Here is a 72,089-nt window from a genome sequence, read left to right on the forward strand (position 1 = left end):
TCTGAATATTATCAGTAAAATAAGTTCTACAGGAATATATGTCACTAGAAAAAATGTCTTTGGCCAAAAAAAAATTTAAAAAAAACGTTGACGAAGGTTGATGGATTCCTCCTATAGTTCATTTGCCTGCTTGTAAGAGACAACAAACACACAAGTACTTTTGTTCGTAAGAGCACAAATAACCTTGGCAAACTTTGGAATCTCTTTATTAAAAATGTCTCCAAAGAGGCTAACTGCAATAAAGTTTCTTGTAAAATCTCTTTGGACGGACTATAGTGACTCGTCTCTCTTTACGCCTGGGTGAGAATGACCGCTCAAAGAGCGAGGAGGGGGGGGGTTGCCACCATAACCACACTATTCCACTGTAGGCCGGAGTAGGAAAAAAACACCAACCACATCACCTGGGTTAGGATTCGAGAGACAAAAGATGGCTTGGTTTACATGCTGAAAAGGAACGAAGCAAAAGTCTGCTTGCAAGTGACATCAGCGCCACCTGCCGTGGAATTATTGACTGTGTGATCACATAAGTACTGCTATGGGCCACTCCCTCGACTTATGGTTGATATACATGTAGGTAGATGGGTTGCAGAGAAGGGCGATACTGCATAGGGTGCTCTCATGCTATGCCCCACTTCTGGATCCTGAAATAAAAGATATTACAGTTAGAAATCAATGAATATATCTGTTGTTTAAGTATTAATACTGTCTTATTAATAACTGTTATCTGAAACATTTATCTGAAGCAAGTGATGCAACAATAAGGTGACATTGTTCCTGGACTAATGCCAGATATAAATAGCCTGGCACCTTGACGCACATATTTTTAGACCCTAAGTAAGATCGCGGGAACTCAGTCTGAGGGCTCGCGACCTTATGGACTTAGCAGATATTGCGCACTGCAACCTGATCTGGCCTTGCTACCCACAAGGACCTGCGTCCCTCGTCGGGAAGGAGCCTGTTATTGAAATTTTGTATTCATCAGGAGAGTGCTCATCGGTGAAATTTTGCTACCATCTACCCCTATCCACCACTGATTATTAATATGGTAACGATGCAAGCAGATCATTCTGTTCAAATAACCTTCGTAGATCAAAAATGAAGGTGTTTGCAGAATTAAGTACGCCAGGCATGTTTGGCAGACAAACTAATGCAAACTCGGCTGCAAGACTTAAAAGCGTGTTTAGAGTTGTTTCAAAAAATACTGGATTTTCTGTGATTTATTACCTGCTGAAACGCGAGTTCAGCATTTTGATCCAGTGTTCGAAATCGTGAGACTCATACAATAATGCTTACAGAAGAAAGTAATTTCATTAATTGATTAATGAAAGGCACTAAACTTATTTTGAGTTTATCCTAACGGAAATCCTATATAAGATATTTCAAAAACGTTTAACTAACAACTATTAAAATTGATATTTAATTAAAATTATTTCAATTATTAAATTGTTCTTTAAAAGTTTTTAGTTCACTGATAATTTAAATATTAAAATTAAGAACCTAATAAATAATAATTAAATTATTTAAATAATACTATAGTAATCTATTTCACTATTTAAAGATTTTAAAAATTGTTTATTATTAGAAGTAACATTTTTTTTTCAAATATAATCTTTAACTTATATAAAGTTTATTCAAATTATTTAAAAAGCAGTAAGAAAATATAAAGTAAAAAAAAAAAAAAAACACATTCATTACATATAAATGTTATATCGAAAAATTGCCAGAAATATGGGTCAAGTATCTGATTTTTTACTTACCAAGGTAGCTATAAATTGGTTGCACTCAGCAGAAAACTCTACCCGCTTCCTTTCCAGGATTTCTGGGTACTCTTTCATCATCCTGACTTTCTTCCACCTTCGTCTAAAAATAACAATATATGTAGCTTGATCACTAAATACCAATTCATTTTAAAAAGATTACGATATATACTACTTAGATACATAACCTATTACTTAATACACGTCTTGGGTGGGGGAAATGATTACACAAGAAAGTGTCCATTTGACAATAGACACTTAGAATATGCAGAAATCCGAGCTGCATTTTTCTTATCAAGTTAAAAAAATAACAATTTAATCAATACATTAATAAATCGAGAAGAAAAACGTCAAGGAAGAATCTTCTGACAGTGGGGAAACTATCCTAGAAAGTTGGCTTCTTTTTTAAAACAGACGCTATCGTAACAGAGTGGTTAATCCAGGTACACACACCGCGTGTTCGAATCCCCGTGATGCCACAAAATACAGTACTGTACACGTACTGTTCTTGTAAACTATTCTGACACTACGTGGCCGTCCGGGAATATAAATGCAATAGAAAATCTATTTATTTATTCACACCACCCCATGATTTCATCGCCCCCACGCCTTACCATCTTCGCCTCTGTTATTGCACGTTGTGAAGTTTGGCGTTGTGATGTGTCTTTTGCTGTAACCATAGCAACACCTCTGTACTAGGCTAGACCAACAGTTTTTGTGCGCAAGTGGGAGGGCATGAAATTGCAAAGGTGGACAACGCCTCTACCGGTAGCATTAGTCTGAAGTCACGTTAACACATAGGTCTGCTTGCCTATCCCATTCATCACCTCTCTCTGGTAAAAATACAAGGAAAGGGAGAACAGATTAGTATCTGTGATGACCTCATCCTTTTTGAACGTTTTTTTTTTTTTTTTTTTCAACAATAACAAAAAATAGAAGGAACAAAGCACGTGGATTTTACCTGCGAATGAATCTCACAATCAAAGGCCTTTAAATGATAGAAAATTAATAAAAAAAAAAAGATGCCTCCATTGACATAGAACTGATAATGTGGTATTAACAATAACAAAATGGAAGGATATGAGACTCTCTGCAGACCTTTTCTATAGATGTTAATGGACCAAACAAAAAAGGTGACTGCAATCTTAGCACCGCCTTTTTCCTCATAGAAATAAGTAACTGTGCAAGAGGCCTCCATAATAAATCTGTTAATAATAATAATAATAAGTATTATTATAATAATAACAATAATAAAAAATAACTGTCTAATGAATTTTTAAAAGTCAAGACATTTTCTAGCTATCGGGATTAAATAAATATAATGTCATAGTATATGATGGACATAGCCTCTTCCTGTGCATAGCTTTGAAGTAGCAAACTGGATTTGCTACTTCGATCTCATATTGTGAAGGCATTTCGCTTCAAGTTTCATTGGTTTGCACAACTCTGAATGGTAAACACTTCTTCAATGGAGAAGTAACTGCTATTTATTTAAAGTTTGTTTGTTTGTTGTTGTTTAGGAGCATTAGCAACTAAGGCCATATTGCTCCGGGATATTCGGTGGTCATTCCCTGACCTTTCCGCATTTTCCGTATTTGGTGGTGACGGGCTCGAACCCCGGTCTAATCAAGAACAGAATGCTACGCACTACTGCTCCTTCCCACCTGGCTACGGAGGCGCCTATTATTTAAAGTACATGCGACTACCCAGGGTTGTCGTTGTTAAGTCAAGGGGAAAAGCCTCAAGACATGACAGATATAAAAAAAAAAAAAAAAACGGCATATACATATCGGGCATAGCCTCTTTCGGCACATAGCCTTGAGCAAACAAGATTTGCTACGTGTTTTTTTTTTTTTTTTTTTTTTCGGGGTGGGGGGGGAGTTCGCGTGCTGTTTTATTTCAGTTTCATTTTCTTTATCATTTCATCAATTTTATTTCAATCTCTGAGAATAAATGCATTGAAGTATATATAAAATTTAGAGGTTCCCTAACTTTCTTGATTCACTGCGCCCTTAGTGTCTCAGTAATTTTTCAAGGCGCCCCTAGGTCAAACGAAATACCTAACAGTTCCGTTTATTATGTAGTGAGGTCCAAACAACTTAATAAGTGATGTTTAAATTGTGAACTACCTCGAGCTAGTAGTTCGCGCGGTGTCCGACAGATGTCGAGTATCGTTGTGTTTCCCTCGAAAATTTTAAATATCCCGCGGCGCACAGTTTGGGAACTGCTGTATTAATTTATAAAAGTATGTATACTTTTACCTATAAATTTATGTCAAATATGGTTATTTTGGAATGGGGTGTAAAATTTTTATGAAATATTTTCAGGAGGCGCAAGGTATAAAAGTTTGGGAACAGCTGCTCTACACTTAATCATGTCTACTTCATGCACTTTACCATCTCAAATCTCACATATTGTAGATATATGTCGTTACTGGGTTGTTCATCCTGACTGGAGTCTTTTCATTGGGTAGGTACCTACCCAACGAAGAGACTCTAGTCAGGGTCGAGACCATAATCTGGGCAGTGGCATACATTATTTTTTATGCTTCTATTTAGCGTGGTGTAATACTAAGGAAACTCGTTGCGAAGTGCCAATATGAAATCGATGCAATTAAGTAGCAAACAGTTTTCTCAGAGCTATGTACAGAAAGAGGCTATGTCCGACATGTACTGTGACTTTTTATAGCTTTCATAGCTTCTGGCTTTAACCATGTCTACTTAATCATATACTTCATGTGTACTATAAATGTCATTTATACTCTGGGACGACCATACAGAAAAAAGGAATTTATGAGTACAGCAATTAATTGTTAAATATGTAATCCGTACTTATTATCCTCGTGCAGAATCGGAAAAACAATATGCGGATCTCTCTCTCTCTCTCTCTGCACACTGACTTCCAAATTCGACTTGTTGTCGTCTTTTGTCAGTCGCTTATTTTTTCGATAGAGCCAGCTGTTGATCACGAGCATTTTCATAGCTATCATAAGGTCATAAGTTAAAAAAATAAATAAATTTTCTGTTAATAACAATGGAAGAATCCTATTATTCAGCTTTTTTCAATGAAAACGTTTGACCACATATCGCTTTTACACTGAAAAGCCTTTCTTGCAAACCGACCCCCCACAAGAAACTATAGTTCATCTTTTTTCCATCAAGACGGCACTAAGGCTGCAGAAAATCAGAGCCAGGATGCAGTATTTCTGCCTCCGAGGCAACCACTTGGAAATGTGTCCCCATTCCTCGCCAGATATATTATATAGACTTATACCCAGAGGCGAAATTATCGATTCCCCTTCGCCAGATTGCTCAACGTCCCCTATGTGATCTTTAACAACCATACCAAACCAGCCGTATGGTTCACCTGACACCTCTAACTCGGCAGACCTGGCGAAATGGTAGTTTCGCCACTTCTTACACCATTTAATTCTTTAACTCGTGTGTCCCTTCCAGCTTGTGCCTCGGTCGTCACACTCCTCTCAGTTCAGTAATGAATACTTCCTTGACATTTGCGTAATTATTGATTTGCAAAAGTCAGATAAAATTTCGAAAACAGTTATCAGTCTAAAAAACTAAAGGTCAGAACGTTGATATTATGGAAATAAACAGATAATAATAATAATAATAATATGCAGAGTAGTGGCTAAAAAATTGCAACATATAAAAAAAAAAAATTTCGGGAATGTAAATATAAATCGCAGAAAAACATTTGTCAGAAAGAAATTTTTACACAGTATTATCCAAAATATATTCTTTGTAAGATTAAATGATGATGTAACAGGCTTTTGTTAAAAAAAAAAAAAAAAAAAAAACAAGACGTCCTTATCCCATCCGAAGACTCCAGCACTCAGAACCTTTGAGAATTCCCTCATTTTCCTAATTAATATTTGTAAATTCGTATTTCTTTTCTTCAAAATAAAGTTTATTTTTCCAATAAAGTATTATTACTATTATTTCTAATAATAATAGATATCAAAACTTATGTGAATATGCAGGCTGTCCATAAAAGATCTGAACGATTTCATTGAAGGGAGCACCCGAAGGGGGAGTCAGAACGGGCATGGTTTTTTATAAACATAATTTCTTATTATGGTCTTTGAAAACATTAAAATGAAATGCATATTTTTCAGCTGTGGCCCCTCAAAATTTCACCTTTGGATGATCACTAGATCCACCTAGCCCGCTTAACTCTCAACTAAAATGCTGAATCTACTTTTGGGACCCCCCATACAATCTGGGCTCCAAAACTAGATAGTGTAGTTGACATTTATACTGACTAACTAGGCTAGTGCAGTTACGGGACGGTTAGGTTTATGCAGAAAGGCCGCTCTGACTGTAGACGTTTAAATGACTTTAAATTGCTTTTAAATAAAAAAAATTTAATTTATAAATTCGAAACTACATTGCAATTTTTTGTCAGCTGTTCTTGTCGTCTTATACGACAGTGCTCTAAAATATTAATAAACAGTTGTTAAAGAATAAAATTCTTACCTGACATGCATGTAAAAGGTTAACGATACAAAAACTACAAGCAGAACAGCTATGGTCACGCCTCCTGCTATGCTTGCTGTCTCTATCATGACCCGTTCACGGGATGCTGTAATAAGAAGAGAATTCCACTTTAGATAATTGATAGATAGAATAGGGTTGATGGTATTGCATTAGTGGTACTTCAATGACAATACAGACTGAGAATTGCGACAGAATACTTACGAAGATAAGATCCATCCAAGTCTTTAAACTCACACCTCTGTCCCATGTACCCATCTGCACATCTAGAAAAAAAAGAAGCAAATAAATCTATAAGAAAAACGGCATCAAATCAATTTTTAATAATTTAGTTTTTACATTCATTTTTAAAATGCGATAAAAATATTTCAGATCAATTTCAAATGTTTAATATTGTACTCGTTACACAGCTCTCTAAGATTGTGCGTACTTTTAGAATGATTACCACGATAACCAAATACGATATTCATTTCAGGTTGTTTAAGTTATAGAAATTAGCAAACTTTTAAATCAGTTGCCATAACAACCAAATGTTAAGTTCATGTTGTTTAGTGTATAGGAACTTGACTTGGCGCATCATAACCATAGTTGCTCATGTGTCATAAAAACTAAAATCGCTCCTCACTTTGTTGGAATACATTGTTAACTGAACGCTAAGTATTCTTTGGGTTCTAGCAGACGACCAGGCGCGTCTTCTGCTATATTTTGCAGAGTCAAAATGGTAAACACTTCCCAGTTAAATAATAACACAAACACATAGATGAACAATTAAAAAAAAAGGGAAAAAAATTAAATGAAATACTTACTCGCAATTGTAAAGTATGGAGTCCCTGATTTTGACGGCAAAGCAGGTAGCGCCGTTCAGACAGTACCATTTGGCGTAGGCCTCCGGGCAAGCGTACGTCTGGAAGGTGATGTTAGGCCGCATAGTGGGCGAAGGTGGGCGAGGCTTGGGTGTGGAACGCGACGAGCATGCCTCTGAAAGAAAAATGCGCTTGTTAACTGTATGATCGTTTCAGAGATTCACTTGCTGTAACCTCCCCTTCATTCTTTGGCCCCTTAACCCCTCCTCTTTCACTCCATGAGGTCCAGAATATGGCAAACCGTAGCCGATTGGAAATAAGCTGGTGGGAGAAGATAAACGGCAAATGTGGTCTTCATTCGGCGGTGTCTTCGGAGGTCAGTGGGAAGCAGAGCAAGCGAAAAAGGGGTTAAAGGACCAGAACCAACATATATTTTTTTTATAAGAACGCTGAAAATTATGCAAAATTTATCAATAACATATAATTTACATAAGCAAACAATGTATTATTAAATATGAGACTAAAAGAAGCTTATCAGTCCGTCGCACTGCATGATGGGATTAATTTTGCCCAATGGACGACACAGATTTGTATAGTTATAGTACAATAGTACAATGCAATGCTTTCGGCATTAACATTTCTAAACGTGCACAACATAAGCATACAGTCGATTTTATAAATCGTTCATTTCCCATTCTCAGTCCCTCCTCCAAGCAACCATTTTTATGTTTTCACACCTCCTACAAACTCCTAACAGAAGAATTACAAGAATCCATCCTCAACTCATCACCTCTTTATAGCTCAGGGCAAATTATTCCGACCGCAAATTGCAGGTCTCTTTGCTGGCTTATAAATATTAAACGTATTTCGTCATGGCTTCGCTCGCTTTATTGCGTATGTGGGTTGTAGGTGGGGGTTTTCGAGTTTCGGTGTTTGACTGTTGCCTGTTAGTACTTACTACAACCATGCCGATTACCGTAGTAACGTGAGAACTGGTCAAAGTGAACACGGAGAGCCTCAGGGTGTGGCTCTTAAACAGCAGGGGACCCCGCTGGCTTTCTCTGTGTTGTAAAACCGCGGGAAATCTGCGATTTAATTGGTCACAGAACTGGCTACAAAGAGGCTTGGTGAGTTAAAATTCTTTCATTAATACCCCGATGAACTTATTGTTAATCAGAGTGATTTAACAAGTGCAGTGGTGAAACTATAAACTTTACCCCCCATTTCCCGAGAATTCCGAGCGACTCCACGGCTGATTTAAAACAGCCATACCTTATTAACTGTCGACTCAATCTAACCCCCTCCAGGTGGCGGTATGGTAGTTTCGCCACTGAACAAGGGCAACTTAGGCTAATAAAACTATATCTATTGGCGTCCGTTGGTCAGTAACACAGAAGTAATTATTCATGAACGTTTCATGACTCTCCGATCATTAGAACGCCATATAGCATAAATAAATGATACTTATGTTTTACGCAAGTTTTCATGGCAACCAATTTTCATCCATTCCGATGAAGATTTGCATCTTAAAAAATTAATTTCGTCAATATTGCGCATACTACAGCTTAGTTTCCATGGTAACCACTTGTCATTCAGTCCTTTTCACTATTTTAGAAGTTCGTTTTCTTTTGTGATTATTGATGTTTATTTCATTATTGTTCTCCGTTTTCTGTTGCAATTATTAATGGAAACAGGAATGTGCCACTCCTTTTTTTTTCGCTTGTTTCCTCCCCATTCTCCGGAATTTTATCCATAGTTCTCCAATTCGATAATAAATATTAAATTAATTATTTAATCAATTCTGAAAGCTTTGCTTCTGATTATCTGAAAAAACATGTCACGTGAAATTTAGGGTTAATTTCAGTTCGTGGTATTTTCATAAAGGAAATTCATTCATTTCTGATAGAATTCACTCCGGAACTACGGAGGGGTTTTTTCTTTTTTTTTTTTTTATCAAAGGAATTTATTTATTTATTATTATTTTTTTTTTAATTCCGAAATTTACGATGTCCACCTGTAGGTGTCGCTTTCTTAGAATCTTTTCAACGCAGGAATATTAGGATCTGACAAGTCATTATCATCTAGCTGAGAGGTCGTCAAGAACGGAATTAAGAAGTCTTCCCATCTTCGCGGATAAAGAATAAAGATTAGCTTAAGCAGAAAGGTAGTGTGAAAAGCCGACAAAGATAAAGGCGGAACTAGACCATTAGAGACGCACAAATTTAGACACACACAGTTTACTCCCACCTTCTTGAGATGGCTTAGGGGTCTCATTCTATCTTTTTACCCCTGATAACTCAATAACATCGTGTGGGGTCTACAAAGGGGGGTAATTTCGGACTACCACCGTAGTTTCCAGCCTTCCCGACAAAGGACACAGCAATCACCGAGATCTCCCTAGCAAGGTGGAAGAAATAATCCCCCCCCCCTTAACCTCTCACTACCACCTCCACCGCCAACCACCACCTCGGAGTCGTAATCGCACTTCACTAGCACTGGCTTAAGAGATATTCCCGACAAGACACACCTCTGCCATTATCCCGAGGATATGAGGGCCCCGTAGCGTTTAGACACACAGCGAAGTCTTGATTCAGGGATGTTCTAGAGACAGTAAAGGGCCTTCAGTGCTCTTCACGAACAGTTCATTCAAAAGGATTTAAAATATAACTTCATGCTAACCTACCAATGTATTTAATGCAGTCTTGCAACAATAGATGGCGCTACTAGTCAACGAAAGAAAGGTGATGGAGTTCTATGTTGGAATTAATGAGTATTTACAATCTCAATTATCACAATTATTATAGTCTATGCAAGGAATTTCCGCTTATGTAGAGCATCGATGAACCTCCTACTTCCGAATGTTAAAATGTCACTTTTTTCTTCCTTTGATTTTGCCACTGCGACTCACGCTGTCGGCATTCACGGGCGTTTCTTGAAAACCTCAATAGAGTTCTTTCCGGTACGACACATGGCCTCTCTTTTTGCCCTACTTTGGTAGCTTTACTCTAGCACAGCATCAACTGCTGCCTAAGCTTGTATTAGCACGGCAACTGCTACTAAATAAATGAAAGCTTTGAAGAGTTGAAATAAAAATGATCGTTTTTAATTGATATTTAATATATGTTAAAATTCTATAATATAAAAAAAAAGTTTGACGGTTTACGAATACAATTTGATAGAAACATTATATAAAGCTAGATAATATTTTTATCGACATGTCCAAGGGGTTCTGTTCACTGCGTGCGACTCGCTTTAACTTATTCAAAAATATTTATAGTGATCAGAAGTTATCCGTGCAGTGCACTGTAAATGAGTAGCCAGTGCGAATGGATGGTAAATATATTATCATTCAATAAATTTTGTAATTTTTTTTCCCGATCAGTTTGTTTCCTTTTGAGCTATTGAAGTCTCACAAGGCTCTTCGCTTGGACCTTTTTGCATTATATAATATATAAAAATAATATCATAATCGATGGAAGTGCTTTAATCCAGTGTTCTAACGTAGCCAAGTGGTCAGGGGTGGGAGTGCAGTAGCTCACGCTCTTTGAGTTAGACCGGGGTTCAAGCCCCTGACTGCTAAATACGGTCGATCTACCAACCCGCACTGGACCAGCGTGGTAGATTATGGTCCATTTCCCTCAGCGTGAATTGTTGAGAAGGCTTCCATCCTGCAGTGGGTTGATAATGGCTGTAGTTTACCTTTTTTTTTTTTTTTTTTAACATGCTGGACTGAGCCTTAAAAAAAATCTATTAACATGTAATTCGTCCTGCCACAGTGAATTTGATATGCTTTTATATTTGTTTATATGCTTTATATATTGCTTTAAATTTTTTGCCAGTAGTTAAATATATGTATGTTTGTTTATTTTTGTCTTTTCGGATTAATCTACAAGTTCTGGAAAAACAAAAATTAAAATAAATAATTTATTGTAGAAAACGCGAAATATGTTCCTGAAACTGACCAATAAAATGCGGAAAATATTTATTTATTTATATATACACGTTTCTCACACACAGAGCACACAGACCCTAAATAAAGGTGAGAACGCTAGGAGCTACAGAAAATACAAAACAGTAATAATCAATATAAAACTAGAAAAAATATATAAAAAATTTACAACATTAAGAAAACAGAGTAAGGAGCAAATTCTTATAGATAGATGGATTAAGAGTAAAATCAATATTGTAATTATTCAATAACTGAATAAAACGAAACAGATGACAACCAAGTAAATGACGAGTACGAGGAACGGGCAGTGAGAAATTAATTTTATAACGAGAATTCAAAGGGGGTATAGCGAAAGGTATTTGTTCAATAAGAGATGGAGAATCGATAACAGAATTTATGATATTGTAGACAAAGAGACCCGTGGAGTTGTCTAGAGTGAAGAGGAATGATTCTGAAGCGACCACAAAGAACTACATAATTTGGTGCATGCTTCATGAATTGTGCATATTCTAGTCTAAAACTGCTAAACTCTCATTCATTCGTAGAGGGGGGGGACGAGAACTGCATTTAAAAGAACCCAATAGCGTCGTGTTTACGATCTACCCATAGCCCACTTGTCACAAAAGCCCAACTTGAGAAAAGGAGAAGAGAGAGTCAGTGGGCAACACACAATTCACTGGCTCTTTGTCATTCCTGAGTAACTTGGACATTTTCGGGAAGACGATACATCACGGTAACGAGCTTACATTTAGACAAATGACCCTTGTTGACGTTCACCTTCTCCCCGCTCCTTTCTAAACCAGAAGACTTTATGACCTTGCCGGTGCGCTCTGCTTGGGAGACGCTGCATTTGTCGACTTGTGTGTCCTTCCGAAGCTTTTTCCAAATGACCGTCCATTTGCCGAAAGCTCGGATCACAGATACCGCTTCTCACCTGGCTAGCGACCTCGGCTCTTTCTCTCCCCTCTATGAACTACAGGGGTTTAGCGTGATCTCCTTCTGCCGTATGGTCATTACAGCGTGTTGGTTAGCCCCCTAGGAGGTCCTATCCTTTTGTTGATGGACGATACTTCATTAGAACTGTCTTGGTCGGACATACGACTCTATCAGTTGACAGCGATTGAAGGAGGAGGTAATTTTGTGGACGTCAGGGAACTGCTCTAAAGTTAATTAGACTCAAGTTCAGTGGAGAATATATAAAGTACGCCAAGCAGCCAGAGAGTAAATTTGAATTGTGTTGTGTGTAAATATATTTGAACTTGATGCATTACTTAAAGCTAGTTAACAAAGTTTACCAGACGTAAAATATATTGTTTGGTCAAATTATATAGTTTTATATAGATTTAAGATTTAGACATTCTGTGTAAGTCTATATACGTTGAGCTGATATATAAAATAAAAATTGCATGTCACGAAGTGGAATTCGCACAACGCGTGAAGTAGAAGTTATATAACAAGACAAATTTTTGTCTCAAGCTGATTTTTTTTAATTTTACAGATTTTGCTAGTTTTATTTTAAATACATTTTAATAATTAAAGGCTAAATAAATAAAGAGGATTCCAAATTTTAAAAAAAACCCTCAGGTTTTAAATTAGATTTTTTTTATTTCCGTTGAAAAGTTTTTATTTTATAAAGTTTGGACGTTCTGTTATTGTTTTTATTTGATATATAGATTAATTTAGTTATTAAAAGTAAGTGGTATATTTATTACTTGCCAAACTCTAACCCAAATGAAATCTTTAGTTTTATCCATGGGAGGAGTCGCACATAGTTCATTTATCATTTTATGGGTTCTTGCTATTTCAAAGTTTGAGAACCCCTAGAGTATAGAAAAGACAATGACGGTTAATGTTTAATAGAAAAGGTTATGTCAGTGTGCTTATATAGTTATATTTTAACAATAAAAACTTTATTTTGTTATCTCAAGGGATTTCTAAGAAACACTAACTCCCTTTATGCATTATTTGCTCACTGAACCACGTTAATCGATAATGTGCAAATATTACATCCAGAGACTCGCTGCTCCCTCTGTTTCCCCACCGGGCCACTACACGCACACACACTAGATCAGCTCCATCTAGCGGAGAGAGTAGCATTTCTGGAACATGTGGCTGCTAGGACAATGGATAGTTGTTTTGGTGAAGCTGCCAAGCATTGCATATTTGCTCGAGATTCGGGAAGGATGGGGAGTAGAACCAATACTGTATAGGGAGAGGGGGGGATACAAGGAGGGAGAGTGATCTTGCTACAAGAAAAAGTTACGCTCCCCATTCCACCCCCGTCCGGTTTGATGCATCAATTCACTCTCCTGCTCCACCAGGTGAAATGTGGCTTCTTGTAGGGGGCATGACCGTCTGTCGCGTGTTCTTGACACGTGCCCGCGCCGGCGGTGACCATTTAGTGGCCTTCCTGAGGCAGCTGGCCGGCGTTCCGGGGGTTTGACCACGACAAACAATCCCCACCCCTCTTTTCCTATTCCATAAGATGGAGGGGCTTTCGCTGCCGATTGGTCTCTACCATTCCCGGCGGAGACAGGTGAGGTACCGTTAGGGATTGCTATCCCCCATCTCCATCCCTCCCTTTCCTCTCCTCATTCCCCTCACCAACTTCCCCTTTCCTTTCCTGCTTACAACCTGCCGCAAGTTCCTACTGAACTCCGCGTAGAGGTAGCGGGTGGCTTCTACCCTCATGCCAGCTGGGAGGGATGTCTAGACTACTGATTCACTAGCATTCTCTGCCGCAGCCAGGTGGTGTCTCCCTTTCAGCTTACGAGCATTTGGTCACGATTTAATACGGGACGGTCGCGGATCGGAGAGGTTTAAGGAGTTTGCGCAAATTTTCCACTTTTTATAAAATTGCGCCGTTTTAGTGGGTCGTAACTGGTTCGATGAAGTCTATAGGGCAATGAAATTCCTCCTCCCTCCCGCCATTTAGGCGGACCAACGGGGTTCCCACTTACAAAAGAGAAATGAGCAAAGGCATTTAATACTTAACTATAACGTAATGGTGAAACTGCAAATGCAAAAATTCAGCGTTAAAATTATTTGTAAAAAAGTGAAAATCGACAAGTTTTGATTTATGATACCCTTTCTTTCCTTTTTTTTTTTTTTTTTTTTTTTGAGTTGCAAAACAATTCTCGATGTTTCTGCGTGTCCCAACAGTGAAAGTGTCAATTCATTCGCACGTCATTTCAGTTTTCAATTTTATTTTATAGGGATTTGCTTGTGGTTTTTTTTTTTTTTTTTTTTTTTGATGATTTCTCCTGTTTCTCCAGTTGCCAAATATGCCGCATTTTACAGTAGTTGGCTCAAAATTCGAAACCAATACCGCATTAACTGTCTATTCTAATTCAAATAACAAAAATAACTAGTGCGTGACTAATTACACAGATGCTCGGTAAGTTTAGTGAGTGAACTCAGGTAAACATCTCCAAACAGTCCTTAGAGAACAGTGAAGGGGAGGGATGAAGCGGGGATGCAGTTCTCCATCTGGCATCGCCCCTTGCCCACCTGATGGCTGGCTCCAGTTTCCCGGCTGCGTCACTAGTATCGTGTCACAGCGACCATGGTAATCTTCCCCCTCCTTCCCTGGTAACTTTAGTACCACAGCTGGGTTAGCGGCTTCTTTGACACACACCTCTGCGAAACAATGCATGTCCCAAGCTGTAGCACGCGCGGGGGACCCACCCACGCCCTCCACGTTCTGTCCTTTCTGGAAAACCTGCTCGTTATTGGTGTACGGTTATTTCCGAACATGCTGCCTCGACTGTTGCGCTGCCCAATAATAGATCGAGGGGTTCGCCGAGGTCACAAGGGCATGCCAGTAGCTTGCCGACCGAAGTACACCAACAACCGTGTCGGTTGGTGGGGGAGGAGAGGGCAGGAGAGAGAGAATCAAGGAAAACCAAATCATTTCCCTTTCAAGTCGGACACAGAAGCGCCGTGGACACACGTTTCTTTGAGCGTTCGCCTCGCGAACTTCGTCTGCGACAATAACAACAGGGAACGCAAAATCTCTTTGTGAGACGCGCTTGCTACACTGGAAAGATCGCGATTCGGGACCTTGCAATTGTTTGTTGAGTCGCACTTCTGTCGCTGACCTTCCCCTCCATTTCTCATTCCCTATCTGTCTGTCTGTATTGTTGTATACCTTTTGCCCATTTATACTGTGCTTATTTTATCTGTCTATTTCCTCTGCTACCTCTCGGAATTCCGACGTCTTCAACAAGGTCAGATAACCACATCTCTCAAACAGACAGATCTGCCTTAGAACACACGTAATTTACAGACCCCCCTCCTCCATTCCAAAACACACGTAGTATATTATTATTATTTCTCCTAGGAGACACCAGCTCTACTGGCCAGGGGGTGAAAATACATATTCTATTATGCTACAAAATATAAGACTATATACAAATTTAAAATACATGTAATAATTATCTGATTTATGCAATATTTGTGAAACTTATCTGGATTACACAATGCTGGAAATACTGTTATCTGCTTAAGGCTTACCGCTTAATTAATATAAACGGGTAAAACTTTATAAAAAAATAAAATAAATTTTCTGTTTATACTCCGGGACGACCAAACGGTCAGAGGAGTTCACAAGATAGACAGAATACAAGAAACAGCACCGTATTCAGTAGTCACGGGCTTGAACCCCGGTCACTCAAGGCACGTGTACTTATGCACCCGCGCGCCTGACCACTAGGCTACGGCGGCCTACAGTACATTTAAAGCATATCTTCTGAATTGATCAATGTAGGCAGATTCGCCATATTTCACCATAAGCGCAAATATTTACAGCTGAATAGCGTACATGTAGCATGAAACAACGTAACTTCAGATAAGACAGTGATACAACATAATACAATTTAATACAAAATAAAAACTTGAAAGTTCATTTTACTGTTTCCAGCAGCCGGTTTCTTCTGTGAGAGTAGAGTGCGATAGGTTGGACATATCTTGCAATATATTTCATGATGAGGTTGGGATTCCTAAAGCCCGCCCGCTCATGCCGGGAAGACGAGGGCGCTGTATCTGCAGGTAGGAGTTTTCAAGCACTTCTTTTCTATATGATTTGCTTGTGCTAAGTTTTTCAGCGTTGGTATTTAGGATATTGAACAGCTTTAGAGTGTTTGCTGGAAAGAATCTTCTTAAACTATTCAACTGTGTAAATAAATAAAAATGGGGTCCTGAGTTGCATTTCCTTGTCTGGAACTCGTCTTTGTTTTTCGCCGGGTGTTATTATCCACTCTCGGGCTTTCGGTGAATCCAGCAGTCTCTTTAAGAGCTGAGCAAGCGTCATTATATTTCTTGTGGCAATTATCTCCAGGGTGTGACATCTAGATTGGAGTATAATATAGCTCTTGAGATGGTAAAAGACTTAGCTGAAATTCTGTTTAGCCACCTCAAGAGCCAGTATTCAAGCCTGAGGAAAGCTTTGCTACTGCTTTCAACAGCTGAAGACTAGATATGCGACGCGTGTAGGGAAATTGGAATAACACATCCGTTGATATATTGCTTCATCAAACTGGGGTCTCTAATGCCGATGAGCTCCTGCCTGGTCATCCAGAGTGCCGCATTCGTTTTCTTACGAAATGCATGCGAAGTGCGGAAAGATTCAGCCCTTCGTCCCATTTGAGTCCGAGGTCAAGATGTGACTGAACCTTTTGGACAAGTATGTCGTTCATATATATTTCTATTTTGTTTAGATTTATTTTATTTGTGAAGGTTATTTGCGCTGTTTTGTTTTCATTTAAGTGTAGCCCGATACAGTCTAGATATTTTTTGAGTTCTTTTATTTTGGTGTTAGCCACCTGGTTGCAATAGTCAGCTGATTTCTGATACCTTCCTCCGTTCTAAACATGTTTCTTGTTTCTATTCTCTCTCTCTCTTTATATATATATATATTAGTTCTACTATAAATTAGTAGAGCTACTATTGTGTATTATCTCTGCATTGATAGTTCTTGGTCCCTATAGAAGTGCTTATTAGTGCATAAAGATAGTAATTAGATTCCCGTTTTTACATTTTTACATTTTATCATCTTTTCGCTTTATTCCTAACCGATGATATTCTGAATATTAAACTTAATGAAACTTAGGATTAAACGTAATTTTTCATTTGCATTCAAATACGTATATTAAAGGGAAAATTCTGCTTCTAGATACATAATCGTTCTATGATTCTTTACAGAGGATATGACAAATTTATTTTTAGAAAAGTTTAGCATAGATATATATATATTTTTTTTTTTGTTTGTTTGTTCGTTTGCATTTCGAACACGAAAAACATTCCTTGTTCTAGATCGGCGTGGCTTCACACAAAATATAACGAAAAATGGGGCATACAAATATTTCTGTACATTGCGTATCTGTTATTTAGAAATATAGTACAAGATGCAGGTATTAATTTTTCAGGTTTGTAATAAAAATTATGATAGAAAATTTAGCCAAGTTGCAGGACAAGTGATTGGTAATTCCATTGCTCTGACGACTAGTGAAATGAACTCTTTCGGAAATTGAATTTTTTGAATTTATCGTTATTATTTAAAAAAATATATATGTATTTACAAACAAGTTATATGTATTTTTTCCGGTTAGCTTCGATCTACAAACACTGACGAACTTAAGTTAATTACCAACACTGTTACGTATGATAATGTTAAAATGAAAAAGGTAAACCGACAAATGTTAAATTAAATTAAAGAATCCAACCTTTTTTCTTTTATTTATTAAAAATCATCTGATTATAGCAGCGATGCCTCATTAAAAGCAGAATTTACGGTGTATATGCACAGGCAAGTCAGCCGCTTTCATCACGTGATCTCGTTCATCTTTTCGAAAAATGAGACGGGACTTTTGTCGATAAGAAGACATGTGCAAGAGGAGGAGATTTAAAAAAAAAAAAAAACCAACCCAAATTAGGCCTAACATATGACATAAGCCTATAAAAGAATCAACGCAAATCTTGTTTTCGGGATAAATTACCAGAATGGGGCGTCACTGATTAGTGGGAATAATCCCAATTATTGGAACAGCCTATCTGTCTTGCCCAATCTCTGAAGTGGCGGTCTGATAATTGGGATTATTACTCCCAATTATCGGAACTCTGCCGATTTCCATGAAGATTCCAACTGCGCGAGAAAGGGCAATTGAATCACACGAGAAAGTGTTGAGCAAAACGGCTTTTCCCACAACAAACTCGATGTAATATATACACCCCTGAACGTTAGCACTGCATTAATCCAGTGGCCAACACAGGAAGCCATTACTCACCTCCCCCCGTTTCTCCTTCCCCCACCCCCTGTCCTTAAAAGAACTGGAGAATGCCACCCAGGTCGTTGGCTAATAGAATAGCGTTACACCATTCCCCAGGCCACATGGAGTTGTGTCGGACATAATAGATTGACAGTAAATTTTTTATGCGCGCAGCTTCATAAATTTCATTCATAATGCGCAAGTTTACATAAGGTCAATGCGTTTAATTGCGCTTGAAAAGCTGGCTGGCAGTGCTTGTTGTTGCAGCGGGGGAACCGAATCCGCCTGTAATAAATTACAGAAATGTTCTGTTGTATTAGGTAAGCCAACACGTAAAAGTTTACACAAGCAGTAGAACGTGCCGCGTGGCTCATGGGCATCCGTTGTCAAATTCGCGCTCGCGCCGGTAGCGCGTAGTGTGATGTAATCGGTTTTTTTTTTTTTTTTTGGTTTTTTTAAACAATACTTCCGTGGAAATGTACATTGTAGATTAAAAATGAACAGTAGCTACAGCTAATGATACTGAATTTGGGCTCCCCCCTTTTCATTTAAATTTTTAACTGATGAATAAAATTGTTTTGTTCCAGGTAAGCATCTGTATTAAAGAAAACGGATAGTTTTATTTGAGATATAAATCAAGACCTAACAAAAAAAAAAAAAAAAAAATCCACAGACGATTTGAAAAACACCTTTCCTATATACTCTATCTCGCCAACTATTTTCTATCGCCATCCGTTATCAGCCCGCAGATATAGGAGGGGTTAATTATTGACCGATAACAATGGTAAAAGACGGTGCAGGTGTCCGCAAACGTACGTAATTTACGCAGGTAACAAGCCTAACTCCGGTGCGATTATATACTAATGGGAAAAAGTAAAAAAAAAAAAAAAAAAAACGCTCAGCTGCTCCGGAGCGCACGTTGTTTGGCGCGTGGAGCCGTTCTTCATATTCAGGGGTGGTGTGGGGTGGGGAAAGAAATAGCAATTATTAATGCTGAAATCTACATAAACGTAAGAAAGTCAGGATCAATGAATAGTTGGGATTAAATAATCGCGACACTCGGAAACGAAGAAAAAAGCTGTTAATTGCCATGGAAACCAGGCAGTAAGTGACACGAGGAAACCACCTGCGCAGTGGATTCACACTATTAAAAAGCTTAAAACGGGTTATTTATATTCCATTAAAAGACTGGTGTTTCGTACTGTTGGAGACCCATCTGTTTGCTGTAATTAGAACGAATTACTGTTAAACACGTGGAAAGTAAGTAACCATGGCAACTCACGAAATACTGTGAAACGATTGTCGACTTTATCGGCGACACCGCATCAAAGCCCGACTGCTTGATAAATTAAAGAAGTCGACATGCCCTACAGTTTTTCACGGCACGCATGTTGACGTGTGCGAGCGATACTTTGCGACCTTCAGGGGTACTAGTAGACAATGTGTGCGTTGGGCTGCCAAGTAGCACGCGCGTGTGCAATGCACACGTAGCGTATGTTTTGAAGGTGAGAAGGTGACCCTAGGGCGAGTGGCTTGCGTCGCGGTGAACGGTGGAAGAGATACGGAGAAGTAAATAGGTCTGCCGTAAATGGGGGAGGAATGTATGGGGGGATAGAGACTCAGTGTGTCCTGCACATATGTTACAAAGGGAGTAGTTAACGGCTATTGAAATGAGTGCCAAAAGATTACTCTATATAACGTATAATAAAAAAAAAAGGATTATTATTTTTTTTTCCTTTCCCGGTGCTCCATTTTTTTTTTTTTTTTTTTTTAAGAATATCATAAACACCGTGTTACGGTACCATCAGTAATAGACTTTTACGGAGTTCAAGATAAATGGAACTATAAATAAGCTAAATAATTCGCACATTATATCGCAACAGTTGGCAAAGGACTTGTTGGTCGACTCCGTGTATTCTTGATCATACGCTCTACTGAAGCGCACGTAGAAGCACGCGCCGTTCATGTGCGACACACGCCATGGCAAGTTGAGGCAGGATGCGTGTTTGCTGTCAAGTTCATCGTTGGACATTTGGTGAAGACGAAATCTTCTTTGAAAAAGAAACTTGAATTTCTTCCCTTCTGAGTCAATGCTACTAGTTTTTATAGTTTAATTAGGCTGTGGTTTTTTAGTCTTACGTGCATTACGTAAGTAGGAGCTTAGAGGAAGTTTTTTTTTTTTCTCCCCAGTTAATCTGCACTGCATATTCTTGATAGATGATTAGGAACTTTTATGAAAAATAATAAAAGGCTTTTAAGTTTCAAGGTACTCGTACCTTGGAACTGTATTTAGCGATTTTCGAAAATAATTTTTTTTTTCGATTGCTTTTTTTCTGTTTTTCATTAAAATATTAATAGTGAGCTACAATATATAATTTTTTTTCAGTAAACCAGGCCTAACCTATAAGAATTTCCCGAAAAACAGAAAACGCCTTTCCTTAAAAAAAGGCGTTTTCTTTCCTTTAAAAAGCTTCATAAAACCACTGTTTTAATTCAATACTACATCAACGTTTTGTGGGAAAAATCTGCTCTAGCATCATCAAAGGAAATGTGGATAGCGAAAGATATATGGATTCTCTTCTGCTATCGCCACTGCCCAATGCTAGAATGCATTTTCTCGAACGAACCGATGTAATGTGAAAAAAAAAAAAAATATATATATATATATATATATTACATACCTTCTATTTGTTCAACAACAATTTTTAAAAACACCATCTGTCAAAAACAACCAATTCCTAATACATTCACAAAACTGTGTGACATTCTGATTTTCTTAGATTATTTCTCAAAATAAGTGAGAAATAATCTAACATAGTATCCGAAAATATTGAAAATAAAATAATGAAATAGTGTTAAATACGTCAGTATTTATATCCTGTTTTAATATATGCATTACCGGACATATTAGTTTAGTTTATTGGTGAATAACGTTAAATCTTCGAGACTGTCTGGTTTAACTGGAACGTATGGGTATCCGAGTTTTAACAATAATGTAAAAATTCACGGGGGGAAAAAAATTCTCCATATGCTTTAGTGCACGTGTCTCTCTGGACACTGTTCGTGATCTTAGCATTAGCATTGCAAAAACATGTCATTTATAATTAACCACCAAATTACACCTAATATTATATATATATATATATATACACACACACGTTTGCCATCTAGTAATGAACTGATGAATACCCAGGAGGGATTTCGTGAGATTCAGCGTCCATATGGATAAAAAGAGGCACGCACGTGGGGTACGAGCCCAAATGCTGGAAGTGAGTGAAAAAAAGAAGAAGAAAAAAAAAAACTTGGGGTGTATGTAAAGAGGGAGAAAAGAGGGCAAAAAAAAAAAAAAAAAAGTCACAACAGCTTACCATCTGGTGCAGTATTACCTTTCACCGGCGTCCGTAGCGCGCGTGTCAGTCAAAAAGGAGGGAACTAGGTGGTCCTCCTAGTGATGAATAACTCTTCGACACCGATGCACGCGCGTGTGTTGTGTGCACGAGAGAGAGCTCAGAGCCTCCTTTTTGAAGTTGCACGTTTGTGAACTGGCAAACCGAGAGATTATATACATGGCGAGAGGGGAGGGGGAAGGAAGTGGGGAGTGAAATGAGTAAGGAGGTTTCCGAATCCTCTTGTTCTTCTGACAGCTTGAAAATTAGAGATAAATGCCTTAATAGCTAGCTAATTTTTTTTAGTTAAAAAAAATTAGTGGAAAGTTATCTTTAGTGTGATTTAGCATCGTTTGTGGATGAATAAATTGACAATTATTTTGGTATTATAAATGTTATTTGATCGAGTTAAATTCCTACGAAAACGCATACTCAAACTTTTCCTAATTTATGTCATTTTTCCTTGACGCCAGATGGCGCTGTGTACCCGCTAAGTATATCTCGTTACTTTTGATGATTGCGATCTCCGAAGGGTCTACAGTTGCAATCAAGATATGTATACATGTGAAGGGGCGGGCGAAAATAAAAAAATAAATAAAAGAAGAAGAAAAGCGTGTTTCTTGGGATATCCCACAAGCCCTAAGGGCAGTCCAACGATCTGCAAGCTTCAGTAGCTACAGTTCGTGACCCGTAGGTCGTTCACACCGATGTAAATGGGGCGTTAACTGTAGCACATTGTTCAGTTTGTGTGGGACCGAGTCGGCGGTAAGGGTTGGCTCATTGCTGAATACGACACAGTTACGGCCCTTTTGTGTGGGCAGACGTACTTGCCAGGCGCAGTGCCAAAATTCCCACCCTCTCATCATTACCTTACCCAAGAAATCTTTGAAAAACGAATCGCAAAGCATTAAAGAGAAAGTTTAAAAAGCTAAAACCAAGAATCAAAAAAGGATATTATACATTTCTAGGTAGCATTGCCATCGCAGCTGGTTACCTTAGCAACGATCGCGTGTTGAATGCCACCTGTAGAATGTTACTTTTTCACTTTTTTTTTTTTTTAACAGTTGTTTTAACCACATAAACTGCAGTATTGTAGAGAATATTTGCATACGCTATCCTCTCAAAAGTCTCGGACACTTCTTCAAGGGACATATGCAGGTAAAAAAAAAATAATGGTAATAAATAAAAATGAAACAAATAAATAAACAGGTAAAAGTGTGCACCAGCTTGTTTTAAGTTGCTGTGCGTTCCGGTCTCACGAGTACCAGCCTGTACCGTATACACAGTAGTGGCATCGTCTCTTGTTTACCAATTTGACATTATTACTCCGGACAAAGGAACATCGGGTGACCTTGTGCGTCAAATTACTAATTGTTTGGCATACCAGCCAAGATAAGCATGTCGCTGGTAACCACACATTTTTAAAGCTTGGACTGTGGAATGCCAAACAATACCTGAGTTGGCCATTATAGCATGGGATAATTACTTTAAAGGATTAATCATTATGTAACAGTTTCAGACTTTCCTCACGCATTCAAGAAGGTCAAAGAGGTAAAATTATCTCAACACAATAGAATAATTTGTCAACTCACCACAGCGTACCAACTCAAGGTCACCTATACGGATTCAACCCATTACAAATTTAAAAAAAAGAAAAAAGAAAAGTGATGTCGTAGAGGTTATGCGTTCGTAATCTAGCCTTTGTATAATTACTATATAAACAATTATTAAACTCAGGTATCAAAATCGTGTTTCCAACGGAGATGGTTCTGAATTTAAATGATGAAAAGGTACCTCTGGTTTATGACCGCTGTGTGTAAAACCCAGGAAGCTTTAATGATGGACATAAAATAGGAAAAAAAAAAAGAAGCACTTGAAATACTTAGGTTTATCGAAAAATATTCGACATTATTATCCTAACAATCATCTTTGTAGTTAATGATTTTTATTTACACTATCTTCTCAAAAGTATTGGCCACATCTCTGAAGGAAATGAACAATGCGAGCGGGACACACGCAGATGAGAAACAGGTATAAAAGTGGGCACAAAAAGCTAGAGATACCAGTGTCAATTAGTATAAACGACGGTCAAGAACCTATCGTATTTTAATGATTGTCATGGCAGTCGTTTGTCTGTGCGAATTACACAGTAGACTGCTGCTTAAGATTTCTCAGGTAAACAGTGGTGAACCGTGAAGGGAGGGGTTACGTTATTCCTGCAGAAGCCTCTACAAAACTTAACATCGGAGCTCCAGATATCTGCAGAGTTATTTATATTAATTTTCTTTAATAAAAACCCATTTTCGTGAACATTACTGATATCTCAATATTTTTGAGAATAAGGTGTACTCATACCTCGAGTTAGTCAGTCTCAGAGGAGGTTGTATAGTTTTTCTTTTTGGAAACTCTGGTGTTTCTTCTGAAAACTCTGGCTTTTCATCCTGAAAAACAGGCAAGCGGACCACAGAGTGCACACAAGTTTACAAATACAGTACACGCCTCGTGGTCTTAATAGCCGTGCCCCAAAATTAAAAACAAACAAAAAATTAACGAAAACAGACAATTTCGGAGAAGTACACTGACACTACCTGGCTAAAATATTAGACCCATACATGCATGCATGTAGAGAGTTCAATGATTTATAAATCACAAGACATATTCGTAGTTCCAATTACAAACTTCCAAAACGATTAATAGTTATAGATGGGGCCTAAAACAAAAATCAAGAATGTCATCGAACTGTACAAGGCGAGTCAATAGGGTATACCAAATATGGTAAAAACACAGGATTCATTTCTAGAATGAGCCCATTTCCAATATTTTGGTCAGGCAGTGTAGCCTAAAAAATAAAATCCGTTATGATTAATAGCTTTTAATAATTAAATAAATCAATTTGTAATAATAAAAATTGTAATAATTAAATTGCTTGTATTATGAGAAATCAGTTAAATATGCTGAAAATGTTACTTACCTGCTATCCTAAAGACTGTAGAAGCAAATAGCACCAATATTAACAAAGGTGGGTACATAGTAGCTGACGTATGGTGTCTACATGTTAGTCTCTGAGGCCGACTGGGATCTATAATATAAGAATTAGAAAAACATATATAAATACATATATGCATGTATGGTATCCATATTATTCAGAAAGATAGGAAATATATTAGAAAAATAATGCGTATTTAGGCACAAATAATGCCTTGAGATTTAACAAAGAATGTTCCATAACTATGATTTTTTTTTCATTAACTATGACATGAGTTATTTGAAAGAGAATTTAAAAATAGAAAAGAAATTATAGAATTATCGGTATAATTTAATCATCGCCCAAAGTAAAATGTTACTAATAAATTTCATTGGTTAAATCATCTAAAACTTTTCAGTGATATAGTAGCGCCCTCTCGATAGTTGCTCAAGTTGGTATGTAACAATGCAGTAATGAAAAAAAAAAAAAAAAAAAAACGGACAGCATTTGACGCAATGGTGCGCAACCAGCATTCACAACTTTATACGACGCTGTAGGGTCTTCCAATGTGGCATGTCCCAACAGGTTACTTACGAGAGATTTAGTAACTACTGACTATCACCTACTGACAAGGTCGTCGTAGCTATTTCAGGCCCTAAGGCGGAATGTTCAGAAACGAAACCAGAGAACAAGGAAGTAACCACATGGGTCAGTACTTGAAGAGATGGCAATTTATTTCGGTATACGCCAGCACCATTAGTTTCCTCTTTTTTCTCGGTGTCTTCCCCATCCCTTTAGAAACGCTAGCTTGGCCTTTGAACAAGCATTGTTTTGGACGAAACCTAGATTTGGAAAGAATGTCAGAAATTAGTGGTCAGAGGTAGCGTTTCGTAGGATCTTATCCATCCTCGTGATTACCGAAATTATATCAACACAATGGCATCAGTCAGCACCTACATTCCTGGCCAGGCCGACACTTCTTTCTTGGTACCGCACGTGTCTGGTATTTTTAAAGTGCTCATTTGGTGTGTAACAGATTTAGACAAATATGAACTAAACCTGCTGTTTCACCAAATTACTATTTGCAATTTTGAACTCATCTCAAGACATACGTGTGTGTGTGTGTGTTTAGATGTGTTATTGCTGATTAAAAAAAAAAAAAAAAAAAAAGGATGGAAGAGTGAGATTCATCGATTGCTCCACTGCCAGAGAGGCAGGCTATAAAATTCTCTGTTAACCAGTGAATTTCCTAAAATTAACTTTAGAAAAGTTGCCTAGTGTAACCTAGAACAGAAAATACTTTAGACTTACCAAATGCCATTGGAAGGCTAACAAAGGCTAAATATTTTGTCTGTAGTAAACGTTAAGGTTCTTACCGCTGTTAGCCTTACATTTATTTCCATTTCTTGTGTTAACTTGCTTTCTAATATTTTCTTTAACCAATGGATTTTCTAGTTTTTTCTTAGGAAAGCCATTTAGTCTTTTCAGTCTTAGAAGCGTCTTCAGTCACTCTTTTTAAAAGTTAAACTTTGTATATAGGACTGAAGACACGTTTTCAGCCTTGCTATCCTTAGAATGATGGGGAGATTTGACCCTTTAAGGTTGGTCTATTTTAGAATTTTTGACTCATAGCCAGTAGGTTTTCTAAGATTTTCCTATAAAATACTATCTTTAGTGTTGCTAGCCTTTCGAAGGCTAAATGGCTTAATATATTATTTTGGTTAGACTCAGAATTATGGGAGCGCTTAAATTTCTTTTAGATTGCAATAGAATTTTTGCCTATTAGCTAATGAATTTACCGACGTATTCCTAGAGAAGACAATCTTTATTCTTTATCCTTGTAGAAACGGATCCTTTCGAAGACTAGATGTTGGAAGAGAAAGGGTTAAAATATTAAGATCTCAGTCTTTTTAGCCTTATAGCGTGTTTCCTTCTGATAGCCTACATTGTATTTTCTAGCTTTTTAAAATTTTAAGCTATATTTTATGGATGGTTGGAACGTTTTCCTTTTTAAAGTTAGCCTTTCTTAGAATTGTTCCTCGATCTTGGTTATGAAAGAGGTCATACGCTAACAGTCATTGGGCAACATGATCTTTATTTCTACTATGTTCTACTAACCTTTTACACTTTCATAATATCTAAAGCATTATTGTTGACAACGCGAGAAGAATTGCTTTACATGAATGGGGTAGTAATAACGTCACCATATTGGTATATACCATTATTTTCTCACACCCCTAAGAGTAAAACTATTTTCTAACCCTATTTGAGCTATTTCTGCGGTTCAATTGAGAGCCAGCGATGGGTCTATTAGCGCAGAATTTCTACAGATTCACCGCACATAGCAACTGTGTATTGTCTTGTTAGGAAAACACACAACGTGGGTGGGACCTTGTTGATCCTCACATTTTTTCACCCTGTAGTTTTCCCCCTGGTTACTTGCTCCACCCAGCTTCTCTATTCCGAAACCCACACCTTTCGCCCCGAGGTGAGAACGACAGTATACCAATAGATCGGTGCTGACAAGGGCACCGATCGTTAGACCCCCCGCTTCAAGTGAAAAGAGCCCTCCATTAGGAGATAGTCCAGATAAATGATCGGCGGCCAACAAGAAAGGAAATAAGACCTTTTCTGACCGAACTGTTCAGAGAAATGGGGGATGAGATAGGGGAGAGTTTCGGGGGGTTCAAGCACATTCCGAAGGAGTGCAACAGAAGCAGATGACGAGATAAGATCTTCGTGTAGGTACGTCGGCCCATCTGTGAAGTTATAAAAGCTGTCAGTAGGTTAGGAGGAAGAAACAGGGGGAAGGAAGAAGGTGTTTTTCGTCCTGTCTTCATCTTCGCGTCTTTGATTTGTGCAAGAGAAAGTTGCTTATGAATTTGTTCGGCTTCCGTAAATCACACCTACCGTTGACCAATCACATCCCCACATTCATCATACAACGCATATACAGGAGCAGGATGGACGGAACGATGCAGGCGATGGTGTTTATTGTCTGTTTATAGTTTGGGCGTGAGTATAGCAACAAGTTACTATGGCAACACCCTTGCAATATCCAATGGTAGCCTGAGCAGATAAAATGGACATCCCACGAGTTCCCCCCAACGCCGTAAACAATGACTGTTGTTTAACATTTAACTTTATCAAAACAAAATCGTAATCAGTAATGCCAGTAAATCCTTATGTGTTACTCATCAAATTGTATTTAATACTGTAGTTGCGAATTTGCTGCCAATCTGTTTTACACAAATTAAATAGGATTAAAATGGTTTAGCAAAATCAAAGGACGCATAATGGAAATTGCCAGTTAAACTTGTTTGGATATAAACTAAACTGTCGTATCCTGGAATGCTGATTTTATTTCTGCTAAGACACCTCATAGTTATGAAAGCTTCCTAATTTACCCTACAAATAGCAAAACTACATTTTATTTCCTAAAAATCTCAAAATTGTACTTCCATTTTCCAAAATATATCAGCTATAAAGTCTCCCTACAGATATGAAAATTGTACACTTCTCTCCTACATATATTAAAACTGCAACTTTCGATCTTACAAATCTCAAAAAGGCACACTTCTCTGCTACGCATCTTTGTCCTTTTTGCTCCTACAAATCTCAAAAACTTATATTGTATTTCTTACATATCTTGAAATTGAATTTGTATCTTTCGTTCCTACAAACGTTCAAAACATATTTTTCGTTTCTAGGAACAAAAGATACAAATTCAACAAGTTACTATGGCAAAAATAATTCTGCTGAAACTATATACCTTCAACTACAACTTTCACTGCACTGTACGAAAATAAGGGAATAATTTAGTGTATTTTTTAAAAAATTATATCATTATTATATAATGATATGATATAATTATTTACATACGTATATCCAATAATGAAAGACCGCAGATAATATTGATAGTCTAAGATATGACTTACCACTTGTTTGCAGAATATAATCTATGCAAAAGGAAATGTATCTTTGTAAAAAATTTGCCGTATCGAAATCGTTCATATCGTCATGCTAGTGTGTGGTTATTAGATATTAAAATTCACGGGAATATCAGAGATATATTTAAAAAAAGGAAGTTTTATTAAGTCTTTACTATCAGTCTTCTATGTGTATATTTTCTCCAGTGAGTTCATTAGTTTGCATCATACTAAGTCTGAATGGTTTTTAACTGCGTCATGGTCTAAGAATTTGTATAAATTGAAATTGTAACTGTCTGATTAGTCTATGATATTTTAAAGCAATAACTATGTAATTGGTGGGATATATTTCGTGAAAAATTTCTTCCATTCATTATAAAACTCCTGCCACACATTCTGTGGAAAGGTACCACTTTACAAAACATTTTTGTTTGTATATTAAAGATACTAATATATATATATTTCGTTCCTGGTTTCCTCGTGGTCATGGCGACACCTAGTGTTCGAAGGGGAAACTCTCAACCCAAAGCAGAGCGTTATATGCAAAGTAGGAAAACTGTATGGACAATAGGGTTATTTCATGCAATATTTTTACCTGCCCGCACCTGTCTGTGACGCAACAATGAATTCATGAATATAATGTTCAACACAAGCAAGCCAGTCACGGTCTGGTTCTCATGTCCAACTGCGGTACATGTAGTAGCTGATATAGATGAACAAGAGGAAATCGAGAGAATAAAAAAAGAGACTATTTTAAAGTTGAGTTTAACGTTTTGTTTAAGCTCCCCAAAAGAAAAATGATGAAAAGAATTATATCATTCAGAATCACTACCATCGTTTTTAAATCACTGCATTCAAACAGAAGCATTTCTGATGAAACGTAGAAGATTCAGCATTCTTCAGAAAGTTCAAACAGCGACATCTCTCGGATAAGTGACGCCAAAAAATGTAATAATTACACCTGGATTCTTGAAGAACATATAAATGCGGCCAATTAAGTTCCAAAGTCACAAGACTACTCTTCTGGAACGACATATTAATATTCTTTAGTGTTCAGATGGCATAATGGTCGCCACCTTCTCAGTACTCCGTAGCCCCAAGTGATAATTAGTGGCCCCCTGAAGGTAGCTAAGAGTGATTACTTCGCTCTTTGAGCTGGTTAATTGGGTACGAGAGAATTTACTTTTGTTATTTCGAGTTTAAATATACTTTCTGCTACCAGGGGGACTTGGCTTGGTTAAAACGTATTTCAGATCTCCTTTAGCTTCCTACTGATGGTCTCACAGGAATATAATTAGTAAATGCCTTTGTATGTAGGAACGCCGTGATACCAGGCGTCACCTTTCTCTCTCTTCCGCAGTTGCTTAATGTGCATAAGAAAGAAAGGGGCTATTTTCTTAGATCAGTATTGTCTAAGAAATTAAAACAACTCCCTAGAGTGGAAGCATAAACGCAGAGAGAGAGAGAGAGAGAGAGAGAGAGAGAGAGAGAGAGAGAGAGAGAGAGAGGGGAGGGCTATGTTATGTTCCTTAATTTATTTTCCAAACTTCAAACCCCTAATCCCCATTATTCTCAAAAATTCTATTATAGAAATTCTTCTCCTACCGGACATCTTGAAGATGAAATCCAGCTAGATTTTCTTAGAATTTCATATAATCGTCCCACCTCCTGGTTGATGACTTTCATCTGGATGCCTTTACTTTCAAATCAGTCTTAGAGTATACATTTTCAAAAGCCTGATCTTGCAATTGACGAGAATGAAAATGACTCCATGTTACAGATAAATATCTTTTGCCTGTTGTACGTACAGTACTCTGGACTTACTGTCAAAGTCACCTCTTTGGAGAATGGGTGTTTGCTAAGCTACAGGGTTGTAAGTACGATGATATGTGCTTTACATATTGCCCTAAGGGGAACCTGCATGTTCAGTTGGGTTTGTCTCCCTCTCTCTCTTTCGTCATCGCTTGATAATCTCTACTTTCTTGAACAAATATTGAAAAGATTCGTCACACATGTTGTCTCAAAGGGTCCCAAAGTGGACATGGTTACTCTTGCTGCGCCCTTCACCTAGGTGTAGATAGACTAGTAAAGGAACCGTAACAGTGAACTAATATATGTTTAGTAAAAGCGGAAAGATCTTAAAACTAAAGAAAAAAGATCTTAAGAAATTTTTAAGGCTTTTTTTTTTTTCTGTTTTCATTTCTTTGTTTGGGTAATATTTGCAAACAGTAGGAGTGCCTATCACCCTCGCTCGTTGTTTAGCAAAAGACTGAAAATGAGGGAGAGATATGATATAACAATAAATAAAACAAGAAAAATTTGAGATAAAGATATGTTTATGGTGGTCTCTTTGATTATGTGGAATTTTTTTTATTTGTGAAGAATATTTGTGGCATTTGATGATTAATTCCAGCTATCATTTTTATGTGTTTAACTTTTTTATATTCATAAGGATATAAATTAATAGTAACTATATATTTTAAAGACTTTGTATATGTTAAAAGTCATGGATGATACAGCAGTTTAACTGCTGTATCAACCATGGCTGTATCATTTTCTATTTTCCCTCCAATCGCGAAAGAGTAAAAGTTGTGATCAATTTATGTTTTGACTTAACTCTTGATGTAACCACATAATTACATTATATTGTTGTAGCAACAATATAAAATAGTCATATATTGCATCTTTTTTCCATTATTTCACAAACAATCTACTTTCTAATTCGCAATTTTCTTAAGCTTTCAAATAACAATAGATGAAATCTTGCAAAAGATTTTTTCCTTCTGGAAATTCGTCTGCTGGTTCACTGTTGCCAAAACGATACTTTAAAAACAAAATATAAAACAAACAAAAATCACTATTACCAATGCATTTTTTCTACTTAAATTTTTATTTGAATATTAATATACGAATGAAATATTGTTATTATTGAAATACCAAAATTTGCATTATGACTAATCAGTAGAAAATCGTCTTATTTGCAAAAAAAGATTTAAACTCATAGTTAGAAATTACATGCACATTTATTTATTTTTTATTCTGAATAGGTTAAATTGTAAGGTCAAATGGCCTAAAATTAAAGCCTAAATTTAGTTTTATTTCTTAAAAGAAGATGGAGATCCAGATCTCACATAAAGAATAACAGATTTGAAATACAATCTTATAAACCACCCCCGCCTAAGCGCTGATGTCATCGTGGTATAGAGGTACGCCCAAAATCCAGAGTGACTGATGGTGAAGGAGGTTAGGATAAAAGCCTAGCACTGGTGATTACACCTTTAAGTCTGTGTTTTAATGATTGTTTAACTAACTAGAAAGAAAAAAAAAAAAAAACACACGTCTCTCTCTCTCTCTCTCTCTCTCTCTCTCTCTCTCTCTCTCTCTCCTTCATGCTCAAAGGTAATCCTTGACTAAAATAAGGTACTAATTTATAGTATCGAAAAAGAAAAACATACCGAGAATCCTGTAATAACCGAGTTAAATTTAGATCCGATATCAAAAAAACTACAAGCGTCAAAATGGCTTCCAGCACACTCCTCACAGAACTTAAAACCACCTTCTTCGACGGCACTTACCCAATATTCGCCTAAGTCCCGATAGTCCAACTGCGAGGCAGTGAAAAATGCACATTTTAGGTCCATGCCTACCACCACTAACGACACCGTACTTAATAAGTTGAATGTCTGGCCGCCCTTCACATTCGGGCCTGCCGACGGTATCAGGCGTCCGTTGCCGGTGATCGGACGGTGTAGTCCACATGGTATGAGTCGTCATGGACACGCCACTATCACAGGATGGTGTCAAGGTAAACAGCTCATCCACACATGGGGTATCATCCACTAGATAAACACAAACACAACACAACACTAGGAAGAGTTGTACCTAACTACACATCGTGTCTGTATAATAAAAAAAAAAGAAAAGAAAAAAAAGAAAAAAAGAAAAAAAAGAAAATAAAGGCGCACGTCTGGGCATCCACGTTGAACAGGCCAGCTCGCTCGACACTGACTGACGGAGACGTCGACTGCCGCTCAGGTTTACAGTACACAGGGCAAGCAGCATGCACCAATTGGCATTGTGGGCAGGGCGGGAAGAAGCCCTGCGCGCGACTATCAACGTGGACCTACTTCAATGCCGCAGGGCGTACGCTACTGCATGAGGCCACCTGTCTGCCTTGTAGTGAGGGAAAGTAGAGCCCTTCAGGGGTAGAGAGAAACCTCACGTGCCTAGCGATGTTCCAAGAGAAGCCAAAGAGATACAGTCTTTTTTTTTTTTTTTGTGGCAGATTAAAACAATGCTTTCAGCGAGGGGATAATGTCGGATAACACGCGTCTGCAACCCTATGCGTTAGCAAGAACCCTCATATCGATTATAACGTGGTATATGCCTATCATGTGATATGCAACTTTTTTTTTTTTCTTTCTTTCTTTCTTTTTTTTTTTTTTTTTTTGGAGCAGACGTTTTGACTATCATTGTGTTAACCTTCAAGTTTTACAAAAAAAAAGTATTCAGGCCAAAATTTGATATCACATATCATATTATATAGCATATCATACTACAGTATATAATATGAAGAATGCTAATAGGAAATTTTGGTTTCAATATTTTAGTACGATAAATTTAGTAAATAAATTTGCTGTTTATACTCAGGAACGACCACATAAGTATCAGAGGAGTTCACAAGAATATCATACGGTATTTAGTAGTCACATGAGCTTGAAACATGGTAACTCAGAGCGCATGCACTTTTGTACCCTCGCGCTTGACCATTAGGCTACGGAGGCCCGTAGATATAGATATATATTGTATAGGTATATAGATATAGATACGGAGTCGTATAGATATATATTTAAGATAAATATTCATTGCTAAATTCGGGCTTCTCTCTCTCTCTCTCTCTCTCTCTCTCTCTCTCTCTCTCTCTCTCTCTCTCTCTCCATTTAAGTAATTAATTCTATGAAATATTACACATATTTATAATGGCTAATTACTTTAATCAAGACACTGTAGATGGATCTGCAGTCTACTTTCTGTATGAATCAATATGTCAAAGTTTGATCATTAGACATTAATTAAAATAAAACTGGATACTACTAATTCTGTAGAATATGAATTCTACAGAAATTTTATTAATTCATAGAAATTTCATAACTATTCCCATCTGAAATAAAATAAACCAATTCCGAATCAAAAGTTAATTTCTGAACAATACATTTTTAAATTGTTAACGATATATTTTTACATTAAATGCACCGGAATTATTTGGATGTTCCCTTAATCGAAAAACAGCATTCAGGTCAAAATTTGAAGAAATTGCACACTTATATTCGCTGAATATGTGACCTGTATAGTGTGTTCTGAGTACGTTGTATACTTTGAATCTGTATTCTGCGACTCAAATTAACTGTATTAAGAAAATCATAATTACTCCAAAGATTCAATACTTAAATTGATATCTATCAAAAGAACACCATTTAAATATGTAAGTGAGGGGTGGGATTGTTGGCACTAATTTTCTTGCTATGTGTAAATTTGCTCTTCATCAAATAGCATTTAATCGAGATAGAAGAAATAGTTCGAATCACTGTTATACCTCAATTTGTCAAAAGCTATATGTATTAAAATATCAGTCTGCTGGAGATTGTGATATAAAACAAAGTTATAAAACAAAGCTATCACCTAACAGTATAAGTTTCGAAAATCAATGTAATAATAAAAAAAAAAAAAAAATTTTGAATAATTTCAATTTACTATAGTGGGATGATTCTGGATAAAGTGAAATTTTATCCTTTTGTCAGCAAACAACAATTTATTTGTGTAACAGACTAAATCATATTTCTACACCTTATTTTGAGTCAAAAGCATATCCCCCCCCACTAAAGAAACTAAAGAAAAAATAATAATCTTATCACGAATCTTAGAATTATAGAATTATCAAAATTCGACTTCAGTTTATTGCATTGTCAGGAAAGCTCTTGAGGCTATCGTTGGGTATATCGAAGGAAAGGAAGAGGAAAAAAGGGGGGGGGGAGGGAATACGAAAATCTACAAACACCCCTGCCATCGGTAGCAGTAGTATTTCGTGTCTTCGCACTCGGTTTTAGACAAACCCCATCATTTTCTCCAGAGGTTGCATTTCCTTCCTCTGTGTGCCGTACAAAGAACTCCTAGAGAGAAAAGGCCGTGGTTGTTGGGGAGAGAGACGAATATGAGGGATGGTAAACCGGGACACGACCCGTAACTCCGCACTCAAGAGCTGTGGTGGTGGTAGCGGCCGTGTTCCTGCACACTTCTCACATTTGATTAATGATCAAAGTGCTTCCAAGGTAAGGGATACCCTACTGACGAACAGACGGTTTGCTATGCCTTGCGTGCATCTAATACTTACACGTCGGTGTCACAGTGGCCAGCCGGAGGTCAGCGCCGACTCCAACTAGCTGGCGAGAGAGAGAGAGAGAGAGAGAGAGAGAGAGAGAGAGTAGGGGTAGGGAGGGAGGGAGCGAAATCTTTAGTCTATATGTGCGTGCTGGTATATCTATAGGTAGGTGCTCTCTGGCGCGCGCGCGCGCGCGAGTCGTAGCAGCTGCAGAGTTAAGCACCGATGACTTGATCCGTTGTCAAAATAGAACACGCAAACTAGGGGATTGTCCATCGCACGAGGCGGCGCGTGCTGTTTGCCCGGAGAACCTACCTTCTTCCTCTGTTCAGACTCTCTTTCTTCCTCCCTACTTCTCCCTACCCCCCAAACTTCCTTGTCCCCACTCTCTCCGCTTGCTTCTTTCCATCCCCCTTTTCTTTCTATCTCATAACCCTGATAGAGGTTATGTAAAGAAATTGGCTCCGTTATTTGATCGTAAAAACGTTAAGGGGGTTTTCTCTAACCTCTTGTAACAGGTTGTGAATCAAAAGAGGTAGCGTTTGGTTGTATGTGTATACTTTAGCTTAACTCCATACATCTTTTTCTTTTTTTATTATTGATTTTACTTTAAATCATTCGGTTGTGTTTTGCATTGTTATGAAAATTCAGATAATGTACCGTCTTACCTACCCGGAGAGAAGGAGGATGACACTCGACATTTAATGTCTACAACATGCAACAGCCACGAATTATCAATATTTTACCGTTAGATATCATAGAAAAACCGAATTAACCCATAATTAACATTAAATGGGAAAGGACTCACCTTGGGTATCTTTTGGAAAAAAGTATAAAAAATCAGGAGTACAGGCAAAAAAAAAAAAAAAAAAAAATCATTTTGGAAATTGTCTACTACAGAATTAATGCACACATACATATTAGAAAAATTATCTCTGAAAAAATTGGCCTTGAAGAATAAAAAAAAAAAAAAAAAAAATTGGTTGACTCTGAAAGAATTTTTAAAAAAAAATCAATTTGGAAAGCCGATTTACAGAAACACCTATTTATAGGAATTCATAGAAATTTATGTACAGGAATTTACAGAAATATATTTACGAGGTTTTCAAAATCTGTTTATAGTCTGTTATATAATTAATACCATGCTTATTAACAAATACACACACACACACATACACAAGCAAAACGATATTCGGTGTCTTTTGGGAAAAAAAGTATAAAAATCACTGATTCCAAGCAAAAGATCTTCCATTTCGAAAATCGCTTACAACAGGGGTGGCCAACCCATGGCACGCTTACAAATTTTTTGGGCACGCGGAATTCAGAACGTCCCAAAAAAAATTTAAACTTCGAAACAACATCACTCCAGGAATCCACCTTGTTTAAATATTCCCAAACCTACAAAGATACAGCACTGATCTTGAAACTGATATGAAAACAGACAGTCAGAGCCTTCAAATACTATGTCTTAACGTCATTAAGTCAGCTATTGAACAATTTTCTTCAAGATTTGTCAAGTTCAGAATTGGAAAAAAACTGCAAAATTCATTGTTTGCAGGCAGTGTAAAACTAGCCGAACTGAACCTGAAAATTGTTTGTGGATCGACCTGGATGATTTTGAGATGCAAGTGAATGATTTTCAGAGCAACAAATTGATTTTAAATTTGGAGTCAAAAATTTATCGACCTCAGAACTGATTTAGAAAATATTGAAAGGTAACCATCAGTGACGGGATTAACAAAGAAAACTGTAGAAAATCAGGTATTAAAAGTTTGGAATTTCATTTCTGAAACTTTTATCTGTTTAAAAAATCTCGTAACAGCATTACTAACAATTTTCTCATCGACATATTCGTGTAAGTCGTTGCTCTCAAACACTAGACATTGTCAAGTCTAGTCTTATGGATGAAACTAATGCTGCATGCATAGTTCTAAAAGTTACAAAGTATAAGCCTGATGAAAAGTATCTGTCGTCAATGATGCAGCAACAGAAGTCTCACTAATGTTTAATATACTTACTTTCCTTTCCTTTCCGTTTGTTGTTTTCTATTAATATGAGTGATGAATATGAGAAGTTCATCATTTTATATTAAATTTGTTCTGTAAGCTAAAAGTTACATTTTTTATGAATTATTTTATTTTAATACCTTTATTAAAGCATCTTTGAAATAATGTATTTTATTTCATTCATTTTTTTTTTTTTTATTGTTACGCTTTTGCTATGTATGTGTATGTGAAAAATAATGATATACCGTTCAAAATTCCGAGGGGCACGCGAGGGTAGTTTTTTTAAAAGAATTTAGCCAATGTTGGCAAACACCGATAAAAATAAAAGAAACTTGATTGGTTCTCAAGGAGATAGAAACAGAGAGAGACAGATGCAGAATTTTTAGGCAAGAAACTTTTTTTATTTGTAAAGTTAAATTTAGTTAAATATCAGTTTAATAAATATTTACAGAAATCATTTAAAGATTGCAAATAGATGACATGGACTTACAGAAATCTATTTTCATGAATCCATGGAAATCTTACGGTTTGCTATATAGTATTAATGCGCATATGTGGACACACATACAAAGTGTTTTTTTGGGGAAAAAGGATAAAAGTCAGAAGCACAGGCAAAAGCGCCTTTTCATTTTAGAAGATCTTATTTTATATATATATTTTTTTCTTCTTAGCATACATACATACATACGCAAAAATAAATAAAAGAAATTTAGTTGCCTCTGAGCAAAGTAAAATCAGGAATACCCAGTTAGAAATCATCCATATCAAAAATCGATCGTCTATTACAGAATTAGGTCTAAATGTGCACATAAACAACAATCGATATATACATTAACATAAATTTGGAAAAATATCTAAAAGAAGTGAAGAAAAAAAAAAAGACAAAAGTAGGAGTACCCGGATAGATATCTTTAATTTCTGAACTGGACTTTTATGATTGAACAGGTATCAAATGCATGAAGAATTCGACATGGACAGAAGAACGATATGCTACATTGGTTCTTAGTGTTAAAGAGTGTAATAAGGTACATCATAATGTAAAAGTGGTTAAAAAAAAAAAAACGTCTGTGGTTTTTGCAGCCGGATTGTTACTTCACTAGTTCCTTGTATATATATATATGCTGATATTATAAAAATCACTCTCACTTATGCATCCATTAAACACTAGCATTTATAAACATGGACAGAGTTATATCCTGGTGGTCTACAAGCTAGTTTGAAAAGCTCGTCTTTTAAATGCACCTTAAGTATGCAAGGAATCTACTGACGCTGGTCTTCTCTTTGTCTTTTACGATACCTCCCAGACTGGAAACCAGTTCAAGACTAGCCTACAGGGTATAAACAGAAAAAAAAAAAAAAAAAAAGAAGAAAAAGCGAACTGGGAAGAGAGAGAGAGAGAGAGAGAGAGAGAGAGAGAGAGAGAGAGAGAGAGAGAGGCAGGCGGGCATGTGAAGATGCCCACTTAATGCTGGCTATGAGCCGGAAAAAATGGCAACATTCCTCAGAATCAGCAGCCCAATGCTAAGTGTGGCCCCGTTCGGATGGCCATTGCCCGTATCTGCGGGTACTGTACCATAACAATACCAGCAAATGAAAATAAACATATCCGACTGTGTTTTACTGACACCGCCACGCCCTCTGGTTACCGCATTTTTCATTTAAAACAACAATGGAGAAACTATAGACTGAGTTCTTCGCTTTGCCAAAAAGGCTACTCCAACAATAAGACTGGGAAGGTTAATGAATTGTGCAAAGTAAAAGGGAAAACATATTTTTAAGGCTGATGCTGTTACTCTTGGTGTGCGTTATGTTCATTTTGCATCCATAAGTCTTTTTGTTATTATTGTTGTTTTTTTCCCTCAAGGGAAAATCAGTGAAGTGTACTTCATGGTACCGAACTCTGACCACTGCCTGCTTATAATTATCGACCTTAGGTTTCCTAGGGAGATGAATGAATACATTTTTTTTATTTATCAAAAAATAACTTTCCTAATTATATTTTTATCTATACAAATCTGTTTATAGTAATTTATGGAAATATGTTTACAGAAATTCATAGGAACCCATTTACAGAAACAAAGAGAAATTCATGGATTCATAATGTAATAATATAAATTCATAATCTAGAAATAAATTAAATTTATAGAAATCTATTTATAGGAATTTCTGTCATCATTTCTATTTTTAATTCTATAGAAATAAATGCTAGTTTTCTCTTGACAATACTAACAAAGCAAGAATTGTTATATGGCTAGTTGTACAGTTGCTGCATGACCTGAAAGAAAGTCCCTCCAGTAACGGCTATAAGATTTGTAAGGGCAGGCGCGAAGTGTGATGTCCTCCTCTGTGATTTTTTTTTTTTTGTGGAGGAAAATTTACACCTCATAAAAGTCCCGACATTAAGTGATAGGGTCGTCTGCGACAGAAATTAGCGGCAGAGTGAAGGTTAAAGTTCATGACCCTGTACTATTAACAACGTTAACAGGAGGGAGGAGGGAAAATTTTGGCATGTTCTGACGCAGTTCGCCCACAACACAAAAGAGCTTACAAGAATAACATTACGAGTTAGTAGACGATAATAATCACTTTGTAAAAGTTTTCCGATATATCAAACAGATTTATAGTAGCATTGGCTGATCAGCCCAGTTATGTACAAATGTACATAGTACTACACGCTTCGCAGTTAATGGACATCTGATGGAATGAAGTTCAGTAGCTTCAGTCCACTCCTGTTGTTTACCCCCCTTCCCCTCTGAGATCCCTCCACATTTCTTCTCCCCCCCCCCAAAGTTTCTACCGTCCCGGCAGCCGCTTGTAACACGCCACCCTGCTATTACAAGCTGCTGTAATGTGCCATAGAGGGGCTTACTTTCTTCCAACTGGCTACAATAGGCCGGAAAATCTACGCGCAAACACAGTCTGCTGCGTGCGAATGCAGACGCGCGATGTACAATGAGTAACGATACACGCGCTCGGTCACAAACGCACACACGAATGCAGGTCTTGCGCTTTCTCCTCTGGCGCGTGCAGTCTGCATTAGTGCCTCAAACACGTGCGCGCGTGCGTTCCTTTGAAATGTACGGATCTATAATAATCGTGACACGCGCGCGTGAGATTTTTCAGCCAAACAATTAAACTTGATTTTGACTTATTGTTTCGTTTGGCTTTTAACTGAGCAACATTATGTATTTATTATTATTTTTTTTTTTTTGAAAAAGCGCTATTTATTTATTTATATATTTATCGACTTATTTATTATATGGGTGAACGGCCATCTTGATGTTACACATGCGGTTGCCTGTAAATAAAAAAAAAAAAATATATATATATATATTTATTTATTATTTTATTTCTATTTTTTTTTTTTTGCAGTCTGTATACATAATTGAGACATACGATCAGTAGTATCAAAAACAACAACAAAATCTTCAGTTCTCACTTAAATTCTGCTGAATATTTGAGTGATCTCATTGAATCGAACCATTAAAATTGGCGAGCAGTGGTTCTGCTAGCTCTGAGAGCAAAACAAGAACTGGAAAAGAACTTACAAAGTCAGGTAGTGTACCTCTTTGCGAAATATGTCTTGTGTTTTTTTTTTTTTTTTTTTTTTTTGCCTCCGTCCAGAAAGCTCAGGCGACCCTGACGGAGATCAGCCAGAGTATGAAGGCAGCCTGGCTCACTTCTCAGTGGTGGCGGCGGGCAACGTAGGGTTCCACTAGGGGCCCTGCGGCCAAGTAGCCAGAGACACAACAACAGAACATAACGCAATTCTGCATAAACTAGACACTACACTTTTTTCTGGCTTATGCAGTAGTTCTGCATTCCATCATAGAGTACATACGGCGCAGATGTGGGAAACCACAGGTGGCGCCTAACCCTAAATACAGTACTATGCCACTATGTCTTGTGGTGCTATTTGTGTATCACAAGACAAGCCAAGGTCCTTGATTTGTCATATCTGGATGACACCCTCATTGCTATCATCACAATTGAAGCCTTTGTGCCCACCCAAATACCCTTAAGAAAGAGCTTGCTGTTAGTTCAATCACCATTTCTATGGTAATATTGCTAATGACCATCGCAATCGTTGTCATCGTGTGCCGATGAAATGAAACAGAATTGAGAAGGTTAATACAAGTAGTTTGCGTCTATGATGGTATCTGTTTGGGCTATATGGACCATCAGATCAGCAAAGAAAAAAGTCCGATAAGTTACCACCTCATCTAATGGAAATTTATACAACTGCATCAGGTTAAGCCAGTCGAACAAGTTTGCCAAGTACCTAGAATTGGTTCTAATGATTATGAAAATGTTGATTGTTGGTGAGGGAGGGAGAATTCCTCTTAAAATTAGACGCACAAATTTGTAGTAACTCTAGGTATTTTATAAATAATCAGGATGCCATTTTCTCATATAGATTTATTTAGTCAACAGTAAATACAAACTGCAAACCCTTGGAAATATGAAAATTATGATAAATCATAGGTAGGTTTGTACTTGAGTTTCTGTGACATAAATTTCATAGATGCAGCAACAGTATGAGCGATTTCATCATTCAGCTCAACTGAGTTGCCCCATACAAGTGAAGTTTCTCTTTGGTCTCTGTGGTTATGTCGGGTACTGTATAGTTATTAATAGATATATCATTGCTAAATTCAGTTTGGGAATATATTGCCTAATAAATTGGTTAAAAAAATCGTCTTCATCTTCTTCTCCCATTGAGGTTAACAAATGTAAATACAATGTAATTCACTAATCAGTAAAAAAAAAAAACCTTTTTCAATAAAAATTTTTCATTGCAAAATTCTCATGAAGAAAAAAAATTGTAATGTAAATCACGGTGCAATTTCTTAAAGGGTTCTTTTTATTTAAAAATATTTTTAATAAACAAATTGAGGATTATACTCAGAGAAGCCTCTGATCTTCAGTAAAAATCCTTTAAGGATTTTAAAAATCATAAATATATTATTAATAATTAATATTATTAATAAACAAATTGAGGCTCATATCCCGAGAAGCCGCAGATTTTTGATAAAAATCCTTTAAAAATTTTAAAGATCATGATTTAAGGATTAATAAATTCTTAGAGTTTTTTTGAAAAATTATCTGAAGTAAATTATTAATGAATTAATATTAAAAATATTTTAAATAAAAATTTAGGACCGTATCCTGGTTAATCTCTGATCTTCGATAAAATCCCTTCAGGATTTTAAAATTCTTAAAAAACAGGATTTTTAAAAAATATTTAGACTATTATTTAACGTAACTATTAATAAAACAGGAAATAATTCTCTTTTATTATGGCTTTTTAATAAAGATTTTCTAATAATGGTTAATTTTAAACTTGGCTTACTCTTAAGAAGATATTCCTGATGTTATTAATGTCTTGATGTTACTTTTCAGACTGGTTATTTCCGAAGTGGAACTGGCCATTTGTTCTTCCCCTTATTACGATTCTTTTATTCTTTTCAGCCGGAAGTGCAAGGACGTCAGTAAACATTATCATTTGAACACGTTTTTGTTTCCTCAAATTTTCTTTTGTCATTGGATAGTAAATCATTAATGTTTCCTTTCGTTGTTCCACTTTATTTTCGATTTGATTAGCAATCATAATTATTATTTAATGCAGGTTTCTGGGAAAAGGCTGATTGTTTAGAAACAGTTGTCCATCTCGAGGTCTTTAGGAATCCAAGTCATATGCATGATTTATAAATTTCTGCTTACACAGTATAAATTCTTGGATACATGAGAAAGAAAGATAAATTAAGAATGAAGCCACGAAGCTTCCGTTAGCGTAAGTAGGAGTAGTCACAGTGACCAAACCTTTGACGCTAGCGGTAAATGGTATTTTTGCTTCCTGGCACACCTTCAACATTTCTCATCTACAAAGTCACTTCCGGTCTCCATACAAGGTAATTTGTTTCATTCATAATGAGCGCAGGCGCAGAAAGGTATTCTGATGGCTGTTTGGTTCAAACAAAGAAAATTATAAGGCATTTGTTCTTTGCTGTCTGATCGTTGATATGAGTGAAAAGAATTCAACAGTGAATTCAAACGAATTAGGAAGAATCTCCTATAAGGCGATAAAAGAACAAACAGAGCGAGAGAAACAAGAGAGATGTGAAAGAGAATAAGATAGATAGATCCTTTATATTATAGTTTAGCTTATATTATATCCTTTATATTATAGCTTGTTAGTATTTTTAATTAATATAATTTTGAACGCTTATTTAAAAAAAGGGTTTAAACCTGCTAATAATGTTGATAAAGTGGGAATAATAAAAGGTGGTTAAAGAGTGAAATTTATAAAAGAAGGATAAAGGATTAAATTTATTATTAAAATTTAATAACTTTTTGATAATCAGTTTCTTTTGTGTTCTAATGACAAAAGAAACTCAGTAGGGGGAAAAAAAAAACTGCTAGCAGAATTTTAAAGATCTTTGGCATTCTTTTATTAGCCATCTTATAATGGCCATGCAGAGGCATTTATGTAAGTTGTAATTTTATAAATTTCCAGTTATACCATTCCTTATTCGGATTTACCCCTCAGAATAAGTATGAATGAATATTAGTGGAAAAAGAAAACAATTGCGTATATCTGAAACGTCAATGCCCTGATCTAGTTCTAAGTGACTTGCATCATTTGCCATATTTTTTGGTTTCCCGTGTGTTATCGCTGCCAGACTGATTTAATTTCGGTTAGTATTTTGTGTGTGAGAACAGGAAATATACGACTTGTATATTTAAAGAAATTCACGGGTGAAGTGCGTGATGTAATTGCTGAATGTAGCCCTAATTAAAACAAGATGGAAGTACCAGTAATGGACTGACATCCAAATCCAATCGATAAATAGACTCTGCGTACGCCAAAAAAAAGTCTACAGTCGATGTAGCATTTGTGAGTTTCGTTTTATAGAATCAAAGTCTATCACCTGGACGGAACGTGCATGTCCAAGGCTCCCCTCAGCCATCCCCCCCCAACTCGTGCGGTGGTACCACGGTCACGCTTGTTAGCGCACGCGTCGGAGTTCAATGAAGTCCGTGCTCGTCGAGTGACACCAGCCCGCTATCCAATGGAGTCTCTTAGGTTGCCAGATTATTACTTGGACGTCTTCGAGAGGTTCTGCACGGATGCTTGCCAACCAATTGCACTATTATTGGTGACTATCTCAGGCGCGCGCCCTTTTATTCGTCTTTTTGCATGCGCGCGCTCGCATGGCTGCGGCGGTGAAAACCCCTGTCCCCCCTCTTCCCTCCCCAGACAGCTGAATGCACGGTCACTCTTAATCTGGCACTTGCTGCTTCCCGTATAGCAGCTGTGGGGGGGGGAATAAAAGAAAGGGGGATACAGGGGATACGGAGCGGTAGAGGAAAGAAAAGACAACACGCACACAAACTCAACCTCACCTTGTCCTCTCTCCTCCATTCCTTCGGGTGTCTTGTGCTGTCTCGTGCTTCGCTGGATTTTTATGGGGCATTTATTCCTGTTCGTTTGCCCCCAGTGCGAAGGCTGTGGAAGACAAATTACCAGAATTAGAGGCCTTAGAAGCACATTGTTCAGGCCGCAGACTGGGATGGTACTTAGCGCAATTGTATCTTTCAACTCTCACCCAAGTTCTTTACAGTGTACAAACATCTCACAACTAAAGAAAATAAACGTTCCTCATTTGACGTTTTGCAATGGCTTCTCATTCAGTGAGCAGACTTTGCAAACGCTGATTGTGTATCTCTTTCGGTTTTTCTTTATTTTGGGTTGTCTCTAATAAAAATTGTGCCTTGTAAGACAGTAATTTATAGAAAGAGAAATTAAAATTAAAATAAAAGAATGAGAGCGAGATAGAAAGCAAAAAACAGAGAGAGAGAAGAAAGATAGACTAGAGAGAAGATAAAGATAAAATAGAAAGAGGATAGAGAAGAGAGGAAAAAGAAGGAATAGAAGGAGAGTGGAGATGATAAGAGACGAGAGAAGATAGAGTAGAGGCAGGAAAATAAACTGAAGGAAGGAGAGAGAGAGACAGAGAGGAGAGTGTAATAATTAGAAGTGGGACAGGAGGAATTAAAACGGAAAATCAGGTTAGTTGACGATCTTTTGTGAAGGTCAGATCATCTGGAGGGAGGCGGTACAGATCTGTACTAAATGTAGCCTAGTAATATGTGCTCTGAATAAAGCATGGCAGTGAACGAATTTTAAGGGACATTATTATTTATAATAATACAATACAATCCAATGTTGATTGTGCAATAAAATAAGATTTACTGTGAAAATTTTTTAAGAAAAATACAGTTCCTTTACGAACAAGTTATATTTTAAAATGAGAAAAAATATTACAGACTTGTGGTTTTTGCATTCCCACAAATTGTTACTGAAAAAAAAGGAGGGGGGGGGGCGATTTCTGAATACCCTAATTATCACGCAATTAGCCTTACTTCAGGATCATACCCAGAGACGATTTAGCTGTGGTACTAGGTGACGAGCTGTGACCAGTGCTGTAGTCGTAAAATTAGCAGAAGCTATACTCTGTGAATGTTACGTATGCAGAAAGTATTAATCGAATTCCAGAGGGTATACGGCTGTTGTTGTTGTTGTTTTTGGTTTTTAGGAGCATTAGCAACTAAGGCCATATTGCTCCGGGATATGCGGTGGTCATTCCCTGACCTTTCCGCATCCTCCGTATTTGGTGGTGACGGGCTCGAACCCCGGTCTAATCAAGAAGCGTGTGCTACGCACTGCTGCTCCTTCCCACCTGGCTACGGAGGCGCCGGGTATACGGCATATACCCTCTGGATTTCACTATAGCCCTGGTTGTGACTCAAGTACGCACCTTGCGAGATCCAGTCGTCGCTGATACAAAACATGCACACCCCATTGGTAACTGCTGCACTGGTATTCTGCCCGCAATAAAACAGTTACAATGAATTTGCATGCTTCTTTGACCCTGGACATACTGGATTATAAACTTAAAAACATTATTTTATTTAAATGATAGTTTGTTCCACCCCACAAATATGAGGAGTAGAACAAAGCATCATTTAACTGCTCACGCACTCATTAAAAATCAGATCTCTTAAAATAAGTTCTATTTAAGAGTTTTCGCAGTTTTATCTAATTAGAAAATCGATATTTGACAGCATTTCAATTACTCTGTAAGTTTTGACCTAAGTATGGTTATCAACATAGCGTTTAAGAATCCGTTCAGATTTGTTTCCTTTTGCCCATGTATTTTAAGTATAATTTAATATTGAGCCAGCCACAAACAGCAAAATATTTATCTTGGATTATAAACCGAACTTATTTCTTATATGATAAAAAAATATATACAAAAAGAGTATTATTTAATAGTCAAATGCACTGCTTTTTATTGTTCCCTATCGTGTTTCATAAGCTGTGAACGCTATCTTTGGTATGAGTCTATTCTTTTTATTCATGAAATTTTTCATCACAGACGATTTATCTTTGGGAATATCTTTATTAGCTAATTTTTTTATAGTACATATTCTTTTTATTTCTTAAAACTCTACAACTCTCAAAGGGATAAACTTTTGAAGGTTGTTTTTGGACATTTTGTCTCTTTGTACAATCAGACATTTTGTACGTTGTACAATCAGACTGAACATTTTGTCTCTTTGTACAATCAGATCCTTTATCACCCATAATTTGAATAAGAACAAAAATATTGCTTTTCCAGTTATCAATAAACAATACTTTTGTTCTTATTCAAATTTTGATTAACTCTATCACAGTTAATTAACTGAAAGATTTTGTTAATTAATCATTTTATATCCTGAGTTGGATTGCACAGTAGTTTTCCACCAAAGATTCTGAACAATTCTTTATTTAAAAAAAAAAAAAAATACATGGTTCCAGTTACAGAAGAATCTCTCAAAACCACAGTTGGATTTATATTAGCATACAGATCATTAAACATTTTTACAGCAGGGATCCTAATCTTGTTAGGCTCACTTTTGGGTGTTTATGCAACCCACATCTCAGGGGAAGTGTTTACAATCTAAATTGAGAACAGAAAACCATGAGCGTTGGGAGATAGGTCAGCTTCTCCGTGATTTGGACATTTGTGAAGGAAAAGCCGTGAATTGGAGTTCGGGATGACCCATAGGGAAAAGCAAGTCAGCTCAGTGAGACTGTTTGCCACAGGCCTGCTGGCTCTCGGCGTCCTTGTAGAAAACCTGTTAAGGTGAGGAAAGTCTCCGGAGATTTCAGTGTAGCATAGAGGATGTCCAGATATAGATAGATGTCTTGCTCTGCGGAACGCAAGGTGAGTTTTAGTATTGGAATTAGAATGGCTATATGATGCAAGAAAGCTGACTTTTTCTAAATCTGACAAAAAAAAAAAAAAAAATCCAACCATCAAACTTTTGCCATCATTCAGAAATTATTATCCAATTCCGTTTTGAACTTAACGAACTCTCCTCCACGGCCACATTGGCAGGTAATTTTTTTCTAATGATCTGCAACAGGCTGCCCAATGGTAAAAAACTTCACGAGATCCAGCCCTTTTTTTACTCCTTAAGGTTTTATATCTTTGACCCTTATTTCGTGTTTCACCTATCAGTGAAAATATACCTCCCTCGTTCTCCTACTAAGTGTAAAGTGTGTTTAGGGTCAAGCGGCACCAGGGGTTTCCCCCATCTCCGCGTAGTTTACATTGTGGGTGAACCAGTTGACTGGAAAAGCCAGAGATTTAAAAGTGTGTGGATATTGTACATGTGTAGCGTTGTGTACCGTTGTTCTTCTGGTCGTTTAGTCGCCAGACCCCTACTGAGGCCCGACGTTGCCCCACTTTCGCCCCGTGCAGGTAGATCAGGTACCCACTAGTATATAGTTCACTCTGGCAGGTCCTGCCACCTAATTTCCTGAGATTTCAGTGGCTAGGACCTAAAAAAAAAAAAAAAAATGATCGCATACGCATCGCGGGAAGCGCTAGGGAGAAGTCCAGAATGTTCGGCGAAATTAATTTAGATTGGTCACTTTAGATTGTGTGGGGCGTGTTCACGTTGCTGTCAGATAGAGTGGGGAGAAGGCTGAAGACTTGGGGGGGGGGAGATAGATAGAAATATGGAGCCGAAAGGAAAGGCAACTCCAGTTTACAGTGGGGCATGCCCATGCCCCACCAGAGGGAAAAAGGGATGGAAGAAGGGAGAAGAGACAGCAAAGCCATCTCCTCCCCCTCCCACGCAGGGAGAGGGAAAAATAGTAGGCCAGTCAAGGGGACTGGCCCAGATCGCCAATAGGGCATGGATGCAAGAGGCCACAGGCCAGGTGCCGAGGCAACAGGGTTGTGCCATCCGCGAACCCAGTGAGGGTGTTTCCATCCAAGGTTTTGGTCTAGGTTTGGTAATGATTTATGTAAGTTCTGGTTACGTATTCACTCATGGGATACAAGTCCCGTCCGTTGTTCAGCGAGTTTGTCCTCGTCGGTGGTGACTCCGTCCATAGATCGGCAAGTAGGAAATCCGGACAGTCAGCCAGGATTTTGGTGGCGGTCCATGCAGGTTATGTCATTCGTTGGTTCAGTTCTCTCATGGGATCAATGTCCCGTCCATGGATCAATATTCAGTTTCAGTATGTATGCTGTTTTATTCTGGTTGTTCTGGGTTTGGTGGCATAGGTAGAGTCTGTCGTCTTGCAAATAAGCACTGTGCAAAGTTAGTGAGGGCATTGTAAGTTGCCTCGTCTTCTAGTAGGTGGTGCTCTTGGTTTTTAGGGTTGAAGCGGACTCGTGTGATGAAGTGATCCCGAAGATTTTCATACAACTCACACTCGTGCAGCAGGTGGTCCCAGGTTTCAAGGGAGCCACACGCACATGCTGGGTTATCTGTTAGTCCGAAGAGGTTAAGCTTATAGCGGATGGCTCCATGTCCAGTGAGAAGGTAGGTGACATGGAGACCAGGGCAGAGCCATGTGAGATATTTTGGGTATACTCGTTGCAAGTTTGGGGGGAACCTTTGGGTGACATCTCCTTTGTCAGACATCGTCCAGCGTTGTTGCCATATTGATGTTAAGTAGGTTTGCAGCCTGTACTTCTCAGCTTTACAATTATTTGCCGGGTTCGTGGTGTGGTCCTGGAAGGTTGTGGCTTTGCCGCGTCTGAGTTGCTGAAGCATGCCGGTGTGGTCACCTCAAGATCAAGAGGGAGAGCACCCGTGATCAGTTGTAGTGCGTGGGTAGAGACTGTCTTGCATGCTCGGGTGAGGGTCAGTAGGATGGGTCTATGTATAATATCCAGTCGTCTGCGGTTTACCACTGTTGAGGCTTTGTGTAACCAGACACCGGAGGCGTATGTGATTGCTGGAATAATGGCTGCTTTATAAAGGATCGCAAGGGTGCGCCATTTTAGGCCCCAGTTGCGACGTGTGACTCTCGCAAGCATTCCAGCATATTTTTTCTTCTTAGCCTGCATATATTTTAGATGTGGGGGTGAAAGATAGATTACGGTCCAGGATAACACCCAAATACTTTAGTTCTGTGACTAGCTGAATTGTTCTATTGTTGATTCTTATTTGCGGCGGTCTAGTTGGGGTTAGGTAGCCCTTAAGTAAGATGGATTTGGCCTTGGTGGCCGATATGGTGAGTCGATGCCTTTCCGTCCATTCTCGCAGTGTGGTTACTGCTGCATTCGCGAGAGTTTCTAGTTGGCCTCTTGAATCTGCAGTAAGGGTTAGGGACAGGTCGTCTGCATATGCTAATGCCTGTACGCCCCCTAAGTCGAGGGAGAGGAACTCGTCCAGTACACAGTTCCACAGGAGAGGTCCTAAGACAGAGCCCTGCGGGCATCCCCGGTGTATTTGTCGGTCAATCTTGCAATAGGGGGCCTGTACCAGGACCCGTCGGTTGGTTAAATAGCTTCTTACGCAATCATAGAGGTTTGTCGGCAGTTGGGCAGCCCTGAGTCTTGCGAGGACGTTCGGCCACCAAAGGGCGTCGAACGCCCCCGCAAAGTCAATAGAGATGAGGAGAAAGTATTTTTGTCGACAGCTCTCCGCCATGTTAAGGATGGATTCCAGTGCGTCGACGGTGGAATTTCCTGGCTTAAATCCAATTTGTTTGTTGGCTGTTAAGCTAGCAGTGGTATAGTGCACTTCAATCCTCTGTCTGAGCAGCTGCTCCAGTACTTTGCTGAGCACAGACAGTAGGGCAATTGGTCGATAGGAGTCTGGTTTATGCCGTGGTTTGGATGGATTTTTTAGGATCAGTTTGATGTTTGCCACTTTCCAGTCGAGAGGGAAATAGCCTGAATGGAGACAGTGGTTGTAAAGATCCAGGAGCAGGTCTGCGGTGTATTCAGCCACTTTCCTAACCAGCTCTGGCTCAAGCATATCTAACCCTGGAGTTTTCCTATTTCTTATCTTGCTTATGGCAGTTTGTAGTTCTGGGTGGGTAAAAGGCTCCTCCGTTCTGAGGGATTTGTATACTTCATTGGCCTGGCATAGCAGTTGCTGTTCAGGAGTGTTGTTGCCTTCGATTGTTTTGAAAATGGCGTCTAGTATGTTATTAACTGTGTCATGCCAGTTGTTGGTCATGACACCTTGTGGTGTTACGGTGGAAGGGGTTACCTCCCCCCTAGGCAGCTTGTTTGTGGTTATCCGGTAGATAATGCTCCAGGGATCAGAGTTGCCGACAGTAGAGACCAGATGCTCCCAGGACAGCTTTTTCCGCTGCCTGATCATCGCAGTATAGGTGTTCCTGGCCTCCCTGTACTGTTGCCTGAGAGTATCCGTCTCAGGGGGTGGCCAGGTCCATCTGGCTCTTTGAAAGGCGCGTCTCTTCTCGTTCATTGCTCTTCTAAGCTGGTCGAGCTCTTGCGACCACCACGGGACAGCTCCCGGCTGGGAGGTCCTCCTCCTAATTGATTCATTAGCTGCGTTGACTATGGCATTGGTTACAGCGCGTTGATGTTGGTCAGGGGTCTGTTTCTGGAGCTGGTTGGATGACAGGTTGTGTGCGTTTCTGGCGATCGCCTCTTTGAATTTACTCCGGTCTGCTTTATTGACAGCATATCTTTGCTGCTTGTAGCTGTTTATCTGGATTCGATGGAGTGACCTATGCATAGTGAAGGTGATGGACCTGTGGTCGGAAGTAGTCCAATCCTCTTGCACCATCCAATCGTTGAGGTGACCAGCTAGACACCTAGTGGCCATGGTGGCCTCCCAGAGTGTCGAACTAAATGTGGGAAGATTGTTGGCGCGATTGATGACGACAAAGCTGCTGTTGGCTAGGAACTCCTCCATCTGTTGTCCTTTTATAGAGCCTCTACGCTCCTGGGTCTCGCTGTGCCATAGAGGTGAACGACAGTTCAGGTCGGCTGATATGAGGATCTTAGCTCCTGTTAGTTCAGTTTGCACTTTGTGTAGATATTGGATGTATGGGAGGATGTCCGCTCCCGGACGACAGTACAAGGAGATGACGTAAAGTTCTCCTAGGGAACTAACGATGTGTGCACAAGGTGCCCACTCGTGGCACAGGTGTGAGATCCTGGTGACGGTTATGTTCGGGTTTCTTACAATGACAGCAGCTCATGGGGTTGCTCCATCCACCTGAACGATCTTATAGCTGAGTGGGTACCCCCGGACAGCCCCAGCGCAGGTGTAGGGTTCTTGCAGCAGGAGGATGTCTAGGTTTTCTTCTTCGGCCTTTTGCCTTATCTGTCCCGCTACGGCAATTGCTCGCTGAGCGTTGAGTTGGAGGAATTTAATGCAAGTGGTGTTATAACTTTTAGGCAGAGTCCCCATAATGAATTCTTAATTGTTAGGCGCTTCTTGCTTTAATATATACCGGGCATTTATTATCTCTGACTGAATGTGTGTGGGGGAGTTTTTGCCACTTGCAGTTTGCACAGGCTGGGTCTCTTTCTTTATTTGGGCAGCTTGTGTAGTTGTGCCCCTTCTCAGCACAGTGCCCACAGGTAGGCTCCTGCTGGACGCACGTGTGGGTGGTGTGGCCAAATCGGCAGCACCGGAAGCACTTTGGGACCGCGATGTGTTCCCTGAAGCGGTGGGAGCTCCAGTTTATATATATTCTCTCTTGTTTTGTTATCACCCTCCATGCCTCGGGGGCCAGTCCGACCACCCAGTTTATTGAGCTGCCATTCCCTCTCTTGGTTTGGTGTTTAGACACTAGTAGACTTGCGTGGTCTCTGCCTGGTAGGTGTTGTTGGAGGTTTCTTGTGTATATCTCCTCGCAGATGGAAGTGGGAGTCAGATCCGGGTTTATGCCGAATATAACAATTGAGGGGCCTTTTTCTCTAGGCAGCTCAGCAGAGAGCCCGAGCGTCGGTATCTTGGCATTATTTATGATCAAGTTGGCATCGTCTTTTGTTTCCGTCTCGATTATTACCCCAGTGTTACGCGTTTTCCTGATGGCTCTAATCTTGGCTGTTTTGAATTCTTGCGTCAGAGAGTCAATGATTTTCTTTTTGACCTCTTCGCTAGTTTTAAGAGTGTCAGTAGTGGTTGGCATAAGAACCACAAGATGTGGTGTAGGGAACAGCGTCTTCCTGGGTGCGGACTTGGTGTTGGTGGTGTTTGTGATAGCCTTTGTTGTCGCAGGTTGATTCCTCAGCGCATCAGAATATGTCGGGGCGCGCTGTGGCATTTGACTTGCCCCGCATTCCATATAGGCCTGTAGCCGGGTGGTTGCTTTCTCTTTGTCAAGATGTTCATCGTGTAGGATTGTCTCCATCTTGTGGAAGATTGTGACAATCTCAGATCTGAGTGCTGCTGACACTCTATTTGAGTTTTCTTTGAAAATGTTCTCAAGTGCGGTTTTGAGGAAGAGCCTCTTTTCAAATATAGTACCCTCTGGAATGGCAAGGTCGAGGGGTGAGTCCTGCTGTTTGTCTTCTTTCGGGTCTTTTTGTGATGCAGCTATTTCAGGCTGTTCCTTAGTCTCTGTCTGGGAACGTGTTTCCCGCCCAAACTTGGGGATCAGCTGATTGCGAATTTTCCGCTTGTTGAGTTGGGATCCAGAACGGGGATCCTCCTCGTCGTCCTGGGGTTCCACAATAACAGGGTCGTTACTCTGGCCCTGGGGATCATTGTGTTTTCCTATTCTTCCCTCCATTTAACGAAATTCGGATAACCGGTACAGTTCGGATTATCGGGTGTACGATAGGATAATAAGATAGGCCACTGAAAATGATGGCAAATGATGCCTACCACAAGTCCGTGGCTTAATTTAAGGGTACACAGTTGGTTATGGGAATTTTGAGCTATCTCCTATGTCAGCTATGGGGGGGGGGGAAACAACTAGGTGTGAAAGTGCTCCTAGAAAACGGGGTTACTTCCTCTTACGGTTTTCGGAGGCGCTAATCAGGCTGGTGAAATCAGTTTCACAACAGGAACAATAATTAGAAAGATCTGTCTCTTCCATGGAATGTGTATGGAGGGGGGGGGGACACTGAGCACATGGTACATTTAGTTCCGCAAAGATAGAAGTAACACAAAATGGTGGGGCACTCTTGCAGCCCAGAAAGCACTAACTGGCGAATCCTCCCAAGTCAAAAATCAGATTTGAACGTGGCAGCCGCGTTATATCGGAGCACTCTCCATTACCTCGTTGTGAGCGGCATGGTGACCTGTCTCACAACAAAGGAAATAGATAAAGAACGTAAAAATCTGATTATATTTCCCTAGAAAGTTGGAAAAGTCTCACCCTATGAGTCCACTGTTGGTTGATCTTCAGCTAGAACCAATAATTTTTAACTGTATTATATTTAAAACACACAGAAAAGACAAATTTTTGCAGAGCGATAAACAACACGTTCGTACTGTAAGGCAGCCATATTTGCGATCCTGTTCTCCTACTAGTGAAAACATACCTCCTTCGTTAATTTTACTGATCCCCTTCAGGGCTTTATATATACCTCAACCAGGTCCTTCCCCAAGAGGTCTAGCCGCAGAACTTTGCACCTTCTAAGTCATTCGTCATATGGTCATCAATTAGCGTTCCGCACCAATCTGGTCATCCATTTGGGAAATCTCTCAATCTCTGTGCCTCTTTTTTAGTTGCAGTCGTACAATCGAATTATACAGAGGGACAAATGACACCTTTCCATACTTTCGTAGCCGCCTCTTTACACTCTTTAGTAAAGTTCGTATCTGATTACCACAACCCATCTTTGTCGTTCCTCAACCACTTTATCCCTCCCAGCTTAAAAGTAACTCCAGGATTTCTGTTCTCCAGTTGTAAAACTTTACATATAGAAGCGTTACATTTCAATTACCACTTTTCAGACCATATCTGCAACTGATCCAAGTCATTTTGAAACAACATGGCCATAGTTCTGGTCGGTGCTCATAACCTTCCTACCTTCACATCATCGGCAAACTCTGACATCTACTCTCTCATTAGTTTCGTTATGGAAGATTCTATTAGAGACAGGGAGTAGTCATGAATGAACACGCCGATGAATGTCCATTTATGACTACCCTCTATCTCCTACTTTTTATCCAGCCCTTGATCTAATAACCAGTAACCCCGGTTTGTCATGGTTTATATAACAGCCTTTCATGGGGAACTGAATCAAAAGGTTTACTAAAGTCAAAGTAAATAATATTAGTTATTTTTTTGCATCCAAATGCCTTTTGACTTCATCGTAATAATTGAACTGATCGGTCCAAAGTAGTTAAATTAATTAATTAAATTGACATCGTTTTGGTTATATCTCATATTGTGAATGCATATTGAGCGCAGCACTCCCCCTTTCGCGAATCCCTGCTGTGATCCATTAACAATATCATTCTTACGAGGTGGTCCTGTATCGCAATGTTTTTCATCCTTTTTTGGCTCCATGTACCCCTTACAATGTTCCCATATTTCCGTGGACCCCCTCTTGTAAATAATACCCAAAGCATTGGCAACAGCTGTAGTATTTGTTTACGATCTTACTACAACTGGTGAATCAAACGTTCCCATAAACGTTTTTTGAGTAGACATTGAAGTATATGTACCAAACCTATATACCAAAGTGAAGAACCATTTCACTGTTAATTTCCTTTACAATAGAAGGAAAAACCTTAAATCTAATCGCACTTCTTTATTTTGACTTAATGGACATGGAGCTAAAACTCCCAATAAAATATATATTATGGTTCCTACTTGTAAATTAATTACCACGAATTTCAAAACTTTACTTGAAAGAGTCGAAAAAAAAAAAACAAACAAGAAACAAACGTAATAAAAGAAAAGAAACTGAGAGTTTAGCAGTAAAATTGTTGAACCAAACATTTTATATAGTATCGTTACTTTATTTTATATAGTATCGTTATTAATTTAACTACTTTGGTAGATAGCTACGTTAAAATGATGCTTTTGCACTAACCTATATGTTAGTCATTCTACCTCGTAGCACGAGGCCTTTGCCTTTAAATATTTTATAGTCTATATCACTGCACACCGTCAGCATCTCACATATTGTGAAGTTATACTTCATAACTGGGTTATCACTATTGCAACACCGGGGTATCTGCCCACCCACCGAAGAGAAGCCAACAAGCTTTGAAACGGTGCCGTCTGGGTGGTGGTATCCGCTGAGAATAAATAACAGTAGTCTTCTCCACTTGTGAAGTATTACTTATTCGAGGTAGTACAATACCATGGAAACTCGTTGAGAAGGCATTCACAATATGAGATATAACCAAAACGATGTCAATTTAATTAATTAATTTAACTACTTTGGTAGATAGCTACGTTAAAATGATGCTTTTGCACTAACCTATATGATAGTATCGTTAATTGTTATACTGTATATAATAAATTCCATAAACAGCGTGTTTCTTTTTGTATTAGAAAAATATAAAGAAGCAAATAATATGTTAAAAAACTAATGCGATTTGTGTTATGGAACTCGTTTAACTAAGGATTCCAATCTGGGTTCAGTGGCGTTTTTCTTTGTTTTCACATAAGTACGTTGAAGTAAAGGTAGCAAAATCGTCAAAGTTTTTGCACTCAACATATAAAACTTGGATGGCGAAATTGGATGGCGAAACTTACCTATTTAGGTGGCATATTCGGTAATGAAAAATAATCACGCGAATAAAAATAATAAAATAATAAAAATAATTACGCATCATTTAAATAAATACAATAAGGGGAAACTTGACCTACCTTTCATCTTATGATTAAGATATTGCTGAAGATTCTGGATTCTTGATTACCCTAACAATGACAAACTGACACGTTCAACAGATTATACTGAATAGAACATTCTTCTTTAGGGAGAAAAGTAAACTTGACGTGTTGGAAATCCTATTTTCTTTTGAGTTCGAACTCTGGTTGGAGTTTAAATGGAAAAATAATTAAATGGAAAAAATACCTCTATGTAAGTCGAGGGTGGGGAATCTTTCGCCTGCAGAGAGACAATGCGATAAAATGAACATATATGCAACTATTAGAGTTTGTGACACTATACACAAAGACCACTTTTTACTTAAAAAAAATAAATGTCACTCGTAATATCAATTCATCTGCCCAAGTGTATATTATATCCATGAATTGCGTGTGTTCCCTGATCGATTTTCCTGTTTTGCTGGAGGATAAACCCGAGTTTCTGGGGGAAACCTTGCTATCTATGCCTGAGACCGACTGACTCAGCCACGGCGTGAAAAAAAAGTCGATAAAAGTTCCTCGGGTCATTCATAGGATTTGAACCCCGGCCTTTTCCACCAGTTGTGAAAAGGACGATGACGATACCACTGTGCTACCGCTCAAATCTACTTTGTACTTAAAGATAACGAGCAAGTGTCCCATTTTCAAGGAACAGACAATATACAAAGTATATCTGGTAATATACAAAGTATGCTATTTATAATGAACTCGATCTCGCTAGGAACTGATCTTTTCCTTTCTACAATTAGGAAGTTTCATGAAATACTGAGTCAGATGTAAGGTAAACTTGTAGAGCCCTAAGCGCAGGCCACGGACCCCCGGTTGAAAAACACTGCTGTATCATGATCTATAACCTCCGACTCCATGATCTTATCCACTACCGAAGTCAACTCCATCGGTCTATAGTTGCCTACCACGTCTTTCGTACCCATATTTTTGGGGTTAGGGAACACATGCAGGCTTTTAACCCTGGAACCCTCATCTTCCCTCAAACTCAGAAGCTTTTGATAGCCTCTTCTCCGATATCACTTATTTTACTGCCTTCTTGTCACTATTTCCCCATGGTCGTTCCTAGTGATTCTTTGTACTCACTTTCACCTGCATTACCCATCAGCGGTTTTAACAAGCTTGTTTATGATATCGATAAAAATTGGTACCTCGTTTTAGTCTGTAACTGTGCTACGCTTTTTTTTTTTTTTTTTTTGGTTCGCTGAGTTAAATCCTTAACTTCTCTTGTCATCCATTTTGACACCATTCGTTTGCTGAACTTTTTTCACTGGTACGAATGCGTGCCTCCACGTTAAGTCTCTAGAATACTTCTCATAATGAATCTGTATTCAACAGCGTGTAGTTATTTTATCAGATAATAGAGCCCATGATATACTTGAGGGTATACACTTGAAATTGAAGCCTTTTCCTTTGACAACAGAAATTTCTGAACACTAGCCATTTTATGACATTTTGGTCATACCCGCTGACTACCCGCTATTGGTTCATGTAAGTGTTAAATTTTGATGCAGTTCAGATCCTTGTGCTTTCTGTGACATGCTGGAATAAATTACAGTCATCCAGGTGACTCAAAAATTTGTTTCCCCATGTTGGCATATTGCCGTTCCACGATTTACAATCTGTAAGAGGCAGGTTGAAGTCGCTCATATTGAGGCAATCGCACTTGGCTGCCCATTCAAGTTGCTTAAGGAGATTTTTGTCATATTACGCAAACTCGTTTGTTCCTGTAACAAATTCCCACTATCATCTTCAGTTTACAGCAAGTCATCTCGCACCACACAAACTCAACGTCCGTCTGAATTTGATCTTACTGTGGGTACGGTCTGATAGCTTTCAGAGAGCTTTTGATAAGAAGCATTTTTCCTCCCTTTCGACCTTCCGTATCCCTCCTGAACACGCTATACTCACCGTAATGAAATTCTTCCACCTCTATCTCTGAATGACACCATATCTCTGTTAGTTCTATTATATTAGCATTGGTTGACCTAATCAAAGCTCAAATTCGTTTAATTTATTTACAATACTCCTATCGTTACTACATATCGATACACAAACTGAATTTTGCATTTTATTGCTTTTTACAACCATAATACATCACTTATAGCTGCTTAAACATGTTTTTTTTTTCCTGGTTGTTTCTGACTGCTGGTCGATTTTGCGCCTATTTCAGTATCTCTTTCTATGCATAAGGTAATTACTCCGTATTGAAGGTTGGAGCAGAGAACTATTTTGGAAATTGTCTGCAGAAAGTAATATCAATGATTGACGCACTTCAGAACCCACAGTTCTAATCTCCGGATTTCTTTCGGATAGCTGTTGACTACTGCTGACTATATTTCAATCCTACGTAGAAGCAGGATTGAACATTCGAATTAAGGAAGTGAACTCGAAATAAAAATGGCAAAAAATGGAAAAGCATCAGGTCCGGGTGGAATTAACATAGAGCTGCTTAAATATGGAGGTCGAAAAGTTATAAATGTACTAACTGGGCTGTTCAACAAATTATGCGATGGCGAAGAAATACCAGATGAGATAACAATCGGATACATCACAACAATTTTCAAAAAAAAAAAAAAAAAAAGGTGACAAAAGAAGATGCTCCAATTATAGAGGAATTTGCGTATTGAGCTATATTGCTAACGTACTGTATTTGGAAAAGTGGTAAAATCAAACTGGAACAAGAGATTGTAATTTCTGAAGAACAGTGTGGCTTTTCGACTGGGCGCTCATGTATAGACCATTTATTCACTGTTAAGCAAATTCTGGTAAAATGTCAGGCCACAATCCAAGATATAGGTATGCTGGTCATAGACAGAGAAAGCGTATGATAATGTGCCGAGAAATCTTCTGTGGAAGGCTATGGAAAAAAATGTCAATAAGCCAGCCATTAATTGATATAATTAGAAGAATCTACAGGAACAATACATGCTGTGTTAAAACTGATTCAAAACTATCAAGAAAATTTAAAACTTCCAAAGAACTACTTCACGGATGCTGTTTGTCACCTACTTTGTTTAAGCTATACCTGGAAGTTGTTCTAAGACCATGGTCACAGAAGTGGTGTTCCCCTAGGTCAAAATAAATCAATTTAAATATTGTTTGCAGAAGACCAAATTATGGTAACACAGGATGATAAAGATACAAATTACATGGGCGGAAAGTTACTAAAAGAATATAAAACATGGGGACTGACAGCAGTGGCGGATCCAGAAAAAAATTACAGGAGGGGCACCATTTGTGACAGGGGGGGCACCATTTTGTGCACTAGAATGGCGATCACATCAGTGTTGTCAACTGTATTCAGTTGAAAATAGCTGAGACAATGCAAAAATAGAAAAAATTCTATGTTAACAGTGAAAAAAAAATTTTTTTGTAGCGAAAGGGAATTTAAACGATTGGAGTATATTTTCCGAAAAACGACAGGGGGAGACACGTTCCCCAGTGCCCCTACCCTGAATCCGCCACTGACTGACAGTAAAATTTTAAAAAGACACAGTACATGAATCGAAGTGAGGATGCTCTGGATTTAGATGGAATACTGGGGAAACTGTTCAGCAATTTAAATACTTGGGTGTAATTATCCTGGCTGATGGATCATCTGCGCAGGAAATTGAAAGAAGACTGGGTGAAGGTAGAAAGGTCATAGAAATGCTAAATTCTGTGCTATGGAATAAAAATATCATTAATAAAACTAAACGTCAAATATACAATGCAATATTACAAAGTATTTTATTATATGGATGTGAGACTTGGAACTTAAATGAAAGACAAAAAAAAATAATAATAATAAAATAAAATAAAAATAAATAATAAATAAACTATTGACTGTTTGAGATGGATTTTTGGCGAAGATCGGCAAGAAAGTCTAGGACTAAAAAAGTTATAAATGACGTGATAAGGCATACACTGAACGTCCAAAAATCATCATTTATAAAATAGAGGAAAAAAGGTTGGAGTGGTTTGGCCATGTGAAGAGAATTGAGGACGACAGATTGCCTAGAGGAGCCATGGAATGGATGCTATGGAGAAGGAAAAAGAGAGGAAGACCAAGAAGGACGTGGATAGAGGGTATGAAAGCAGCTCTAAATAGAAGAGAACTGGTTGACGGAGATTGTGCAGATAGAAGAGAGTGGAAAAAAAGAAAAAAGGAATGACTTTTTAATGTTAGGTTGAGGATAACCGTTGTAATAACGTAATAAACCTTAAGAAGAAGAAGAATGTAGGAGCGTAGAGTGGAAGGAGTATAAAGTATGCATTTCATGTTTCTTATGTGTTGTATTTTGATCTTTTGTTAGACACCAAAAGGTGTCTAAAACCTTAAGCCTGCTGGTGTTTTGCGTACTGTTTTGCAGGGCTCAAAACTCAAACGATTATATCAGGGCCACCCATTATTTATAGTATATACCATTATATGTATTTTGTCTGTAAATTGCGTGTGTTCTCTGGTCGATTTGCCTGTTTTGCTGGACGAAAAAAAAACCTTGCTATCTACGCCTGAGACCGACTAACTCAGCCACGAGTGAAAAAAAGCCCATTAAAGTTCCTCGCGTCATCGACGGGATTCGAACCCGGGCCTTTCCACCCGGCGTGGGGAGGACGGTGATGATACCACTGTGCTACTCGCGCAGCGTTTTGCAGGGCTAACAGTTTAACCAATTTGAACGGGACTAGGCATTGATTTAAAATGGCCCTTTCGGAGTTACCCAGTCATGCCGGAGAGAACATGAGATAGTTGGATTCACGTGTCAGTATTTCTAGTCCTTGCAGTATCATTGAATTATAGAAAAGCAGAGACAGCGTTCACGAGAGACATAAAGGAAGTGAGCCATACTAGGAAGTGAGAAGGGATGCTAGCATCTACTGGTTTGTTGATAATGTCTGCGCGGTAGCACAGTGGTATCGTCACCGTCCTACGCACACCGGGTGGAAAAGGCCCGGATTCGAATCCCGTTCGAATCGATGACGTGAGGAACTTTAATGGGATTTTTTCACTCCGTGGCTGAGTTAGTCGGTCTCAGGCGAGGGTAGCATTGCTTTTTCTCCTGGAATCTCGGGTTTTTCGCCCAGCAAACAGGCAAATCGAGCACAGAACACACGCATTTACAGACATAATATATAATGCGCAATATGGCCGAAGTGGTGAGGGATGAGAATATTCTTTACCTCATCATTACTCACAAACCAGATGATACCACTGAGCTTGAAATACAGAAATCATTGCCCTCGTGGGTAACAGAGTTGATAGGATCGGCGTCATCCCCACCTCAGGTGGAAAAGACCTGAATTTAAGTCACGTCGATGACGGAAGGAATTTTTATGGGCCTTTTCACAACGTGGCTGAGTAGTCCGTCTCAGGCGAGGTGTTTTCTTCCGGAAACTCGGGTTTTTCGTCCAGCAAACAGAAAATCGACCTCAAAACACGCAATTTACAGACAGTATATACGGAGCAATATGGCTTTAGTCTCTGATATCCTAAAAAAAACCGTTACAACAACAACAGCAATAGGAATCATTGGCAAGAGTGATCACGCAATGGTTAGTTTGAAGATGAATAAAGATGTTGCAGTAGTTAAAGGTTTAATTTCATAAAAGGGAACTATGACAGTTTAAGATGCTATATGGCGTCTATTAATTGGGCGAATATTTGAATTATGAAACGCCTTTAAAGCAAAAGTCATGAATGCATATATACCGCCCTCGTGGGTAGCACAGTTGGTAGAATCACCATCCTCCGGACACCAGGTGGAAAAGGCCTGAGTTCGAGTCCCGTCGATGATGTGAGGAATTTTTATGGGCCTTTTTCAGAACGTGGCTGACTTAGTCGGTCTCAGGAGAGGGCAGCATGGTTTTTTCTCTCGGAAACTCGAATTTTTCTTCCAGCAAAACAAAAAATCGATATCGGAACACACGAAATTTACAGACAGTATACACGGATCAATATGGCCTTAGTTACCGATACTCTTAAAACACAGTACAACAACAAAAAAAAAAAAACAACATATATTCCATTAAGAAAATATTGCGCGAGGAGGATGCCGAAATAGATGAATACGGAGCTGGCCGGTTTACTAGAGTAGAAAGGTTACAGATCGATGAAAAGTACTAAATTCTATAACAGCTACAAGTTGATCTGTAACAGTACTAAAAATAAGGTCAGGGAGGCGAAGGCGGAGTATGAGAAATCACTAAGAGACCAAAGAATGAGGACAAGAAATTTTTTTGTGTATGTGTATATAAAGAAACATGCAAGCAAGATATCAAGAGACTGGAGGCATTGGAGACATGGGTCTGGAGGAGGATGTTGAGGATTAGCTGGACTGAGCGACGATCCAACGAATCTGTCTTGAACGAGATGCAAGAAAAGCGGCAGCTACTCACGACGGCGGCAAAAAGACAATCTAAATTTTTAGGACACACTCTAAGACATAACAAATTTTTAGTGAGTATCTCAGAAGGAAAAATATTGGGAAAGAGGAAGGGGATGACCAAGGAAGAAAATTTTGGAAAACCTAATGAGGAAAATGAACTTTAGGGGACATGAGGAAATGAAACGTTCAGCAGTAGACAGAGATGTATGGTTGCAGCGACAAGGCGAAGCCTTTAGAGTTTGATGATGTATATAAAGAAGTAAAAACGAATCATATAGGACCCCTTGTGTATTGGGTATAGGAAAGTCTTAAATAACCCAGCTGATTGCTGATGAATGGAATGGATACTTTGCATCGGTCTTTACTGACGAAAGAACCGTGATAATGAAGAGAGTGCAAGTGAGTTTCAGCCATATGAAATTAATGATTTCGAAATTACTGATGACTGTTTATAAGAAAAATTTTCGAGCATAAAGGCAATTAAGGCTCCTGGTGTGATAGCATATACCCAGTAATTTTGAGGGAGACAGTCAATATATTGAACCGGTGATGTTAATTATGAGGGCAGCTTTGGATTCAGGGGAGATTCCTTTGGATTGGAGAAGTGCTAATGTATCGCCAATACATAAGATGGTTCTAAGAGTGAAATCGGTAACTACAAACCGGTTAGTCTGACTTCAGTGGTAGGGGAAAGTCTTAGCAGCTCTGATTAAGAGTGCAATCCAGGGCCATTCTGAAGGACACACAATATAGTTTTGTTAAGGGAAAATCATGTTTATCTAACCTAGTAAGCTGTTTTGACTCGGCTACTAATGACCTGAATATAGGGAACAATTTCGACATAGTTTATTTGGATTTTAGTAAAGCATTTGGCTCAGTCCCCCATGAGAGGTTACTATATAAGCTGGAACATGTTGGGAATACTGGAAAGATTCGAAGCTGGATTGCAGGATGGCTGCAAGGCAGAAGGCGGAGTGTTGCGATCAATGGATATTCTTCACATTGGTCAGAAGTGGAATCTTCCAAGGATCGGTTCTTGGACCACTGTTGTTTCTGACTTTCATAAACGACATCGACAAAGGGCTAAAGGGCATGATGTCAAAGTGTGCAGAAGAAGTAAAGATTGGCGGAGTCGCTAATGACCAGTGCCAAGCAGCGCTCCTTCGGGATGACTTGAACAGGCTTCGAGAAAAGTCGCAGCTATGTTTTAATGCAGCGAATTGCACGGCCTTACACTTAGGGAATATCGACCTGAAGATAAATTATATACTTGGTTGGACTGAATTAAAAACTGCATAGGAAGAGAGGGATCTGGCCGACATGAAGTTTTCTGAGCAGTGCAAAAAAAAAAAAAAAAAAGACTTGAGCTTCATTAAAGGGTACAATGTCGGACAATGCGCATGGTGATATCGGCAAATGGGCAACCTTAAGAGGAAAGACTTCGGCTATGTGGGCTATAGAGCTTGGCAACCAGGCACCCTCGAAGTGACCTTATCGGGGTTTATAAGGCTCTGAGAAGGGTTAGTAAAATGAATGAAGGCGGAATTTTCACTGTTTAAAAAATTCTAGAACTAGGGTTCATAAATTCAAATTACAGGGGAAGAGAGAGAAAGAAAGAATCTTTATTTGTCCTACCAAATATATAAATATAGTAGTATATTGGTATGAGACAAATTCCCTTCACGGCAGAAAATGCCAGAGGTGTAACATAAAGTGAATTATAAAAGAATAGTCAAAATATAACAGAAAAGCTAAAATATAAAATGCAAGTCTCATCACTACATTTCTGTCTAGAGTCATGTCAGTTGCAGTAAAAAGTTCAGCTCAACATGACATCTACTGAAACAACCTATGCGAGATATACACTCGTTCAAATAATTACACAGAACTGCGCACACAGTTGTTGACAGAAATACACAAAACTGTTAGGCAACAATAGCCTCAGCGAACCACACCGCACCGCAGTTTCTATTCTATAGTTCGGATCTTCTACAAGCTTATCAAAGACAATTCCCATATGTAATAAGCTGAGTATTGGCTACAACGCTCTGGCTTGTAAGAACGTGTCGGCCATCTTCAGTCTGTTGGCTATCATCCTCAGGGATTTCGTGCCATCTTAAGGCAGATGGTGGGATGTGCCACTCACATAGCTGCCAGAAGCAAGGCGAAGAGATCACGCCAGTCATCATCTTTATTGTGGTTAACAATCGTTTCCAGGCAATGATGTCTGGTAAACGCGGTAGTTTGAGCTGTTCAGCAAGCTGCGTGGTCCTTAACTGCTGGGGGAGACGGTGTGTATTGTTGACCCACTTCAGAAGCCAGAATTCAGTAGCATATATTCTCCTAATTTGGGTATGGGTGGCTGACGCCCACGATTCAGCACCATACAATATGGCCGAATACACTGTGGTTCGTGAAGTTGCTGTAGTTTGTTTTACCTGCAAGAGGTGCTGTTTGGTTGTCCAATGTAAGAAGTTCATTCTATTTACAAGCGTGTCAATATGCGACGTGAACGTAAGTCTAGTGTTAAATATTATCCCGAGATCCCTATGAATTTTGACAATTGGGATCGGTATGCCATTTAGTTTTGGTTGTACAAGCGTAGGTGATCTTTTTAGAGAGTACACCACCATCATTATAGTCTTCTGTGGATTTAGCGCCAAGCCAAATCTATCTAAAGACATAAATAACTCCAGAAGCTTATGATTTATCTTGTCACAAGTGCACTATTGGTCATGGACGTTTGGATGGTCTGCGTAAGTGCATACATCATCCCTATCCTTGCAGAACGGGATCAGCATCGCGGTAAAGAGGAGTCCGGATAAAACTCACCTTGTGGAACTCCTGCATGGACTGGGCTTTGGAGGATCTGATTCTCTGTATGGAAATACATGGAGCGACAGATTAGTAGGGACTGGAGGAGCTTCAGCATGTTTCCCTTTATTTGGAAGGCTTTTTGGAGAGCAGATGCAGTGGGATACGTACATTTAGACTATCGAAGGTTGCTTTTATATCAGCATATATTATAGCAACTTCATTTCGAGGTTTATATTAAACTGTAGGAAGTTTTCTTTTAGTCAGTGAGTTGTTGACTACTGGAACAAGTTGCTTCCGCAGGTAGGTTGAGGCTGACAGTTTGAAGAAATTCAAAAGAGAACTAGATAGTTACTTACATGAGGAGGGAAGAACGTAATTTGTAATTTTTTCTCCACCCTTTTTTTTTTTTTTTTTTTTTTAGCTAGTGCAGCAAAAGCCTGTGGCTGCCTTGCACTTTATGGCAATGTTAATACTAAGTGCGCCTATAATAAAAAAAAAGCAGTATGATTCCTAATAAAGCATACACACTAGAGAAAATTGTCGTCAAATATTCTCAACACAATAGAAAATATGTCTGTGTTATTTACAAGTTCTAAAGACTTAAATTCTAAATTCTTTGCAGACGTTCCACCCACTCTGTGATCGTATCGGTACCATACTTTGCTGCCTACGTTTTTTTTTTTTTTCTTTTTTTTCCGTCACTTATGTTCGAGATGTTCTCTGTGCCCGACAGTTTATTTTGTGAAAATGTCACAGGCACACAGATTTGCGCTAAAAAAACAAAGACCGAAGAAGTTTCGACTACTTTCAGTGTTAAAGTATTTATATAATTTATCAGTCGTCTAGATTTCAGAAACGCCCGGATTCTTTCGTGACTGGAATTAACTAAGGACAACGTAGATGATAAAATATGTCTGCAGTGGGGACACCTACATCTGCATTCAGTAGAACGATTAGGAAATCTTATATAAAAAAGGAAAAGAAAAAAGAAATTGGATTGTTTCAAGTCTAAAGTGTGTTTGAAAACATTCTGTTCTTCACTATATAGAAACATTTTTGATTTGTTCTATAAATGTGGTAAATAAAGGAATAAATTTGAAATGAGCATTTAGGGGGAAAGTCGTATTTACAGAACTTCCGGTTTTGGAACTTTAAAAAATCTCTGGCATGTCTCATAAATAAAAATAAACAATTTCGAATATTCTAATTATATTATTTCATTTTCTACCTATATACGGAACTGATTATGATGATCTGAGTACAGTCTCAGAGGTAAGAATGCGTCTATTTTAAAAAGATAAGTGAATTGCATTTAGATAAAAAAAAAAAAAAATAACAGTGCGGACCATCTATTCAATTGTGGACTCAATTATTTAGGTATGAAGCCCAGCAGGAACAATGACCACAGACAGAAGATAAGCTAGCAAGCGGAAGAAAATGCCGATCAGCATGGCATACAAATAACGCGTTGTAGACATGAGTAGATGTCGCAAACCCCTTCTTCCTCCCCTCACAAAAATCAAAGACCACTTTATTGATCTTACAGATAACTAAACAAGGAAGAATGCATGTGGCTCTTAAAGAGAGCATTCTGCTGTCTCGTGCTAGTCTTTCTTCTCTGGAGGGGACATGAACTATGCCACCCCTTTATTACAACTCTCTTTTATTACAAGATCAGGAAACAATAACGAACGCATAAGAAAAGGAAAGCCTCAAAGAGAGTGACTTACGCGAAGTTATAGGTAGTAGTTAAGGTGACGAAACTGAAGACAGACAATGGTGTCTTGTACTTCCGTATTTTTCTCCTTTTGTTCTTAAATCTTTTTGATGTCTGTTCTGTTGAAATTTGACCCACAATACAATTTTCAGCTTACAGCAAGAATTCGATGTCATCATCAAGGCGTGAGGGGGCAGAATTAAGGGGGGACGCTAGATAAACCAGTAGCGTTCCTTTACCTACTTAATCATCAAGCAGGTCTCCTCCCACTTAGTGACTGGGAACAGGAATGCCAATGGAGTATCTCAACTATTCAGTTGAAACCTGTACATTAGAATTCAGACAAATTAAAACGTGTCAAAGAATATCCCTGGAAGATAGTCGATTCAACTTTGAGAGAGAGAGAGAGAGAGAGAGAGAGAGAGAGAGGCAAAGAAACTGTTGGTTGCAGCTCACGGGTAGTCTCCGATTTATGTTGGCCATGTGTTCCGATGAATGGCGACGTATATCGAAATGAAGGTAAATCGGACACGTTTTTTTTTACATATGGATATTTACATATTATGAAGGGAAATGCGTTCCGGAGATTAATAACAAAAATTAAACAAATATCTCACACAAATAGGTAGAATCAGAATCGCCATCCTCCCCACAGTGTGGAAAAGCCCTAAGTTCGAATCCCGTCAATGAAGTGAAGAATTTTTATAGGCCATTTTCACAGCGTGGCTGAGTTAGTTGGTCTCAGGCGAGGGTAGCTCGCTTTTTCTCTCGGAATCTCGGGTTTTTCGTCCATCAGATAGACAAATCGACAGAATATACGCAATTTACAGCTTTGATATATACGGTGCAATACGGCCTGATGCGCCTAAAATCCAACAACAAACATGTGTTATGCTTACTGTATTATAAACATTTATGATTTATATACTGTATTAGTCGTACCAAGTTATTCATGTTTTAAGAAGCTAAAGGTAGGATAGAAGTCTGAACAGAATTTTACTTTTTTTATCTTCTTGATCTAGTATATTACAGCAGCGTAGAAGATCACTCAATCCTCGACTGAAGTTTAACTTGTCGCTCCGTTCCATGTTTGAGTAATCTTCAGCTAGAATGGCTAACCCTTTCTCGAACAAACTGAAAGCTTCAGTTTGTTCTGGAAAACTGCCTGATTTCCTCATCCTCCTCTACTCTTGTTTACCCTTTGTTGCTCCAACTCAGTCAGATCCTCGTTAGGCAAAGCTGGATTTACCGAATTGCACTAGTCCGCTTGCTACAAGCACCCAATGTTGGGTCCGAACAATGGAATTATTGTTGATCCAGAGTCCCCGCGATCTTATTTTTGAGTCACTAAAAGTATGTGTCCAGGTTTCCAAATCCGGCGTTGTCATAGGTCACCTTATTGTAGTGCGATTCTAGCGTCTCCGCACATTAATTACGTCCATTTCGGGGAAGCCAATCTTATTTGCCAATTTCACAATGCTGTAACTGTATTTCAGGGACATTGGCATGTTTCTGAACACACTGTGAACGCACACAGTCATGTGCATGAATACATGGCTGTGTGCCATGCATCATGGAAATCACGAGCGATTTCCATGATGCCGCAAAGTTGTTTATAGCCTTCTTAATATTATAATTGATGCGAATTGATGCTAGTTCTCCCCGTCTGTCTTGGAGATCAGTTGTTGCAAGATCTGCCGAAGATGATAAATAACCTTTGAATGTTACTGTCATTCATTGGTTCGTCAGTTGCAACAAAGAGGTCTTACAGACACCGAACAAAAAATTAGTCACTTAGTATTTAGGAAATATAACAGATGATGTTTGTTGTTTGGTTTTTAGGAGCATTAGCAACTAAGGCCATATTGCTCCGGGATATGCGGTGGTCATTCCCCGACCTTTCCGCATCTTCCGTATTTGGTGGTGACGGGCTCGAACCCTGAGTGTAATCAAGAAGCGTGTGCTACGCACTGCTGCTCCTTCCCACCTGGCTACGGAGGCACCATATATATAATAGATGAAACACGTGTATCGTCTGTGGATTGCTGTAACTATTTCAGTGCTTACAGCACTGAAATAGTTACAGCCATAAGGTCAACCTGTATTATCTGTTTACAGGTATACCAGCTGACTGGAGAAGCAGAAGTTTTCACCACGACAGATGGGCCAAAGAAAAGTTATTAAATAAATAAATTTTCTGTTTATACTCCGGGATGACCACACGGTCAGAGGAGTTCACAAGTTAGAGAGAATACAAGAAACAGCATTGTGTTCAGCAGTCACGGGCTTGAACCCAGGTCACTCAAGGCACTTGTACTTATGCACCCCCGTGCATGACCACTCGGCTGCGGATTAGTGAGTGGCAAAAAAAAAAAGAATGATAGCATTTGGCTGGTCTAAAGGACATCCTGTTAAAGAAGTAGCTGAATTTGCTATTGTTTCAGGTAAAATAGTAATAATAGGTTTTAAGAAATGATGTGGACAGAATCAACCAGAAATCAAAGGCAGAATTTTCGCAGTTTGTCGAAAGTCCCTGCTAAATAATCGTGATCGGCGACGAAAATCGTGAGACTAAATTTTTGTCCAGTGTCTCGACTTCAAACAAGACAATAACTGCTGTAAATGGTTAACCAAAGACCTCATCAGCCGATTTCTGAGAGAGTACTGCGAAGAGAATTGCATAACATGAATATATCGGTAGTCTCCTCCGAAAAAGATCAATATAACTTCGCATAAATAAAAAAAAAAATAAAAAAATTGGCTAATATGGGCTTTTTTTTTTTGTTGTTGGCGCATCGGCGTCTGTGGCCATAATGCACCTCTCAAAGTTTTTCATTTACTCTGATCCAAGCCCGAGGCGGGATTCGAACCCGCGACCTTTGGGTTACGAGATAGGGACTTTACCCACCCGGCTAGCGGTGTAGGCTAGTATGGGCTATAAGGCATAAAAACTTACTGTTGATGACTTGAAAGCTATGATATAGTCAGACGAAGCCAAATTTGCTTTGTACTATAATGATGCCAGGCACTCAGTTCATAGAAGAAGCAATGTGCCATTTTGTTGCTGGTGGTAGGTTCATGATACTTTGGGGATGTTTTAACTATATTATGAATTGGGTCCCTTTCTTGAAGTACCCACAGGATGAATCAGGCTGCTTAGATAAATAAACTGGATGATCGGGTTGTGCCTTTTGCTAAAAATTTGAAGGATGTCCACAATTTTAACACTCCTGTATTCCAGGATAACATCTATCCATTCACAGGGCCCGACTGTTTTAAACTGACGCGAGGTACACGAGGGAATGGTAGAGCATTTGAATTAGCCAGTTGGTGGCTACGACAGTTCGGTGAGTACAACGATTCGGTGAATCCTTTGGGAGAATTCGATGTAAACACCCACCCAGAAAATGCAAACTTTTAACAACTATTTAAACTATTTATAGCAAGGCATTGCTGTAAATAGCAAATTTAGTGATCACGATACCTTTCTTGATATTTTATATTTTTGATGAAGTGTACTATCCACGTTTGTTTTTTTAATGCATATTACACTTTTTTTTTAGGAGATCCTCTTAAAAAAATGTTCAAGTTAAAGGTCGGGATACAAGAGAATCTTGTTCACACTTTACTTTCACTTCTGGAAGTTGCATTTTTCGGAAATACACATGGGGCGGTTTGTTGACCAAAAGTAGAGATCATTAATGGATGCCGACTGGATAATGCGCATCTTCTGACGTTCGATTTGCAATACCCTCTATAGTTTTTATTCAAAGAAGTTAGTCGTAGGCTAGTACCATGGATAGATTAAGGGTAGTCCGGTAAGCTTCCCTGGAAATTGTGTTGGGTCGGAATTGGAATCCAAGTCGCCCTACATGGAAGAGTGCTCTGGCTCAGTGAGGCGTTTTCACCAGTGTCGGTGGCGGTTCTCGACGCTCATAAGGGATGGTACGCCATTAAATACTTAGCATGGAGGGCGACAGTTAAAAGGGTTTTTATTTTTGCATCAAACATCTAAGGTCGTGAGGCGTCTGTATATAATGCCTGTGAATTGCATATATTATATTGTCTGTTTGCTTCATAAAAAAAGTTACCAGGTGGAAGAGGGAACCAGACACCCACCCATAAAATTTGCTCAAACCCTCACAAATCCATGTTGCTAGAATAGAGCAGGCTTCGGGTTCTCCGTAAAAGAAAAAGGAACCTATTTTCATTAACTTTCCTTTCCTGTGGTTTCTGTGTAAACGAGTTTCTTCGGGCTTCGCAACCCTTAGCATGTCCATGTTACTAGAACAGCGTATAGCTGTAACAATTTTCACAGTGATAATCTGGCGCCTCCGTAGCCAGGTGGCCAGGAGCAACAGTGCGTAGTACACTCTTCTTGATTAGACCGGGGTTCGAGCCCGTGACCACCAAATACGGACGGAGGATGCGGAAAGGTAGGAAATGACCACCGCATTTCCCCGGAGCAATATGGCCTTAGTTGTTAATGCTCCTAAAAACCAAATAACAAACAAACAGTGATTATCTTCATTTCTGTTACTTTCACCTCGTTTCTGCTCTCCTAATTTTCTTCTGGCTTCACAACTCTCAATCAGTCGTGCTCCTGGAAAAAGCATAGAATTCAACTGAGTAGGTATGTTAAAAAATCTTATCTGGATTAAAGGTGTTACAGTATGGAAGGGGTCATGCTCAAAGCAGGCAATTACTCACTTTCCAAACCTGCCTATGAGAAGGATCAGCATGAATCCTTTTATACAAAATAAATGTATAAAAACTATAGTACTGTATTTTCTTTTTAATAAATTTCTGCATTAGGCCTTTCTAAGTCGCCAAAATTTCTCTAGTTTCCTAAACCTTTTACTTCATTGATTTTGTTAATTTCTGATCTCTGTGTGGAACACCGAATTGTCCTAGTCACCAATTGTCGTATTCACCGAATTATCATAGCCACCAATTGTCTTTAATTGAATTGTCATATCCCGCGAAATGTCATTCGCCCAATTGTCTCGTATACCGAACTGTCATGCACCGAATTATTGCATACAGCGAATTGGCAGGCACTGAACTGTCGTACAACGAATTGTCTTGCAACGAATTGACGGATTCGG

At 38.5% G+C, this 72,089-nt stretch overlaps 1 protein-coding gene across 1 annotated transcript; it reads right to left on the bottom strand.

The window, feature by feature from the left end:
* Positions 1-202: 202 nt before the first annotated feature.
* LOC150083521 (protein spitz-like) lies at positions 203-32,421 on the bottom strand. The gene is made up of 7 exons (XM_090377330.1): positions 32,141-32,421; positions 24,643-24,750; positions 7,075-7,246; positions 6,473-6,534; positions 6,251-6,356; positions 1,758-1,860; positions 203-641 (listed from the first exon to the last, which is right to left on the bottom strand). Exons 1-7 carry the CDS (start codon positions 32,337-32,339, stop codon positions 534-536), a joined length of 858 nt encoding a protein of 285 aa, XP_090233456.1. The 5' UTR covers positions 32,340-32,421; the 3' UTR covers positions 203-533.
* Between the last annotated feature and the right edge of the window lie 39,668 nt (positions 32,422-72,089).

The sequence above is a fragment of the Mastigoproctus giganteus genome, chromosome 7, assembly GCF_048544385.1.
Source record: "Mastigoproctus giganteus isolate SK-2022 chromosome 7, ASM4854438v1, whole genome shotgun sequence".
In the NCBI taxonomy this organism is placed as follows: Eukaryota; Metazoa; Arthropoda; class Arachnida; order Uropygi; family Thelyphonidae; genus Mastigoproctus; species Mastigoproctus giganteus.

What these genes read in the sequence shown, in the direction of transcription:
- LOC150083521 (XM_090377330.1), bottom strand. Translation starts at nt 32,339, where the DNA reads ATGACGACTCATACCATGTGGACTACACCGTCCGATCACCGGCAACGG. An exon ending in TCCATACTTTACAATTGCGA is followed by an intron (nt 6,535 to 7,074) that starts GTAAGTATTTCA and finishes TTTTTTTTCTAG; the next exon opens with ATGTGCAGATGGGTACATGG. An exon ending in ACCTTTTACATGCATGTCAG is followed by an intron (nt 1,861 to 6,250) that starts GTAAGAATTTTA and finishes TGTTATTTTTAG; the next exon opens with ACGAAGGTGGAAGAAAGTCA.